We start from the raw sequence: 60,948 nt of genomic DNA on the forward strand, positions 1-60,948 counted from the left end.
CTCTTGTATCATCTACTAGTGCTGCTACAGTTGTTGGTGATAAACACTCATCCTGTTTCCTCTGGTTGAGCTAGATGCCAAAACCTGCAGGAAAGTTTATTTATACAGTAAATTTCATACATAAAGGCAGTTTAAAGTGCTTTACACTTATTGAAGTAGAGAATAATGACTGTCTGCTGTTTTCACAATTCCTGGAGTCCGCTCAACTTCTTCAGCTAAACACCAGGAAAGGAAGAAACTGTGGCTGCACCACACAGCAGGTATTTTTGCTCTTCGATTGAAATGTCTCTAAACAAGACACTGTTGAAGGATGCACCCTCTTACTGCCAAAAGTAGGATCACTATTTTCTAACCATCCAATCTCATCACTATGACCTCCTCAGACACAGAATCTGTAATATAGCTGGCGTCATGAATGCATAACTAAAAGAGCACTAAAGTCATTCAGCATTTCTTTCCTACAACATTGCCAGATTCACAATAGATAGTTTAAAAAACAGGATCGAAATCAATGCAGCAGAACCAGAGATATTATTTTTTATTCCACACGTTCTTCTTTCCTGTCAAAACCTGGTGCCTACATTACCCACAATGCAACTCAATTCACTCCACTGTACAGATTCAGGTGTGAGTGTCACAGGTTTAACTCCTCCAACTGGCCTGAAATCATGTTTAAAAAAACACAGTAAATAAACTGCAGATACACTGCAGCTGACAGAAAGAGGAGGTCATATTATACAGAGAAATATTAGTTTTTTTCTGGGTGAATAAATGTTCTTTTGACTTATAAAAAAGGAAGCTAAAGGTCAATGAGAATGCTGAGCTTTAAAGTTTCATCAGGAGTCATTAATAAAACCATCAAACACATCATGTTAGGAAAGTAGTTTAAACACACACACAAAGGGCGACCATTTACTGCATACTGCCGATAGAAACTGAGTACAATCAGCCACCGTCAGTAATCAACACAAACACATATTAGACTGTCAAACCAATAACTAACAGCAGTCAGCGTCAGACAACCTTATCATACTTTCACAGCTACCTGCTGTTTCTGTAGTGGTGACAAAATGTTAAAGATGTACATAGTAGCAGTGAATTAAACTGAAACTCCCTGCGCTCTCCGGGGAAAGTATTACGCCAAACTTCCTCTAATAAATATGACATATTAACAATTCCTTACGTGTCCGCAAAAACACATGATTCTAGAAACACAAGATAAAAGGCGTCATATGTCGACAGTCTTCTTGTCAACTCGGCATTAATTTAATCCATAAAGATAAACTATATTTGTGTACAAACTTTACATTTTGGATTTTGTCGCCTCAACTCGCCACCAGCCTCCGTTGGTTAGCTGCACTATTTTAGTGGGAGAAGACGGTGGGAATGAGAGGCGAACAGTTTCAAGAATTACATTTCTCACTAAAATACGTGCTGGACGGTGGATCAGATACACGCAGAATTAAACACCGACTCGTAACATTGTTAATTCACCGTCCATCGTGTGTGACGGTATTTGAGGATTTATTTCGGTCGTTATAGTCACTTTGCTGCTTCACGTTTGGTGCTGGACTACGGAGAGCCCCTGGGGTCACATGGTAGAAAAAAACTCGATGTGTAAATCCGTACTGGACAGAGCGCACCTTCACTATTTGTATGAGCCAAAACTAAAGACTCAGGATAATATTAAACATGTTTGATTTGATCGGAACGTCAAGACGAGATAAAGACTGAGTTGAGACGCTCGGACTGAGTTTTTTGACCACCTTACACCAAACGGTGGAAATGACGGGAGCGCGCCACAACTCTGGCAAAACTCTCATGATTTTATTCCGACATTGGAAATTTGTCTGCGACAGTGACATCTTTTGAAAAGTGGTTTGGTGTGAGGCCGACATGAGTCCTTCTTTACTGACTTCTCTCTATTTTAACCGAACCAGCGTTACATCACTGTGAGGACGCAGAAACCAGGAAAAGAAAAAAGGAAACAACGTTTGAAGACGTCAACGCTGTAATTTCATATTTTTCTGACACAGTTTAATCAACTAAACAATGAATCAGAAAAATAATCATCAGATTGATCAATAATGACAGTAATCATTATTTACAGCTCTAATATTAACACTCACCCTGCCTCAGACTGTTTTCCTCCTTCTGCTCTGTTGACTTTAAAATGGAGTCTGAACAACAGACTGAATACTTTCACTTTCAGTGTTCCTCCCTGTTTGTTCCTCCCGCCTTCTTCTTCACTAGAAGTCACGTGTGTGCGTGTGCATGTGCGTGTGCGTGTGTGTGTTTCAGATTTAGGATCAGTTAATTGGGGACAGAAACCATCTCTCTGTATAAAACAAGGAATCTCTGTCTGTATGTTTGTTCTTCGTATATCATATATCTGAAGCAATTTCACTCCACTGGCACTTTAGTGATTTTATCAACAAGATAACAAAATAAAGCAACTGCACAGAAATAACGGAATAATGCTTCAAATATAAATAAGTGGCTTAATGGGGTTTCAGTGCATCCATGTGAAGTCGTTAACATACTGTCCTATTTCATCTGAACCAGACATCACACTTAAGGAAGAAGTTCTGTCACATATTGTAAGAATAAAGTGGTTTGTATGTTTAGAAGAGGACATGGTTTAATAACGATCATAAAGATAATATATATTTATATAATTATGATTTTAACAGAGCGCTCACCTGGACTTTTATTTTATTATATCCATCACATCTGTTATATTTCACTTTCATATTTTGATCATCTTTAAAGTGTTGACTGTATATACTGTTACATATGTATCTACATTGTGTAAATGATCAATATACAATTCATTTTAACATACATGGACAATGTGTCCAAACAACCCACAGTGGAAATATGAAAGAGTAAAGGAGGCCGATTCTGCATCTTGAGACAGTCGTCTATAGAGTCTGAGCAGTAAACACTAGTGGAAACAGCGTCACATTGTGCCCCAAAGATATGTTATCACGTTATTTTCCCTCTCACATATCAAAGTGTCATTTTCCAGAAGTATTTTCTAGCTGACAGAAGCTGCTGCCTGGACTTCAGCCTGATATGACCTGTATGACCTCATCATCAAAATACTTTAAACCTGATGTCTTCACATTATTTTGTGTGCAAACAGGTCAGTTGTGGATGTGGCCTGCTGTGACCGCAGGCTCAGTCACCAAAGACTTCAGTTTGTATTGTATTATTATTATTTTATTGTATAATCTGAACTGTGTATTAAATAATATTTAAACATTGGAAATGAAACATGAAAGGGAACAATTGCTTCTTAAAATATAAAAATATTTCAGTCTGTTGAGGCTTAAATTAAACTCACAGTCACTTAGTCTCCATTTATTTGTTGTATAAAATTATTATTGAATTAACTTGATAACTTTATTGGTTGATTTAACAATGAAAATGCATATTAATAAACATATTAATGTTAGTTAAAAAAATAGCATGCAGCACATCATACTACATTGTCAGCTACTATTTAAAATATGCGACACAGAAACACATCATACAAGACATATAAAGCAATAAATTGGGAAATATTAATGTTAATATAAATTTAGACACTAATAGAAACATGAAGAACAGAAGCACAGACATGAAAAGCACAAATAGTTCATAAGATCCTGAACAATAATCACTGTGACTGAATTAAACATCAACTTGTAACAGTCAATCTAAAATAAACACTCACATGACTACAATGAGTGTTCTAACTTTACAACCCATCAGATCAATATTGTCATCAATCGCCTTTTAATTTCACTCCAGACTGAAAAGCGAGGTGTGCATTTATATTATTAGATTATTTGATATTTAAACGGTAAAACGTTTTCTTACTCCACTTCCTGTTTTGTTAGTTATGCTGCTCTTCTGTCATGTCTTAATCTCTTACCTGGAAACTTATTTATCACAAGTTGACAGTTATTGATCACCTCTTTGCTTTGGGACTTAAGTTGTCTCATTTTATACAACAAAAGTAGGTGATCAATCATCTTTCTGTTCTTTCTGTTTATTGAGTTTGAGAGTGAGAAGTTGTTAATGACCAATTTAGGTTAAAAGCAGATGCTGTAAGCTTTTAATGGCCTTTAAATCACAGTGTTATTGTTAGTTACAGATGTGGAAGTTATGTATATAGTGAAGTTATTGGAAGTGATTTGTTGTTAATTGCCATGATTGCACTAAACTATAATGATGTGTGGTGAATGGTGAGGCAGGAGCTGTATGACATGCAGGTGTTACCAGTTAAGGCTCAGTGTGCATGATATCTTTATTAGTAAAGTTAAATACCATATTCTTGTAAAATCTATGGTTAGATCTAATAGTTATTACACATATCAACTTTTCTTTATGTTGTGCATAGTAGTAATGAAAGATAATTTACATTATTATATGATTTGATTGATAGTGGTTGAACTACTCTTTGCTACTCGTTATTTTTCATCACTTTGGCTGATAAGTTAAATTAGTGATAATTTCCTCAATAACGTGCATAAGAGTATTATTATTTGCAGTTGTTCCACTCGCTATATATTCCTTTTATATGTGTTTCAGAAGCACACACCCTCCTATCCTCATACACCTTTAAATGAGGCAACAATGAAGGTTCAAGTTCAAGTGGAAATGACCAAGTTTGTCATTTAACCGCTAAAACTAAGAAACAGTGACTAATCAGACGTCCTGCAGCGATTCCTCTCTTCACATCAGCAGTTAGTACCCTTCAGATAACCTTCAGATAACCTTGAGCAACAACAAATCTGCCAGTCTTGAAGATTGCATGCTGTTATTTGTCAGCAGAGGGAATGCTAACTGTTAGCTTGTGGACGACAGAGTAACATCAGACAGCTTGATGATCCCTGACTGTTCCAGGATCAGCAGCTTGGACAGCGGTTGTGTCTCTTTGCTGCAGAATGTTGTAATGATCCACCTGAGCTGTACAGGAGAGCAGGAGGAGGAGAGAGACTGGAGACTCTCAAACCTTTATCACACATCAACACATTATTTTACACCAAATACCTTTTCAGTTGACTGTAGCTTTGATGTGATTCAGAAGACTCCAGAGAGATGAATCAAGCCACCGAGGCTGAAATGTTGCTTAACAGGTTAACTGTTGACAGCATGAAGCAAAGAAACACACTGTATTAAAAACACAACAAGCACAGATCAGAAACACCTGCAGCTTCATCAAATTCCTGCTTTACAAAGAAAAACACACCTGCCAGCTATTATTTAGCTGCACTGTACATAGACAAAGTCCCAGCCATAAGTATCTGTGCTGTATGTGTCAGAGCAGGACTGACTAACATTTATCAGTTAGACTCAACAACATGAACAGTGACGCTGATCAGAGAGTGAAATCTAACGCTGCATTTTACATGTGAAAGCAGAACTGCTCCAAGTATCAAAAACACCTCACTGATATTCATTATTAACATTACACAGGACAACCTGATATTTATTGATCAGCATTGGTCACAGAGACACACTGGTACAACTAAATATTAAAGTGAACACAGACTGAGCTGTCTGACCTTAAACCAGATGATTTGTTCTCACCTTCCTCTGAAGAAAAACATCCACCATTTTATTCAAATCCAAGTCTGATTCATTTTCCAAATGACAGAGCTGAGATGTTTTCTTGGTTTTTCTCTCCTGATACTGACTCTCAGTACTCAGAGTATCTGCTGATACTGAGTACCGATCAATACCACTGCTCTCTTTTCCCCCAAATTACAATCTGTAAACCTGATTGGGATCATTTTAATGTGAGAACATGAGGTCAGAGATGCTGTGGCAGTAAAAACTGAGTCAGCAGCTGCTGAGACTGAATGAATGTTGAAAAACCAGCCACAGTTTGTGACCAGTAATAAGAATAAAAACTAAAGTGAAACTATTTCATTCATTCATCATCATTTATCATTAATGACTTATTATGGCAGCTTGAATCTGCTGAAAATACAGTCTTTTAAAAGTTGATTCATGAGTTTTATCCTGTAACATTTTTCCTTCAGAAGTTAAAAACGATACTGATGTGATGTTTTCTTTCTGTGAATTACAACCTGAAACTGTTTCTCTCTTATTGTGGAGCTGCAGATTCACCCATAAACTCTGGAAAGACATGAAGACTTTCATAGTTCAAAACCTTTCCCTTTTCTTCAAAGATGTTATTTTTAGTTTCTATTTACATGATAAAGACAATCACTCTTATTTAACTTATGAATTTAGATTTTATTATTGCAAAATTCTACATCCACAAAGTAAGTTTAATAAAACAAAACATCCGTTTAGAGCTGCTAGGATTAGTAGATTAATCAAACAGAATGGGGAACTATTCTGATTATTGTTTATAGTTATTTTATGAAAAAATGACAAAATAATGGTTCTAGTTTGTCAGATGTGAATATTTTCAGTATATTTTTTCACTGCTATAATAGTAAACTTGTTAACTTTGAGGATCATTTCATTTCAGAAAAAGCTGCTCAGCAATAAAACCAACATTGTTAAGCGTTCAGCTGATTGAGGCAGTGGAGGAGAACAAACACCTCGAGATCTACACTGATAACAAACTGAAGTCAAACTATCACACTGACTTTATTTTGAAGAAAAGACAACAACGGCTTCTTTGATTCTGACTGTTTTATGTTGAGATCTTTTTATACGTTTTTTATTCAGTGTTATGACATTCTGCATCCTCTGTTGCCATGGTAACGCTGATGCTGCGCAGAAGGACTTGCTCAGCACAATAAACGGCGCTGAGCAAGACAGCCTTACCGACATCTACCAAACCCAGAACCTGTCAAAGACTGAAAACCTGCTGCTTCACCCACAACACCCTGTTCAGTGAGCTTCAGCTCCTCCCATCAGGCCCACGTCTTCAGGCCTCCAGCTGCAAAAGTAACAGAGCGAGGAATTCCTTTATCCCATCAGCCATCGCTCTCTATAACACACAGCAGCACATAAAAACTCCTGGTACTCACAGCAGTACTGTAGTCAGTGCTGCACAGTGGAAAGTATGGTATTGTGTATATTTCTGGGCTGCATTGTGTCTTCTCTCACATTGAATCTTTGTACTCCAGGAGCACTGCTGGACGCTGCTGTGTAGTAGTTTAGTGTATTTTATGAAGGATGTGTGCCATGTGCCGGCCGGCTCAAGGCATAGGCCATATAGGCGGTCGCCTAGGGCGCCACCTTGTCTGGTGTGCGCTGGTCTCCCTCAAAGGAAAAAATAAAATAAACAAATAAAAAATAGATAAATAAAAATTTGTCGTTGGGCGCTCCTCCTCATTTTCTGCCTTGGGATAACATATGAAGAAATACACGAGGAAAGATAGAAATACACTTTGCACCATTGTTCCTCACAATGTTTCATCTGCTCTGCACCTGTACTGTGGCACTGAAACAGAGATGATGTATCACAAAGTCTGTGACGAGATGTCAAGAGGCAAATATTCACATTTATTTCATAATGAAAAGGTCCAAATCTTCAAGTGCACGAGGAAGAAAAACAGGAGGAGGAAAAGAAAACCAATGTAGAGGTTTGTCGTCTTCTGTTGACATTAAAATGCCGTTTTGTGTGTGATGTTAGATGTTTCATCTGTATGATAGCTGCTGGACTCAGATAACGTTACAGATTGAAGGATATGAATCTGAATGGCAGCCAGTAGCAGCTATCTGGATAACTGCTCCTTCCTACAACGTAAGGCACTGTGCTGAAATTTCACTGACCAATATCAGTGATAATAACTAATGCAATTTCCATAAAAACATAGATTTCTGTTCTGAGTTGCACCAGTTATGTATATATTTTAGTACAATTCTATCATTTAATACACAGCACTACATTTTTAATTTAATAAGAGTCTATAAATGTTTAATCTAAATAATTTCAAAAACTACTGTCAACCTATCCCAAGGGAGGCGTCTTTTCTTACCTTAAAGGAGCACCAGAATACCTCAGTGATGAGCACGAGTCAGGAACTTTGGTTGGAGTGTATAAAAATACAAACCAGTTTTATTTGGTTTTACAAAGCAAGCGTTCTAAGATTACAAAAATAGTAAAATACAAAAATTAAAAATTAAAGAGAGTCTCTAAGAGATCTCAAAATTAAAATCTTTTTAAAAAATGTTTTTAAAATTAAAATCTCAAAATTTTTAAGGCTTTTCACCTCCTCTTCCTTGTATTACCACATATTGTTTAGCTTCAACACATCTGACAACTTCATGACTTTACATAAAAAGATGAACATTCTGTCACGTATAAGGTACAGAAAACTTTTGTTTTTGAGGTCGTTATCAAAGGATTTCTGCAAGATGCAGGAACACAGCTCCTGTATTGCTTCAGAGTTTCAGGTGGTTGCTTAAGTTTGCCATGTTTGTTTGTACTTTTATGGTCATTTCTAGAAGGGACAGTTCTTAGTTTGGGACACGTTGCACACGTTAAGCAAATTCATCAGAAGCTGGTGCAACACATTATGTTAATTTGTCTCCAACTTGAGTAAAAAACAGTTTAGAAAAGGCCTGAAAGTAGGCCTGAATAGAGTTTGTCTCGGCCACATATAGTGGAACTTTGAAGAGACTCAACGACTGGAAAAATTGCAGTGAAAAACTCAAAACCCATGAGAACAGTCCAGAACATTTTAGGCACATGACATCATGGCAGGAGTCATCTATCGAGTGTAATCTATGAATAACCAAGTGCCAGTGTCTGTATGTTACTAACAGGTAGTTGGTAATATTTCATTATTTATTCATTTTTTGATACATGATTCGTTTGTTAGAGAAATTAATTTTAAATTCTAAAAATAAAAATATATATTTTTGTCTTGAAAGCATTGTGGTGTCTGATGTCTGTTGTCTATATTTTTACTGTAGAATGAGCGAGTGGTGACGAGGCAGCACTGGTGGGGTAATTTGGGTGGAATGTGGTTGGGAGGGGGCATTAAAATGGCTAGAGCCGGCCCTGTTTGAATCTATTGTACAAACATCATAACAATATGTTTGTTTCCAAACAACATCAACAACAACAACAACATAACACTGAGCTGAAAACTTGAGAAGAGCCAGTTTGTAATCTCACTACTCAGCAGGTTTGTTTGGCAAAATCTACACAAACTGTGACAAAATTATGATGTGAGGTTAGAAGAACTGCATGTTCAGGGTGGATATTATTTTCAATCTACACATCACTTTTATGAAATGGACAGAATACATTTGTGACATCATGAAAATACAACTGATGATAATGGAAACTTTTTTCCCCTTATGTTTCCGGTGGGAAAGCTGTGTCACTTTATCACAGGTCACATATTTGTCTTAAAAAAATCTGTTGAGATTGGCAGAAACACAATTAGACCTCCAATACGACGGCCAGTGGAGGTGAAAGCATAATTATACTTCACATTAGGCTGGTGCTGAACTTCTGGTATAAAAAAAAAAAAAATCATATTTGTAGCCATGTGTGTCTCTTCATGTCTGCTGTTGTGCTCGTCATTTATGGCTTATTATTAATATAAACACACTTATTTAGGATGGTCAAAATGACATCCAGCAGGAAACTGTACGATAAAATATAAGTAGAAAATGCAAAGTAGCTACGTAGACTGAGCTCAAACAAACAAAAACCAACAGCAGACAGCTAAAAAATAATTATCCATCTTCCTCTTTCTAAACCCTGTTGCTCTATTTTCATATTAATTCATTAATTCATTTTCTCCTCTATGGTGTGTTTGTGTGAATGCAGCAGTTAAACACAAACAAAAAGGAAATGATCTGACATTCAGAAGCCTTCGCGGGCGAACCATTGCGCTCTGGCGACCACGTCGTTGGCGAAGTCACTCTCTATGTCTTCATATTTCTCCGGAAAAACTCCTGTCATGTAGCACGTCAACGCTCCTAAAGAGAGAGAGAGAGAGAGAAATGTTATTATAGGAATACATGTGTATGTAAAACATCTGTTATTTTCTGTGGCATCTGTAAATGAAGCTTTGTATATATTATTATATATACTGTGTTTATTTACTGATTTCCTACATTTTCCAGAAAGCTTAAGTCAACTTCCAGACAGCATATATTTTTCTGGAAGTTGTTTTTAGGCCACAACTAACAATTAGTGTCATTATAAATTAATCTGATCCAATTTATCCATCAATTATTTGATTTATAAAATGTCAGAAAAAGATGTTCTCAGAGTCCTTGTTGACGTCATCAAATTGTCCAATCAACAGCTCAAAACCCAAATCCTCACATTGTAGGAGAGAAATTTGGACAAAATTCTTTAAAACGTTACTTAAACAGTTAATATTCTGTCAGTTGATTAAGTGATTAATTGTTGCAGCTCTAAATTCTGTTGAAGTTGCACTAAAATGATTTTCTTTCCTGCTGTCCAACCAAATATGGGACCAAATGGGTCAAATAATCAGTATTTTCAGCCAAACAAACTTAATAATAAGGAATTTTTTCATAATTGAAGACACAAATTACAAATTTGAGGGATTGATTTATCAAATATGTAACCAGAAGTTAAGTAGCTTTAAAGTATCTCTGCAATGAAGTTAAGTGTTTATGGTGACTGACAGGAAGAATGAAACTGTTTAATTAGTGTAGTTAGTTCATGTAAAATGTGCAACTTGAACTGTTCACGATTTTCGCAACAATTCAACAAATCACGAGTGATCACACAGTGAGGAAATGGCAGTCGTCCACGTTTTTTACCTTTGAGCTGCTGTTCTTTGCTCCAGTTCCTCTTCCTCATCCGCATGGTCTTGATGAGCCCGACGACGACTCTGACGCCTTGTTCCAAGTGATCCTTGCCGAACGGGTCGTCTTTCACTGCGTGGTAATCTTTATTGAGCTGCACAAAAGAGACACAGAGTCTTCACGTCTGTTTCATTACCCAAAACTGGATGTTTTCTTTATTTTATGGCTCACCAGCTACACAGCACCGTAGTCTCGAGATACCAGACAGACGGCGATCTCCACCGACTGATTGTCTGGGGATTTCTAAATGCTCAGTTGTTGCTTGAACGGCCGCTAACAAACTTACACCCCTTACATTTCGTCAAGGGCATGGCTTATTGGAAATGATGCTCTCCTCTCCATTCTCCTCCACAGTGAACTGCATGTTACCGCCCCAACTCTCTAAATGTTTTCACCCAGTTTTAACAATAAAAGCTGGGAGATTGTTCTCAGTCTCAAAGTGTTTAGACACTGACTGTGAGTCTAACAGCACCCAACCATCATGCACAAGGTCAGACAGACATAAAAATCTGCAGTCTTTGACGACACAAGACACACACCTGAAACGAGGATTTTAAATATGACTAGGAGGTAATGAAATGTTAATTTTATAAGTCTCCCATCTGATCATAATCCATTTTCAGTAGTTTAAAACACTGTAGAAGTCTTTGCACCAATTTAACATTAACTGGTTGAAAGTCAAATTTTCAGACATTATCATTCATTAAACGATTTTTAATTAATTGTCCTGAAATTTAATATCTGATCAAATCATTTCATTTGTAGGTTTTTCACATTTTATTACAAAATAGTCATTAAAATAATTGTACAATATCACAAGGTTTTGAAATTCAGTTACCTTCTAATAAAGTACAACACAACAAGCTTCGTTTGATCACGTTTTTTAACTTATTCCTCATGATGTTCACATGATGAGCAACAAGACTGTTAAGAAACATGAACACCAGCTCCATCAACATCTTTCAACAGTTCAAACTGCTCTGTGATCAGAAGGAGACCTTCACACAATTTAGGAGATAAGAATAATGTTGTGGCCAAATGTGACAGAATATAACAAGATGTAATGAATCACATGGTGGAAAAGTGGTTCTATCATTAAAAATAACAGGATAACAACACTAAGAATCAACACAGACACACCTGCATGAGGCCGAAGCAGTTCGGGTCGCCCTTTCCGAAGCCGTCAGGTCTTAGTTGGGTTCCTGCCTGAGACTGTTTGGAGATGATGGCGGCGATCAGAGCCGGGTGGACTTTGAGTCTGCAGGAGAAAACAGCTAACATGACTTTAATAGTGTTTAATTTACCTCAGTAACAATTAATGAAACCATATCATTAGGACAGTCCTGATCAGGCTACTTATATTTATGTAGTTACATACACAAGATACTGCCTGAGATACAGTATGATGAGATATATATGTATCTGTCCCATTAAAATAACGCTCTCTCAGTACAGACGCAAAAAACTACAAAGATGCAGAAAAAAAAACTACAAAAAAACCTATCAAAAAAATGAATAAAATGACACACAAAACTGCTAAAAAGATGCAATATGACCAAAAAGATGCAAAAAAGGCTACAGAGACACAAGACGACCACAAAGATGATGTCTAGTTGAACTAAATACTGAAGTTGCAGCCTCAGTTTTTCCACGAATGTCAGCACCTTCCGGTTCTGCACAATATCACTGAAATGGCGCTGCCCTCACTGTGAATGTTTTTATTTAAATGCAGCAGGTCTGAGTTGTTGTTTTACATACTTTTCTCCTACACTGATGATGTTGTCTTTGTACTTCGACACCTCCTCTTGGTCTCTATCTGCCATCATCTCAGAAGCTTCAACGCCGGTCAGATCTGAAGCAGAGAGTCAGACATGTGACTGTGAAGGTTGTAGTAGTAGTAGTAGTAGAAGAAGTAGTAGTAGTACAACAGGCTCTGTCTCCAGAAGTATATGAACCCAACATAAGATCAGTTAGTTCATCTTAATTATTAGATCAAGATGAAATATCCTTTATGACCATCAATCAGGTGACGTCCAGATGAACGTGGCAGTAAGAAGTTGTTTGTTGATGCAAAGCAACATTTTCTCCCACAAAGTCAGTCACAAGAAAAGTTTGTTTTTGTCAAGATGATCTTTTAATAAGCTCAATGTCATCATGATTTCCCTCCCACTGAAATACTCCTGCAGCTCCTAACAGGAGCCTAAATATAGGCTGTTACAGGCTTTACTTCCCAAGAAAACTGATAAAATGATTTTATTCCTTCTCCTAAAACTAAATTAAAACCTCAGCTCTTCCCATCGACATGGAGGTGAAGTTCCTGAGTATATAAAAGCTTCCTGTCTAGGTGAACTGACCTGTGCCGTGCAGCTGGTTTGCTCTCATTGTTTCCTCAGAAGCTCCTGTTGTGTCCACCTTGGTGATGTCTCCATACTCTGAAACACACAGATCACACTTGTTCAGCACCGTCTCATCACTTAACAATAGACCTTAATACAATAGACCTTAATATCACAGAAACTCACCAACAGTATTTACATCACTGGAAGATTTTACTGAACTAGAGCTGCAACAATTAGCTGATTAATCAATTGTCCACTATTTACATTAATTGCCAATTGTTTTGAGAACTGATTAATTGTTTTGAGTCATTTTTTAAGAAGAAAATGTCCAAATTCTCTGATTTCAGCTTCTTAAATGTAAATATTTCCAGGTTTCTTTAGTCTCTATGACAGTAAACCGAATATCTTTGTTGTGGACAAAACAAAACATTTGAGAACATCATCTTGGACTTTGAGAAACACTGATTCACATTCATGATTTTCTGAACCAAAATAATCAATTAATCAAGAAAATAATCAAAAAAATAATCATTAGTTTCAGGCCTAAACTGAACTATTTTGATCTCTGGTTTAAAAGGAGACTTTACAGTATTTTAATTAAATCCTGACAGGAAACAGTGTTTACCTGTGTATCTGTCATTACCTGCAAAAACAAAACAGAAAACATCAGTTTAGGAGCAAATTATTGTTAAAAAAATACATAAATAAAATAATATATGTATAACTAATTATAATAATAAATAATAATAATTATATACTCATTGTTTTCTCAGAAGTTCCTTTTGTGTCCATGTTTTTGATGTCTCTGTTCTCTGAAACACACAGAAGCAATCACACCTGTTCAGCACCGTCTCATCACTTCTAATGACAGTGAAGACGTCATTCTGGTCAGTTCAGAGCTCTACTATTGGTTCTGTTTCTCTCAATCGTCCTCGTCTGTTTCTACCCTGATGGGGTGAAGTTATTTTCCTGGAAGTGACATCACTCTAACAGACGTTTGAATCACAGAAACTCACCAACAGTATTTACATCACTGGATTTTACTGAACTAGAGCTGCAACAATTAGTTGATTAATCGATTAGTTGTCCACTATTAAATTAACTAGGGCAGTGCCCGTTCAAAATGTGCCTGTTCGAGATGGACCGATTTCTCAACACCTAGAGAGAGTTGTGCCCCTCCCCTAAACGCCTCTCATGCAGACTATTGGTAGACGCCACAATTTACCCATGTTCCCTAAATGCCTCATGTGCAGAATATCTGGAGACTATAATTTTGAGCTGAGCTGAAGTTGATGGGATGAACTGTAGTGCCTGTTCAAAACATGCCTGAGACATCTTGCACTGTGTCTTGAACATACATACAAAGTTCCTGCATGTGAGAAACGGAAACAGAGCTGAACTCTTTAAACCTTTTTCAGTTCATTCTCTATGGTAGCTCTCATCAGGTACTTGCTGTCACTGTTTCATCTCATATCATGCAGTACTTCACTCATGGTTCTGATGATGTCACTCGTAATTAACAACCCCGCCTCTTTCACATGAACGCGCTTGTAGATGGAAAACCTAGAGTTGACTGAGCTGGGTGATAACCAGCTTCATAGTTCTGGTTATCTGGATGGACAATGTAAGGCTCAGTGAATGAAAAGATAATGAAAAGATGTCCTGGGTATGCTGAACTTGCTTCGTAGTACAGGCCTCAGGTTACTCAGAGAAACCAGGTTATGTGAGCAATCAGGGAACGTGTTAACATGTACAGTAGTAACCTGGTTACTGTAGATCTGTGTGCACAAGCAACCAATCAGTGATCAGATTTCTCCTCTACACTGACCTTATTCTCAAAACATGCCTTTCTTATTTTATCAGTATTAGTGATAGAAGACATTTGTTAGTCCTGACTTTTTGTTCTGTTTGGCTCTGTGTGTCTGAGTCAGAACTTTTCCTCACAGCATGAATGTGTCTGAATTCAACAAACAGTGAAATGTTACGTGGTGGAAACTGACTTATTTAGACTTCTAGAGGACACTTTGTGTTTGTTTAAGTTATAGTTGGACTTTAAATACAAGGATAAATCACTCTGTAATGATTTCTCCTTTCATTCAGCTGCTTCACTTTCCCTATCTACAGCGTTTTATTAAGTACATGTTATGTATTTACATGGCAGAGGAGAAATTGACATTCTCCAGGAGAAATCTACCTGGGGAAATAATAAAAATAATTAAATAATAGATTTAATTTAATTTAATTAATTTTTAATTAAACTGCCAGTCGGATGGTGGATGAAGGTAAAGGTCTTGGTGTTCAGACCTCAGACCATCTTCCCTTCACTTAGATGAGAAAATGCATCCAAACTTTTGACTGGTACTGCAGGTCTGCTGGTCTCATTGAACCATGACGTTTGCAAGTACTGGCTTGATTTCTAAACGTCCGGTGACACGGTTCCACCAGCAACACGGACACACAAACAAGTGATGTATGTTTTTTTAAGGGATGTACTTATTTTGAGGATCTCGGAATTCGAAGAATTTATTGATTTTTAGTTTTTATCCCGAGAACTTTTGATCACAGTATGTTGAATTATTTGATACTGTACAGCAGCAGCTGTGTGTGTCCAAGGCAAATTTCCCTCTGAGACAATAAAGATTTATCTTATTTGTAGCCAAGTATGAAGTGGTTGAGATAAGTTCTAGAGGCTGTAAAAAGTTCTTTATCTCATTATCTCTTCTGGGTCCCCAGTGAGAAAGTTCAAGTATCTTGGGCTCTTGCTTCCCAGTAAGGGTAAGATGGAGAGTGAGACTAACAGATGACTGGTTGCAGCAGCAACAAGGATGCGGCAGGTAAAAACAGGAACACAGTTGTTGTGTTTTCATGTTGTGAGCCAGTTAACCAAATTTATTTTAGCTTGTGAGACATTTAAGAAACATTCTTTATCCTGCTACTTTTTCTTTTTGATGAAGGTGGTACCATAAAGAACGATAAATCAATCTCTAACATTATTTCTACATATTTTTGTTAACACATTACTATTAATAGAACACTATAACTCATAACTCATGTAATAATTTATGAAATGCATGTGACACTGACTTACCTTTTGGTCCAGAGCTGGAGTTTTGTAAATGCTGCAGCAGATCATTCCTGTTGATCTTTCCTAAAATCTTCATGGTTACCTGCAGAGCTCCAGGATCCTGATATTTCTGTACTATTAGATCCACTGTTTCCTGCCTGTCTGCTTTCTCCAGCTGAGCCCTTGGGATGCCTTCTGGGTTCAGGAGCCACTTGAAATTCTTAAACTCATCTTCTTTTAATTCCTGCAGAGTTTTCCAGAGGTCCTCTTTAAGTTTCTCCATTATGGCCTCCTGCTGAAAATAAGAGACATTTTAAATAGGAAGGACATGTATTCAGTTCTCATCTCATGACACTTTACCAGTATGACTTTTGTACTTGTGCATGTTAAATGTAAATCATCTACTGTTTGAACAAACAGATCACAACTTTGGTTATTTTCATAGTTTCAGTCTTTCACCACTGGAAACTCATGACAATCCACATTATCACATGAATTCCAGCTGAATACATTTACATCCTCTGTGAGGAAGCAAACAACAAACTTTTTGCTGCCACGTTCCAAGTGTGAAGCTTTTGGTGTCTGTATTTCATATCAAATGACTACATCTCATTTTTATTGTTGCACTTTGGTGAGCAGTATCATGTTTTTATGACGTGCTGCCCTCTGCACATTTTAGGATAAACTTTTATATTTTTACCTCACATACCTCTACAGGAGTTCATGAATGTTCAGCTGATAACGTTGGACGCTGAGAGGAGCTGTTTGTCCTGCAAAAACCTGAAGGGAAAATAATAATGATGAGATACTACACTTCACCATTTTCATTCCTGGTGCTTAAACTGGGAGGTCAGAGGTCAGCTGCTGATCATGAGCCAACAGACATACAGTGTCTTTCTCAAGGACAATTCAGAAGGAAAGATGCTTGTCAACATTATGATTTGAGGAACCACTGAACCTCTTGTATCATCTACTAGTGCTGCTACAGTTGTTGGTGATAAACACTCATCCTGTTTCCTCTGGTTGAGCTAGATGCCAAAACCTGCAGGAAAGTTTATTTATACAGTAAATTTCATACATAAAGGCAGTTTAAAGTGCTTTACACAATATATTGAAGTAGAGAATAATGACTGTCTGCTGTTTTCACAATTCCTGGAGTCCGCTCAACTTCTTCAGCTAAACACCAGGAAAGGAAGAAACTGTGGCTGCACCTCACAGCAGATATTTTTGCTCTTTGATTGAAATGTCTCTGAACAAGACATTGTTGAAGGATGCACCCTCTTACTGCCTTTCTTGGAGTGATCTTCCATTATGCAGTTTTTCAAAATTATATATATATATATATATAATTTTACAATTTTATGTGCCCTTCCTCACAGTTTTGGCCCAAAGTAGGATCACTATTTTCTACGCATCCAATCTGATCACTATGACCTCCTCAGACACAGAATCTGTAATATAGCTGGCGTCATGAATGCATAACTAAAAGAGCACTAAAGTCATTCAGCGTTTCTTTCCTGTAACATTGCCAGATTCACAATAGATAGTTTAAAAAACAGGATCGAAATCAATGCAGCAGAACCAGAGATTTCATTTTTTATTCCACACGTTCTTCTTTCCTGTCAAAATCTGGTGCCTACAGTACCCACAATGCAACTCAATTCACTCCACTGTACAGATTCAGGTGTGAGTGTCACAGGTTTAACTCCTCCAACTGGCCTGAAATCATGTTTCAAAAAAAAAAAAAAAAACAGTAAATAAACTGCAGAAACACTGCAGCTGACAGAAAGGGGAGGTCATATTATACAGAGAAATATTATTTTTTTCTGGGTGAATAAATGTTCACGTGACTTATAAAAAAGGAAGCTAAAGGTCAACGATTGATTGATTGGGCCCACATTTCTCTTCTGGCCTACATACCGCGTGGAATGATGGCACTTGGGCGGTCCGCTCCTGTTTGCCAGATCCAGGCCACAAGCAAACCAGGCCACAAGCCTGGTTTGCTTGTGGCCTGGATCTGGCAAACACTGTGATTTCATATTTTTCTGACACAGTTTAATTAAACAATTAATCTGAAAAATAATCAGCAGATTGATCAATAATAACATTAATCATAATTTTCAGCTCTAATATTAACACTCATCCTGCCTCAGACTGTTTTCCTCCTTCTGCTCTGTTGACTTTAAAATGGAGTCTGAACAACAGACTGAATACTTTCACTTTCAGTGTTCCTCCCTGTTTGTTGAAGGCAGGAGGCCTTCTACTTTACTGGAAGACACGTGTTTGTGTGTGTGTGTGTGTGACTTTTCCCAGTGGCCTGGCCTGATAAGTGGCCCGCCGCAGCCTGCAGATTTTTTCTTTTCTTTTTTGGACCCTGAATGACCCTGAAATATTATTTTTTTCTGAATAAATGTTCATGTGACTTATAAAAAAGGAAGCTAAAGGTCAACGAGAATGCTGAGCTTTAAAGTTTCATCAGGAGTCATCTCAGATACGGAAGTGGGCCACTTCAGGCAATGATACGGCACTGCTGGTCTTCTTCTGGCCCGGACAAAACGGATATGAGCCTGAAGTGGCCTACCTGTAAAATAACAAATATGGCCCAAATATCCCAAAACAAATGTGGACCATTTTTGGCAAAGGTGCAGTGCTCTCGGCGATATGTGAACTGGATATGATCCTAAAGTCGCCCATGTGATACATAGTGAATATGGCCCAAATATCACAAAACAAACGTGGGCCACCTTTGGCAAAGATCTGGCACAGTCGACAATATTTAATGTGGGTGTAAACCAAAAGTGGCCCACATATGGTGCAGCAAATGTGTCCCGGTTATCTTAAACATATCTGGGCCAGTTCTGGCAAATATGAGACACAGTAAGAACTAGCTAATCTGGCCAAAATATGGTTGAACAGTATTGGGCCACTATAGGTAAAGATGCGGCGCAATTGGTACAGGCTAATCTGGAAGTGAGCCTAAAATGGCCCGTATATGATATGGCGCATATGGCCCAAATATTTGGGCCATAACAGACTGAATACTTTCACTTTCAGTGTTCCTCCCTGTTTGTTGAAGGCAGGAGGCCTTCTACTTTACTGGAAGTCACGTGTTTGTGTGTGTGTGTGACTTTTCCCAGTGGCCTGGCCTGATAAGTGGCCCGCCGCAGCCTGCAGATTTTTTCTTTTCTTTTTTGGACTCTGAATGACCCTGAAATATTAATTTTTTCTAAATAAATGTTCATTTGACTTATAAAAAAGGAAGCTAAAGGTCAACAAGAATGCTGAGCTTTAAAGTTTCATCAGGAGTCATTAATAAAACCATCAAACACATCATGTTAGGAAAGTAGTTTAAACACACACACAAAGTATTTACTGCATACTGAAGATAGAAACTCAGTACAGCCACCGTCAGTAATCAACACAAACACATATTAGACTGTCAAACCAATAACTAACAGCAGTCAGCATCAGACAACCTTATCATACTTTCACAGCTACCTGCTGTTTCTGTAGTGGTGACAAAATGTTAAAGATGTACATAGTAGCAGTGAATTAAACTGAAACTCCCTCTAGAAACACAAGATAAAAGGTGTCATATGTCGACAGTCTTCTTGTCAACTTGGCAGTAATTTAATGCATAAAGATAAAATATATTTGAGTAAAAACTACAACTAAAAATACAACTCGATTCACTCCACTGTATAGATTCAGATGTGTTATGTTAGCAGAGAATAACGTAGCCTGGAGCTGGAGCCTCCAGCAGAGATGAAGAGCTACAGAGGTCTGGTCATTTTCAAACTTCCAAGTTATATATTATTTTATGGCTGATACATAAACGTGTAGCTGGTCATATGGAGATAATTTGGACTACTTTGTACACTGTTTTCATCCATATAAATGCATATTTTGTCAAATGATCATATAATCAAATTTGTAGGTAAAATCTTTGCAAAGTCAATAGTTACTCCAGCTGTCAGATACATTTAGTGCAGTAGAGAGAACAGACGCTGACTCAGAGACTTTGAACATTAATAGTAATGTGTTATTAACACTCACCCTGCCTTATACGTCCTGTTTTCCTCCTTTTGCTCTGTCGACAGTAAAATGGAGTCTGAACTGAATGATTGTATAATTTCACTCTCAGTGTTTCCTTCCCTCAGAGTTGCTCCTCCCCTCTACATATCCTGTACTTCAGTACTGTGGAAGATTTAAAACATCTAAATAAAAGGAATCAAACAAAGAAATAAAGTAAAATACAACAAACACTATGAAGTGTATTTACTTTTTAGGTAGGTATTTACAGTGTTAATCATTGTCTGTAATAGCTGTCATAATTGATAAAACATGTTAAAAGGACAATTATTGAGCTTTTTGAGTTTAATTAAACTGAATGAATTATTTTTCATTCATTCAACTCTGATTCTTATACTTCATCAGTCCCTGTTACAGACGGACTGTAGTATTACAGTGTAGAGATGCCATTTTATGTAGCCCCAGTTTTATAGTAATATGAATAGTAGCAGTAAGACTAATACTGGCAGTAATAGCAACAGTTGCACTAACAGTGATATAATAGTTACAGTAATACTATCAACTCAGAGCTCAAGACTCAAGACAAACAAGTCTGTACAAGTGAACAGGAAGACCTGGGAGTAGCAGCCAGTAGTGAGAACAGGAAGTGTTCTTGACTGTAAAATGGAGACTGAAATGAATGATTGTATAATTTCACTTTCAGTGTTTCCTTCCCTCAGAGCTGCTCCTCCCCTCTACATCTCCTGTACTGCAGTACTGTGGAAGATTTAAAACGTCTAAATAATGCTCTCTGAGAGATTTTTACTATTTAAAATTTTTAGTACCTCAGTGCATGAGTTATTAGATAAATGTTTGTAATTAATTGATCCACCATACATAAAATCATTAATCTTTTTAAAAATCATTTTGCTTGGTAAACCATTCCAGTCTATCTGTAAATGTTGATGCTGTGTAATAAAGTCTCCATATACCAGTTTGTACAGAGGACCATGTCTGGCTCTCCCTCTCCTCTTCCTCCACATGGAGAGATCTCCAACCCAGAGAGCATTTCTGGAGACATTTTTAACAAAGGCTACTTTTAATCTGGTACCAAACTCAAAAGCTCCCAACCCACCATATTCTTTGCTTTTATATCATAAATCTCGTTTGGTGACTTCTCTAGTTGTTCAGCAGATTAAATTAACACACTGTTTGTTTATTTTTGTTATCATTTTGTTGGCTGGAGGGAGGATGTTAGCCAAAAAGAGGAGTTTGGACAGGATGAATGTTTTGACTATATTTATTCTTCATTTGTAATTAGTATTTTTATTTTCCCATTTCTTTACCTCTTCTTTAATTTCACCCAGTTTTTTCTCCCAGTTTATTTCACCACAGTCTTTGTTGCAGATAGTCAATCCGAGTATTTTAATTTCTGGTTTGATTTGAATGTTTATATTTTGTCTGTTACTTTCTTCTCCTATCCAAACTCCTTCAGTTTTGGCATGGTTTAATTTTGCTCCAACAGCTTGCTCATAAATAAGTAAATGATTTACTAAAGCATCCATCCCAGCTTGATTTTTAATAACCACTGTGACGTCATCGGCGTAGGCAATGGCTGCTACTACATGCGCATGCCCCACAGATGTGCCTGTGATGCGGCTGTCAGAATTTATTTTTGATATTAAGGGACTGATGGCTAAGATATACAGATCAGCGCTCAGAGGACAGCCCTGCTTCACTCCTCTCTCCACCTCAAACCTTTCTGATAAAACCCTGTTTACATTTACACAGACACTAGTTTTTACATACAAACATCTGACCATATGAATAAAATCATCTGGAAAGCCGTATGCTTTCAAAACTGACCACAGATAATCTCTGGATATATAATCAAAGGCTTTTTTTGGTCAAGACCGATAATGAAGAAATCTTTGTTAGGTTTGTGTATTATCTCTCTGAGGATACAGAGATTGTCCCACATTACTCAACCTTTAATTGCACATGTCTGTTCTTTGTCTATGATTTCATCCAAAGTATCATTTAGTCTATTCATAATTATTTTTGCAAAAATTTTATAGTCTGTATTCATTATAATCAGATGTCTGTAATTATCTTTATCAGATTCGTCTCCTTTTTTATACAATAAGCATAAAACACCTTCATAAAACGAGTCCCCCATACAGCTGCTTTGCAGACCTTCATTAAACATGGAGGTGAGCAGGGTTATAATTTCTTCATTATAGAGTTGATAGAACTCAGTTGGTAGACCATCTGGACCAGGACTCTTCCCAACATTTAATTGTCTGATGGCTTGAACCACCTCTTCTTTATTTATTTCTCCAATAAGTGGAGTAAAAGTCAACAGACTGTATGAAGGGACACCTTTCAAAAAAGTGCTCACAATGTCTTTGTCAGTTTCTATTTTTTTTGTATGCAATGGCACATAAATCTTTAATGGCCTCTCTTTTCATATCTTCACGAATAACAGTATCACCTTCTTTGTTTTTAATGAGTTTAATGAACTTACTTTCATGTTTTTTTTGACCGGAATTAATGGCATGAAGAAGATTTCCTCTATTCTCTATATCTGACTGTTTATATATATTATATAATAATTCATAATTAAAGGTGTCTATTTGTGTTTTTAAATTTAATATTGTTTTTTCATCTATAGTAATTTTTGTTTCTTCTGTTTTAAACTAATATACTGATTTATTAATGTATCATACCTTATGTTCTTTAGTTTATTCAATTCTTTACACTTAAATTTGAAAAAATCTTTTATTCTATATTTTAGTATTTCCCATAGTTTAGTATACGATTTAATTAAAATATTTAATTGAGTCACCTTATGAATTTTTGTTTTAGTTCAGTTATCAAATCTTTATTTTGTAAACTCTGTACATTTCACTTCCAAAAACCCTTGTTTACTGAGGTTCCAGATAATACAGAGGTTTTAACGAGTAGATGGTCAGAAAGATCATTCAGAATTGTTCCATAGTGAAGTACTTTGAAATTTGAGGACACATATATACGATCAATGCGAGTTTTAGTTTTTGAATCGAACCTGGTAAAGTCTGTACCAGAGGGGTTAACAGCTCTATACATGTCAGTTAACTTTGCTTGTTGACAAATTTCTTTTAATAATTTACCCTCTGGGCACAGTTTAAACACTGTGTTGGCAATTCGGTCATTTTCTTCTGTAACTATATTAAAATCTCCACATAAAATAATGTTAAAACCTACCAACAAAAGCTCTCTAAGTCTTTTAAATAATTGACATTTCTTTTGTGCTTCTGAAGCAGTATAAACATTAATAATACAATATTTTTTACCTAGATAAAAACAGTCCACCATGAGTAGTCTACCAGGTATTATGTCTCTTCTCCTTATTATATTTACTTCATGATTTTAAAAAAATATACCAATTCCATCTGCCTTATTCTCCCCTATTGATATTACACATTTACCTTTTGTCCATAAATTACTAACATCGTTCACATCATTGTTTGTGTTTAGTCTGAGTTCTTGCGTACGGTTCCTTTCTAGAGTCTGTACTCAAAGAAACCGATCTTTCCCCTAACCCTAACCAAGTGGTCTTTGTGCCTAAACCTAACCAGACCTTAACCACAGCGTTGTCACACCATAAAACATCATTATTCAAGGGGTAGAAATATTAATATGCTACGTTTGTAGAAATGTTGACATGATACGTGATTCATGTGTTGAAACGTAGATATTCAACGTTTCTGTGGTTTGCAGAAACGTTCAATGCCAACGTTTTCTTCTGGCGACTGGGTTGTACGTGGTGACCCCCGATTCTACAGAAGTTATCATTGGGAAAGGGGAACGAAATACAAGAACCAAAGGTTGTACAAGACAGTCATGACACCATATATGGAATTGTTATTGATTATCTTACGCCTGGGACACACTGGATGCGTGAACCTCAGCAGTGCGTCGCTGAACTGCTGCGTCTCTCACGCTTGTAGCGTCCACACTGGGAGCGTGTCTGCTGCGGCACTTCTGCCACTGGCAGCCCTATCTTTCTATCGTCTTCCCTGTCTATTTCAGCTAAGAACTGCACGCGTCACGCGGCGAAAATAGGCGAGACCTCGAATCTCTAGATGAAGTGACGCAGCAGCCTCGCGTGAGACAAAATGAATGCCAAAATGAAAAGCAAGGGGTTCCAGGGGTCACAGGAAACAGGTGTCTGCAGACAGTGAAGTGTGATTTTAGTAATAACTTCACCTGCTAAATTAGGATCTGCTTTCTTTCTTTAAAATCAGTGTGAATTATCCAGCTAATAGAGTTGGGAAGTAAGAGGAGCTATTTTGGGCACCCCTGGTTCCTGGAGTAAAAATCTCATTCATTTTTCGTACAGACAATGTTACATGACTCATAGTTTGAGCACTTCTACAGCCTGGATTGGCATGAAACTCTCCTGGTTAAATCATCAGTACAAAAGATGAACAACTGCATTAGAAAATATCTGGTTTACATGTCACTCAGTGCAACGCTGTGACTCATTGACGTGTTTTTATATGTTTTTGGACAACAATATAGTGTACTGCAGTGCTGTAGTACTTTGGTGTCTAATAAACCTTTAAACTCAGATCTGTTACTCAAACTGTCCATCATGAATGTTATTCCACTGTCTCACCAATACCTGAGACAACTGTGATAGTTGCCAAACCATAACAAGACGTTCAGGTACAGTAGTTGTGTACTTGTCTGTTATGTTATTAACAACAGTGGCACTGACATGAAAACATAGTAAAATGTTGTTAAATTAAGAGTATGAAAGAAAACTCCTACTGGCATCTCTACCCTGTGGTACTGTATTGATAGCCCCAGTTTTGTAGTAATGTTATCAGTAACAGTAAGAATAATACTGGTAGTAATAGCAACAGTTGCATTAATACTAGTAGCACTAACGGTGATATAATAGTAATAGTAGTACTATCAACTCAGCACAAGACTCAAGACAAACAAGTCTGTACAAGTGTCACACCCATTGGGGAGAGAACAGGAAATAGCAGCCATTGGGGAGAGAACAGGAAATAGCAGCGATTGAGGAGAGAACAGGAAATAGCAGCCATTGGTGAGAGGACAGGAAATAGCAGCGATTGAGGAGAGAACAGGAAATAGCAGCCATTGGGGAGAGAACAAGAAATAGCAGCCAGTGGTGAGAGGACAGGAAGTGCTCTGTGGCTTTAAATATCTTTTAAACTCTGTCACCTCGACACAGATCTGCTTCTTGACTCAAACATGAAGCACAAAATAGATTTTTTATCAATTCATAAGTCAAAAGAAAGTTTTACATTCTCTCAATAGCGTGGCAAATATTGAAAATGTTCTTAGAATCAAACACAAAAATGTCCCCAACAGACGTCTTCCCTCTACAGTCCACAGGGAAATGCTGACTTAGAGACTTACATTAATAGTAATGTGTTATTAACACTCACCCTGCCTTATACGTCCTGTTTTCCTCCTTTTGCTCTGCTGACTGTAAAATGGAGACTGAACTGAATGATTGTATAATTTCACTTTCAGTGTTTCCTTCCCTCAGAGCTGCTCCTCCCCTCCACATCTCCTGTACTGCAGTACTGTGGAAGATTTAAAACGTCTAAATAAAAGAAATCAAACAAAGAAATAAAGTAAAATACAATAAACATTATAATGTGTATTTACTTTTTAGGTCAAAAGGACAATTATTGAGCCTTTTGAGTTTAATTAAAGTGAATGAATTATTTTTCATTGGGACATGAATTTCCATGCCACATTAAAATCAAACCACAGCACAGAAAACAAGCAAAAAGGTTTAAGGTGTTTCAACTTTTTAAATATACTTTATTGAGTTTTTGCAGAGGAAAGTTACAAAGTACATAAAAATAAATAGAACAAAATGATCAATCTCCATCATCATTATAATACATCATCAACAATAATACATCATTAAATAACAGTGATATGTGAGACATTATGTAGGTCAAAGTAAGAAAACAACTTAAATATTTTTTTAAGGAACATATTCAATATAATCGTTAATCTTAATCATTAACATAATAATACATTGTCAGCAGCAATACATCAAACAACAAAAACACAGAGCATACACTTACAATGTTAACAAGTGTCAAAGTCTTAGTCTCTTTTGTCTGATGTCTGTTGTTCTTTGTTTTTTCAGTTCAGTTAATATTTGTTTAAAGATGACATCACTTGTGATATTGGCTTTATGAAAGACCACAGCACACCTTGTCCTCCATATTTTTGTTACCACTGTGCATATTATTGTCCAATAAAATTCATGATGTGACCTTTGGCATTCTTTCTAGAAAGACACCATACATCACTTCATTGTAGTTTACATTTACATTAAAACCAACACCTGCCAATTTCCCCCACACATCTTTAGATCTTTGACATTTTAGGAGTAAATGTTCAATAGTTTCATTCACTCGTTATAATTTTCAATAGGGCACTTTTCAGTTTTGACATAACAGCTTCACTTGATAACTGCTCAGACTGCTAGTCTCCCAACTGAATTTTGCCGCATGGTGTCTTGTTTTTACTAAAAATATTTTTAATACATACCTGTGATTCAGAGTCATCTAAATTTGCGTAGGGGAACACGCCGCCATACATGTTATCTTGTAGTTTAATATATATATTTTTACTAGACATTTCGACCCAAACAAACTTAGTTATAAAATCACTGTACATAAGTTTATAATATGGAACAGAGCTTCTTGCACATCCCTTTTTTTGGTCCAGCTCAGGGCTTCACCAATCCACATGGCATTTCTTTTAATACCTACTGCAATGTTTTTACAAAAAGCTATCTTTAATTTTAAACCTAGGTCTACAGACCGCCATCTTTTTTACTTTTGTATAGTAACTGCCTCTTTTGTAACTTCCCTAGTGGTCCCCCATATAAAATTGACTGCCATTTTATTTATTGTTTGTTTTTTTGGAGGGAAAAAAAGTAGCTAAAAATAACAATTTAGATAAAATAAAAGTCTTTATTATTAATATTCTAATTTTATAATTATTTGATTTATTTTCCCATTTTTGCAGTTCCTCTTTTATCTCCCTTTCCTTGCCATCCCAATTTTTTTCATAACAGTTTTTATTACTTATTTGTACACCTAAAATCTTCATGTCATATGTCTCTTCTTCTAAACCAGACTCCTTCGGTTTTGTTATGATTGAGTTTTGCACCAGATACTTCTTCATATAACTTAAAGTGTTCATTTATTATGTCAAGTTCATTTTGGTTTTTAACTTTTACAGTAATATCATCAGCATATGCTAGGGCTACCACCTGCTCCCCATTACTGGTTTTTGTTCCACTAAACCTGTTATCGTCCTTAATTCTCTTCAGGAGTGGATTTATAGCTAAGACATAGAGGGCTGCTGATAAAGGGCAACCCTGTATAACACCTCTGCTAATTTCAAATGTTTCTGTTAAAAACCCATTAACATTGATTTGAACTATAGATTGTGCATACATTAGTTTAATAACATTAATTAAATCTTGTTCAAATCCATACACTCTTAACACCTCCCACAGATATTCCTGAGATATCAAATCAAAGGCTTTCTTTTGATCCAGGCCTATAATGAAGAATTCATCCCCAGAATTGTTACTGATTGTATCTCTCAATGTTGCTAAATTATCCCACATCAGCCTTCCCTTGATAGCACATGTTTGTTCTTCTTCAATTACTTTTTGCAGGGTATCATACAGTCTATTCATAACTATTTTTGCAAGTATTTTATAATCAACATTCATGAGTGTGATATGTCTCCAGATATCTATTTCATGTTTCTCTCCTTTCTTATAAATGAGTGATATAATACCACGATTCCAACATTAAAGACTGAGATTAACAGGTCTGTAATCTCATCTATACATGTTTGATAAAATTCACTAGGAAGTCCATCTGGACCAGGAGCTTTACCTTTATTTAATTCTACAATTGCTCGTTTAACTTCATCTTTAGTAATCTCACTTCCTAATGAACGTAGGTCAACCTCATGCTTTTTAACTGAATCAAGAAATGCACACAATTTAGAAACATTTATATCTATTTTCTTATACATTTTTTCACAGAGTTCTCTAATCGTTTCCCTCTTTGTTTGCTTATCTTCTGCCCATCATTATTTCGAATTGCATCAACATGTTTATTCTTAAGTTTCTTTTTATGTAAGTTTGTCAGGCTATAATTATTACCGGGACTGTCTACATTGTTATCTATACCTGCCTGTAAACGACGGCAATGAGAGACATCATTATTCATTTTGGTCAATTCTGATTCAGTTTCACTCAAAGTATCTTTATCATCTTCTGTTTTATTTACTTTTATTTGTGGATCAACATACTTTAACATTAACACTCTATATTTTTCATTTCGTTCTTGATTCAGAATTTTACGTTTATATTTAAAAAAAAATACACACATCTTTCTTTCATGATCTCCCACAAATAAATATCAGATTTGGTTAATATATTTAAAGTCTTCATAATTTTAATTTTGTGCTTCCATTCTGCAAGCATAGGCCTATTATTATCATTTAAACAATTTAATTTCCAGTACCCTTTTTTCTTAGTTTTGCCAAAACTAAGTACTTCTACTGACTGTAGTAAGTTCAGTGATTGTACCTTAGTCAAGAGTCAAATAATAAAGGCTTACCAGGAAATTCGATGATTTAATACTTCATCACTGTGGGGCCTTAATTGGATCAGGCATGATTAGTTTGGTGGATTTTCTCAAAGGAATAAGGTGTTTAAGGTGTTTCACTGTTGTCCAGCAGAGAGCAGCATAGACCTGCCAACACTAAATACAGAACTGCCACTAGTTTTCATGAGGAGGTGCAGGGCAGCTTTTTGAAATGAAAATGGTGATTTAATTTAATTTGAAATAAATTAGAGAGAAAAGGCTAAATAATTGTCATTTTACCATTGTTTTCTTTTCATTATGACACAGTAAATACGTACATAATTTTAGGGAAATACATATAACAATGTGTGCTGTAGTTCAATGTAGTTATTTTTTAGATTTGTTTGCAATTAGATATTTTAAATCTTCCATACAGTACTGCAATGTTGAAGAGTCTGATAAACCTTTAAAACTGAAAAATAGATAACAGTAATTGTTCTGAGTGAAGATATGATCACAGTTTACTTGTCAACCATGGATGTATTAAATAAGAGCCTTTATAATAAATCCATGTTCTCGACATACATCTTTTTGGCTTGACTTTCACACACTATTATTGTCCTCCAGGCAAAGTATATAATACAAAGGTTCCTACCTGCATAACATTCTTGTGCAGCCTGATGCTACAGTAATAGTAATACTAATAACAGTCATAACACTTTCAGTAGCAGTAATAGTAGAAACACTATCACTGCCATCATCAGTTAATCATCATTAATAATTTAATTGATTGCAAATATATTAATCAATGACATAGAGGAAGAAGGACATACGTCTTCCTCTTTGTCTGAACCAGCAGGAAGTGTGAGTACAGGTCAGTCAGGGTCTTGGGTAGTTGTGTTGTAATGTAAGTTATCAAATGACATTAAAAAACTGAGTCATCTTCAGGTCAGTTTACAGTAGAAACCGTCTCTCACTTTGTGGTCCAGGTTCTGCACAGACAGCTGTTGATTGCGAAGGCCTACTTTGGGTGTTGAATATCCTGCTGCATGTGTTATGAACTTATTTACCTGATCTCCCAGTCTGTCTGTGAGCTGCCTGTTTCACTGCAGGCAGACTGGTAGCTCACTCGCTACAGTGGGCGGAGAAATGAAGCCAATGAATCAATATATTGAAGAGGAGAGCGTTATACCTGTTCAATCCACACCGACTCCAACCTGCATTCAGTGTTTCTGTCCACAGAAGCAGCTGCAGATCCTGAGAGGACAAACTGCCCTCAGCAGGCTGACTGACAACAGAATGAACTGTTGTAAATTCTTGTTTCTGTGTTTGTGTCGCAAATCCTTGCTCACTCATGTCATTTATACATGTTTACATATTTATAATGATCCAATATTTCAGCAAAAATCAAAGATTAGAGAAAAAAATCCAAAAACTGAAAACAGATTTGTCTGGTGATCCTATGGAAGGGCCCGACCCCTACGTTGGAAACCACTGGACTAAACTAGCTAACTTATGTTAGCTGGTAACATACGTTGGACAGCAGTTATGTCCAACTTACGTGACTAAACTGTAGGAAATACTAAAATATAGAATAAAATATTTATTTAAATTGAAATGCAAAGAATTAAATAAACATAAAAATAAAAAGTATGATGCATTAATAAGTCAATATATTAGTATGGAGCAGATGAAAGAGATCAACTATTGATGAAGAAACAATATCAAACATAAAAACACAGAGATACACTTAATTATGGATATTATATAAAATATATAAACATATCTACATATCTTCAAACATACAGTTCAATAGCACCACACACCTACTACGACTGTTACTGCCACCACTGTGCTAACACTTCTTACGCAGAGATCAATAATCATAACTCAGACACGTTTACCAAACTATAAATGACGACTATATCAAACAGCAAGCAGACATTATCAATCAGTTAAGGAAGGAGCCGCACTGGTGACACCAATTAATCAGATAACTACAAACACCTTCATTATCTAAATAAACTGGTCAATCTCTTCTTTAACTTAGATGCAAACACAGAGCACTAAACTGCAGCCTCGTCACTGTTGCCCTCTGACTTCTACTGTGCAGGTTACTGAGAGACACTCATCACATGGACCTTCACATAGTTGATGAAATAAAGCTTTATATAAAATGTGATGTAGCTATAATTTTATACTATCTCTAAGATTATATAACCATCAGTTATTTCTCACTTTTGATGACACGATTTTAGATTGTGTCATCACTAACCTCACTTATCTTCTCATTACAATCTTTATATTTTTAGCTTTAGCTGCTACTTGGAAACACCATTATATTAATGTGAATACACTGGTGTGATGCACAGTGTGATGTACCCTGTCAGGCTCTGTTGCCACAATTAAAATGTAAGTTAAAATGTATGTTTATGGGGTTAACATGGCCAAAGTACAACAATATGACAACATGTTCTCTCAGCTTCAAAAAACTTGAAGTTGTGATGATATAAAAGTTCTCCTCAGTTTAATCAATCCTTGAGAGAAGGTTCGGACAGTGCAGACACACCAAGTTTACAGTAATACAGATTCCTGGTTTCCAAAACATCTTGTCATTTTTGGTATTCAATTTTAGTTTTTAAAATGAGTACAACTTTAAGTTGTTTAGTGTTATCATGGCTCTATGATTACATATTAAGATCATTTCATTATAATGAAAATGTGGGAGAAGATTCAACACATAAAATGATAATCTGCTGAAGATTTGCATTTGTATATTTATTTGCTATATTGCTTCCTTGAAAGGATACTAGACATATGTAACAGACATAAATTGACAGAAAGAAAGGTAAACAAAGGTAAACAAAGGGGTGAACATAACAGTAAAGTTAACACACAAGGAAATAAATATAAGGACGAATGGGGAGAGTATAATGGGAGTTTAGCTCCAGTCAAAAGTGGCAACACGGTAGTTTAATTGTATTTATTTGTGTATAATAATTTAGAGTTTATGTGTTGTTTGCTAACTCTCTGGTGCTAACGAATTGTAATAGCTAATTCTAACAAAGTTTTAACTTTTTTATCTTGCCTTCTGTCTGTACTTTTCTGTTTAGAAAACAAATTAAACAGCTTTGGACCATCAGTCAAGATTGATTATTTATTCGACTGAGACGCTATAATAAAATACATATATTGTATTATATTATATTATATTATCTTATATTACTAATATCTGTCTCAGCAGCATTTGATTTTTCATCATGCCACGGGGTTTGATCATTGTTTAATTGAGTGAGATCAAACACTCACATCGTGTGAATTTAATACACCAAAAGTTTAAATGTAAAACGTGTTCATCCTCATCTCTTATGATTATTAGTTTTGAGACAGATGGCAGCAGGCTGTGATTCACTGAGCTGCTAACACCATCAGACCGGAGCCGCTGTAGTTGTTATGGTTACCAGCAGTGAGACCACGAGCAGCTCAGCCAATCACAGGAGGGCGGCAGCACAGCAATATTTGCATGGAGCCTGTATAAATCAAGCTGCTGTTCTTACCGCCGAGTAACGTTGCAGAAAAAATGCCTGAACCAGCGAAGTCAGCGCCCAAGAAGGGCTCCAAGAAAGCAGTGACTAAGACCGCCGGTAAGGGAGGCAAGAAGAAGAGAAAGACCAGGAAGGAGAGCTACGCCATCTACGTGTACAAGGTGCTGAAGCAGGTCCACCCCGACACCGGCATCTCCTCCAAGGCCATGGGCATCATGAACTCCTTCGTGGGGGACATCTTTGAGCGTATCGCCGGTGAGGCTTCCCGCCTTGCTCACTACAACAAGCGCTCCACCATCACCTCCAGGGAGATCCAGACCGCCGTCCGCCTGCTGCTGCCCGGCGAGCTGGCCAAACACGCCGTGTCCGAGGGCACCAAGGCCGTCACCAAGTACACCAGCTCCAAGTAAACCCGCTGTTGGTCCCAATAACTCAAAGGTCCTTTTCAGGACCACCCACACCTTCACCTCAGAGCTTCAGTCCTTCATGATGTGTTTCTCTAAGTTTATATATTGTGGCTGTTGGTTTCTGGTTAAACCTAAATCAGTTTTCCAGCTGGTTTATTCAGACTCAAAATAAAAACATCAATCTGTTGGTTCAGTTTGTAATAAAATGATAGCAGCAAACACACTGAGACTCATGACGCAAACTTGCTGTCAGAGCTGTACAGACTATAAATGGACACAATGTTCTCTCTGTATAGACATACGCATGTTGAGTGTATTTTAAAGGGAAATATTAACACATCCAACAAAATTATACCCAGTGCAAAATATTTAAATATAATACCCTTATTTTATTTTGATCCACATGTAATGTGGAATAGACAAAAAGATTATATACCAACTAATATTTATCATGTGTCAAATGTTAGTATTATAATGGGTTTTCCCAATAATTGTTTTTTTGAACATGTATATGTTAAGTATACAAACGGGTAGATTATGTGTTACTCTCTTTATTTAGTTTAAAATAACAGAACTACAGGAGAAGTAGCAGTTTTGTCCACTTTTTATTTTATTTTAGACACACAGCCAATTTAAGTGTATATCATGTGTAAATATGTCTTATTGCTTCATATACTGTATTCATATTACATTTGACAATAAAAATATTAGTTTATATATTATATTACAGACCAAACTCACTTTTTTCATTTATGTGAAGCTTAACAACGTCTAACATAAAAAAAAAAGAAAACAGATATACTTGAAAAAGTAATAAAATATAAAGAACACTTCCAGACTTATAGTATAATAGTTAAAGTGACCAATGACTGAACAAAAGTTAAGTGGTTCATGATAGAAAGAGAATTGATCTCAATATCAATAGACAGATATTGCACTGTTGAAATGGCTGAAATGATGGATTATCAGTGCTTTATACAACTAGAAACAGTTTGTTTTTTTTTAAAAAAAAGAAAAAGCATATATATACAGCAACAGAACAGTGTTATTAATAAAGTGACATAACATGTTAAGTTATTGGGCTCAACATCAAAACATTTCTCCATCCTTAAAATCATTTATATAAGACACAACAGTCAGAGAAAAGGACATCATTTAGATGGACATATTACTTTGATAATTCTCAATGTGTGGTGTAATATTTAATGTTCTTTCCTCCCAGTAACCTTTATAGCAGCCAACACTTATTGTGAAAAGTTCTCTACTGATCAACTTCAGTGTAGAAACGAGTTCTTCATCCATTGATACAAAATCTATCCTCAAGTTTTTAGTCAAAAATAAACAATCACAAAATACAAAATTAGGATTATGATTGAGACACTGAACATACATCATGAAGGACTGAAGCTCTGAGGTGAAGGTGTGGGTGGTCCTGAAAAGGACCTTTGAGTTGTTGGGACCAACAGCGGGTTTACTTGGAGCTGGTGTACTTGGTGACGGCCTTGGTGCCCTCGGACACGGCGTGTTTGGCCAGCTCACCGGGCAGCAGCAGGCGGACGGCGGTCTGGATCTCCCTGGAGGTGATGGTGGAGCGCTTGTTGTAGTGAGCAAGGCGGGAAGCCTCACCGGCGATGCGTTCAAAGATGTCCCCCACGAAGGAGTTCATGATGCCCATGGCCTTGGAGGAGATGCCGGTGTCGGGGTGGACCTGCTTCAGCACCTTGTACACGTAGATGGCGTAACTCTCCTTCCTGGTCTTTCTCTTCTTCTTGCCGGTCTTGGTGGCTTTAGAGACGGCTTTCTTGGAGCCTTTCTTCGGTGCTTTGACTGGATCAGGCATGATTGGTCGTTGAATTTCCTCAAACGAATAACGATTTCAGCTCCAAACGGCCTCTATATATCCATCTGATGCAAACTTTACTGCGCCGTTGCTCGCACAGGATTGGTTGACTCGTTGTTAGCGAGACTGAGCATGCGCAGCGCCCCAACCCTTGAGAATCGATCTGACCGCCTTTTTACTGAAAGATCCGCCTCATCTGAAGAATAGCCACAGTTTATAATATAATATGCTGTACAAAACCCATAACTATAGAGACATAAACATGTTATATTTAGATTTAACATTCATTCAAGCTGATATGTTTTATTTAAAAAATCCATGAATCATTAATCCTCAATCAAAAATTGCTGGTGCTTTTCTCTCTGGAATAACAATACTATAATAATACACTGTAATGATGTTAATATGAATTTTATTGATTCTCCCAGCTGAAACATGAAGATGGTGTTTCTCTGCTCAACAAAAAGAATAATAGTGATTCCTGCACTCTTCCAACTGAATGTAATGTCACCTTTTATTGGAACAATTTTATTTCTAATATTTCCTGACTTTACCCCACAAATACATGAAATACAAGAAATAAAGTAAAATATGTTTCCTTTAAAAGTTAAGTTACAGATTTTTACCCTGCTAGTTACTAATTTACAAACATTGTCTAGAAAATTCTTTACTAAAACCTCTAACTTTGCTCTGCTTCACTTTATTAGCACCAGACTTGGCACAGATAATGTTCAGATGTTGTTTTATGGTTTGCTAGAGGTTTGGGGGTTGCAACTACATAATCATAATGGGAACATTCACGCGAATACTGAACAGTTTTTTTAAGGCAGACATGAAATCTTTCATTTATGCTGTCTTCCATCTTCATTTACTCTGACCCTGAGTAAGTGTTACTTTTATCAAGATATAAAGATTATTCATATAAACCTTGTAGTTGCAGAGATATACTAAATTTATTTTGAGTTTGCCATTTTCGAGAAGGGGCCTGAGCCAGAGGACTAGGGATTAAGAGGTTAATCATGAGCAGAAAAAGAATGAATGAATAGATGAATAGAACGGTTTATGAAACTTTTGTTTGTTTGTTTTGTACTGCTTTGTATGTTTTGTTTATTTTTGTGTTGTAATGTGCAGATTTGTATTATTGAGTATTATGTATTTTAAATGCACATCCAGGAATGAGAACTGCAAACTAGCTTAATCTGTAAATCGATGTATGAGGCAGAAGTTCACACTATGTACAAATAAACATCTCTTGAACAATAACATTGAGGATTTTCCAGGCAGGTTTCACTATAATCAACACGTATGTCCAATATGTTTTAACTTGCATTACTGTCTATGGCAGGCATGAAATAAATAAGACCTTTGTGAAAAGTATTCTTAGAGGAAACCTGCAGATAGTCTGCTTTTGGTTTAAGTGTAAAAACACAAGAAAAAAAAACACCTCAGTAAAACTAGTTACAGCAGGAAGCCTTACTTTTGTACGTCATAATTCTGCCTTAAGAGTACTTTTATAAGAATTTAGTTCTGTTCCAAGACCTACAGATACCTTGTATATAGTAATAAACATAAGCAGCACAATCATTCATAACAGAACAGCTTTGAGGTCTGGCGGCAAATTTTTTCTAATGTGCAGCTATAACTATTTAACAGGATATCGTCTCTTAGAGGAAGTGGCGGCTCTTAAAAGAGCCTTTGTGTTCTTGTCTCAGCAGGTCTGGATCAGGTTTAACCTCCGAAGCCGTACAGGGTGCGGCCCTGCCTCTTCAGCGCGTAGACCACGTCCATGGCGGTCACGGTCTTCCTCTTGGCGTGCTCGGTGTAGGTGACGGCATCACGGATCACGTTCTCCAGGAACACCTTCAGCACACCGCGGGTCTCCTCGTAGATCAGACCGGAGATACGCTTCACGCCGCCGCGGCGAGCCAGACGGCGAATGGCGGGTTTGGTGATTCCCTGGATGTTATCACGGAGGACTTTACGGTGACGCTTAGCGCCTCCTTTACCGAGTCCTTTGCCGCCTTTTCCTCTTCCGCTCATTTTTAACTGATCTCTTCTCGATCAAGACGAAAGTTAAATATGATTCGCGTCGGCAGAGCTTCTTTATTTAAAGCGTGTCTGCGGACGTAAGGGAGGACAGGCGGCGTCAACTTTACTGGGCGGAGCCAGATTCAGCCTCGCTTACGTAGTTTCGCCTCCATTTTGTATCTTTCTCTGTGATATTTGGCAGGTTAACCTGACAGTTAACTTCCTGCTGCTGCTTAGAAACAGACTCTCAGCTGTAGTATTTGTGTTGTTCTAACTAGACATGAAAAGAAGCTGAATGTGATGCAGCTCCTCTCATATCATATTATATAATATAACTCGCTGTACTAATGCATCAGGCAGAAGGATGTTTCCCTAGCATGACAGTTGAAGTAACATTATTATGTAATTATTGTAAATAGTGTGATTTTTCTGTGTAGTGAGAATAAAAGTTTGTTTGAAAAGAAAGCTGTAATGCTCACATGTCCATTTTATCTCAGTCCCTCATTTGGTGAAAGTAGAGCGACTACACTTCTAATTAAAAACAATATGACAAAATGTAATTTTAGACATTTTTAAACATTTATCTATTATTTTATTCATGTATTATATTATTTTTATGGACCTAAGACTTTGGTAAAGGTATGTATGTAAAGAGTTAGGGATAATTTCTATAATCGGAGTTAAAATATTTCAGCTCTTGGGCCAAATTATCTCTTGACACGGTGCTCTACGTCATACTACAGAAAGCTGAAATTGTTCTGAACATTTTGATATGAAACACTTGGGTATTATTTTATAGGCAAGTGCCTTTAAAAGGCAAATTTAAGAAGATATATAAAAATGGGGAAAGTATCCTTCGACCCCAGAGGTTAACCAACACTTCACATGACCTCCATCTGACAACAAATAAAAGATTTTAAAATGGAGGACGGCCTACTATGGCGGGAAATACTTCACAACAGTATGTAGATGTGTGTGTAAATATATGTGTACGTGGGGATACAGGAAATGCCATGAATGCTTATGTGTATCAGTTTTTACAGGGCCTCGTATTTATTCAACTATTAAAAGTAAAATTCTGGATTTAAGTGAAAATGCTTCACTTTTACTCACAAACGTCACCAAAAAAAAAGTTTTATCAAACTTGTTTTGAGTGTAAAATGCTGTTAAATGTCAGAGCTGCAGAGGTTTGTTCAGAGTAGATCCTTGATGACTTCATTTCATTGATCACGATCAATGATACATTACTGAAACTGTACCATTAGGAATAGAGTCATTTTAGGCGATTATGTTATTTGTATTTGAATGTTTGATAGGATGTTACACCACTTTTTCCTTTTATTTATATTTATCAGGGGTGCAAACAAACAAACAAACAAAAAAAACATTGATTTTATTTCCAATCATTTTCTGATCATCTTCATTGTCTACACTTGTCAGCGTGGAACTGAATCCTCCTGATGTGATCTCTGGAACGTCTCGCTACATCATTGTTTCCATTTCTGACAATTTCCTGTTATTTCAGCCCGATTTATACATTAAAAATATATTCGATTGTTGTTCATTTCACATGTTAATTATTCCTGGACATTTTAGGATAACTTTATGACTCTTAAGTTGGTTCTATGAGAGAGTAGCTTCATTCTACTACAGGGGTTTATTATTATATGTAATCTGATTGTATAATCTGGAATTAGGACACATGGAGAAATGGATCTATGTGCTCCTGGCAGACATGTTGATTCAGCACAACAGCAGCTCATAAAAAGTAAACTGAGGTAAAAACAAATATATAAATAAACCAAAAGGCTTTTTTTGTGATCTGAGAAAAAAAAAACATAATATAGCACTGTAATGATATACCATACAAATATAGTTGATCAAACATAACTAATCTTCATTGTTCAATGAGGAACCTGGTAATTGTTTTAATTGCAGGTTTTAAGTGTCGACTTTTAACCCTTTAATTCCACAAACTTGTTTGTAATACTATTGGTAAGAATTAAAGTTATATTATTTCTCCCTTACACGTAAACATCTAATTGTTACTCTTAGGACTTTATTGATCCCCAGAGGGGAAATTTGCATGTCACAGCAGTGCAGGAAAAAAGGAAACTGATAAGATCTACAAGTAATGAGATTAAATCTATACACACACACACACACACAATACTTGAACTATATATACACACACACAATTTAGCTGACTTGTGGATTGTAAGAAATGTGCAAAAGTGAAGGATCTGATAGATGTAGCTATAGTTATGCAGTCTGTTATATAGGAGAAATGATACAATATAAAGTTAAATATGCAGTAAATGTAATAATTGTTCCAATATGTAAAATACTGTAATGTCACAATTCTCTAGTAAAGAAACTTGCATACTGAAGGCTTGTTTTGTCATCATATTTAAGACAGATACCAGTATGACATCAATATCATAGTTTAAACACATGACTTATGTCAGCAATTGATAAGACTGTAAGGAAACGCTCTTTGATGAGGTGGTTGGCTCTTAAAAGAGCCGTTGTTGTGTAGTTGAGGAACCGGTTCCGTGTTTACTTCTTGGCGGGCTTCTCGGTCTTCTTGGGCAGCAGCACAGCCTGGATGTTGGGCAGCACGCCGCCCTGAGCGATGGTCACTCCGCCCAGCAGCTTGTTGAGCTCCTCGTCGTTGCGGACAGCCAGCTGCAGGTGACGGGGGATGATCCTGGTCTTCTTGTTGTCGCGGGCAGCGTTTCCGGCCAGCTCCAGGATCTCAGCGGTCAGGTACTCCAGCACCGCCGCCAGGTACACCGGGGCTCCGGCACCGACACGCTCCGCATAATTACCCTTCCTCAGCAGTCTGTGGACTCTGCCGACCGGGAACTGAAGCCCGGCCCGGGAGGAACGGGTCTTTGCCTTCGCTCTGGCCTTACCGGCGCCAGTTTTTCCTCGTCCAGACATCTTGTTTTCGTCGTTCTTCAGATTACAGAAGTACAATGCCCTTTGTCACCGGAAGCCTGGGTTATATAACCCCAACGGCTCACTAGCTGGTCGTTCATTGGTCAGATGGAGCTTCAGTGTGGTCGTCCAATCAGAAGCGATTATGGCAAGTTACTGCCGGAACTACACAGTTTCCGGCCTGAGTAATGCAAAACAGCCACGATAAATAATAAGGTTTATTATAGATTATTGACTGGAATTTAGTGCAAAGTGAGGCATTACAAGATGTGTTTGGATCTGCATTTAAGTCTTTACTATAATAATAATTCTTAATTATTTTTAACTAATTAAATAGGTTTATGAGAGTGAAAACAAAGAATATGGCGGTCTGGGTGCTGTAGAACTCGGTGACAGATGAAAAATTGCCTTTGTAAAAAATATATCTGCCGCCATCACCAGAAATGCTCTCTGTGTTGGAGATGTTGGAATAAAAAGTGTAATAAAAGAGGAGGCAGGGCAAGACACGGCCCTTATTATAAATTATTATACAGGAATTTTATTACACAATACCAACATCTACAATAGACTGGAGTGTTCTGCCCAATAAAATGATGTCTAATAAAATAAATTATTTTAAATATGAGGGATTTATTAATTATCAAAATTTAACTTATAATGAAGGCACAGTGGTGATTAAAACAAAAACAACAAATATGTCAGAGAGCATTAAGGATGTCCGGTGGCTGATATCTGTGGGAAGACGTTGGTTACGTATCATAACCCCAGATCCTATGAGTATAGGCTTCGCCCTCTAAGAGCTGTTGCTATTGGGTTTAGGGCGAAGCTGATGTGGTCAATGCTCCACTGTGCCGCCACAGTCCACAAGCACGTAAACACACACTAGTTCACAACTCCATTAGGGCAGAGCACAATAAAATTAAATAAAAAGGCATAAGGCATGCTATGTTGTCACCCTGTTCCCGCCCTGTGTGAATGGTCAAAGTGAAAACATTACACTCATTCACCTGGCACACCTGCTGCTGTGGAGAGTGGGGACAATAATTACGCACTGTAAAATGTCCCAAACGTAAGCAGAGCAGGTGATGAAAAGGGCGAAACAGCCCACTAATCCACAAAGATGTGAGCAGAGGAGGATACACATGGTGCATGCAGGTGTGCACAGAGAGCGCATAAGCACACATTTCACACACATTTCACACACAGTGAACTTATGTTGGGAGAGCACACAGGGTCGACTGTTACGTACTGTGGCAGCCCCAGAGACTCGTTCAAATAAGTTAAAAGAGAGTTTGAATGTATGCCAGCTTGTAGCACATATAAAGGCTCTCTACCAGATGAATGTGTGTGTGTAACGCGCTCAGAGCTGACAGCGTGTCACTGATCGTTGAGCACGTTCAACACTGAGTGAGTCAGGGAGGACTCAGACACGTCGTGTAAGTAGAACTGAATAAAAGGAGACGGTGAAGCCCACGATGCTGCTTCACAAATGTCTGCCGCTGCCATCCCTCTGAGGAGAGCTGTGGAGGAGGACAAGGCCCTCGTAGAGTGTGCATGAATGCCCAGCGGGGGATTCACCCCAGCTGCAGCATATGCCTGTGTGCTAGTGTCACACAGCCAGTGGGCCAAGCGCTGTTTTGTCAAACAGCTGCTGTGTCTGTCTGAGGCTTGCTGTGCGCGTCACATAACGAGACAAGGCATGCAATGGGCAGAGACAGCGTGACGTTTCTTCTCTCTAACTCTTGTGGGAAGACGGAAGTCCATGGAGAGGGTCAGGATAGCTGACATCACCTTCCTGATGCCTTTCACCATCTCAGGAGGAAGCACGCCGGGCTGCCTAGTCATGGCGGAGACAGCAGAGGAGAGCAGGGCAAAGTTGTTAGCAGCTGCTACTGTCTGTGCAGCACACTGGTGCTCAGTAAGGCGGGTGGTAACTTGGTCCCGAGGAGAAGGTGGCGCAAGCTTGCGTCTGCTTCTAGTGATGGGACGACAGGGAACCCATGTTCTGTATCCCTGTGAACTCTGGTGAAGGGATTGTAACGAGCCACCGGTGCCTTCAGCTTTCCAGGTTCGGAAAAAGCTGCATCAATAAGCGGCCGAAACTCTGTGGCACGAGGCCACACCGGGAACTGCCTGGACACCAGTTCTGAGACATAGACATCACCTCCTAAAACGCTATGAGCAGGTGCAGGTGGATCTGCCAGCATAGGAATATCCTTCAGGTCAGCCGCCATCTTAATAATGATCGAAAGATCTTGGAGGAGAGCCTTGGCTGGAAGGTGGCCAGCAGGCTGTGACGAAATAGCCACGCGAGCAGGGCTCCCTTATCGTTGTCGAGCTCCAGGTCTCCCAACGGGGAGAGGGGAGAGCCGGGGGGGCTGCCAGCGATGGAGGAAGCTGAGTCATCAGACTTGTGCCCAGTACCATGCACCATCTGGTTGAAAAAATCCACGGCTTATTCAACTGTGAAGCTAGCACGGTCATCCCATTTGTCATCTCCATCGCCCTCTAGCTGCAGCGCTGCGAAGGCCTCCGCTTGTCGTTGCAGGTCTTCCGTTGGCAGGCGAGCGCTGAAGGCGCATGTTGCCCGGACGGTGAGTGCCAGTCCTGCGTGTTTGGCACCGAGGCATGTCTCGCAGCGGGGGTGGAAGTCAGAGGCCATTGTGTAGCCGATCTGACAGTAGGGGCACAAACATACCGCTCTGGCAGGGTGCTGAGTCTTGCTTGAAGACATAACCTCCAACTGCATACAAACGCTGAGGAAAAAATGGGAGCAGATCTCTGGTTACACCGGTATAATATACCGTGGATGTGGACCTGAGAGGGGCAACTGTGCAGGGCACAATGGCGCGAAAGATCATCTTCACGACTGCGCATGCACGTGGGGATAAACCCAATAGAAACAGCTCTTAGAGAGCGAAACCTACACGAAATAGAAGTGGTTATGATGTTGGGCGTGAATGTGGGATTCGGCCTCAGAGTAGATGCGCTCCCGTCATCTCTGATAACGAGACAAGAGGGAGAGGCTGAAAGCCCACATAAATCACTAATTCTCTTAGTCGAAGTCAGGGCTAGGAGAAGTGCTGTCGTTAATGACAGCTTTGAGAGAGATTTGCAATATAGGCTTCAAGGGGGGTTCCCCCAGAGCGCATAACACCAGGGGTAAATCCCGTTGTGGTGTCAAAGAGAAATCTCTGTTGCCTGACTCCTTTTAGAAAGCACTTAAGCAACGAGTGTGCAAGAACAGATCTTTCTCCATATCCTTCATGACAGGATGAAATGGCTGCAGCATAAGTTTTAACCATCGATAGAGCCAGAGCCCCTTTCCACACACCAAACCTAATTTCTCCAGGAGCTCCAGACCCATAACTGACTTGTCAACAGGAATTGTAGGATTGCACCGTCCAGCTGCAAGAGTGCGTCCCTGTGCCATGGAGTTGCCATGGTTTCCCTGATAGCAGCTGTATCATTGTCAGGAACCATGACGTGCTTCTTGTGCCTGGAGATGACGGGCACATGAAAATAAGCGTCTTTTAGGTTGATGGATGTGGATTTATGGTTAACATGAAACGGCCTCTTCATTATGGATTCGTTGAAGAGAGATGGGTCGAGAATCGGTCTCATTCCACCCTTGCTCTCCTCGCCTGGGGAGACTCAGGAAATAGCTCCCTTTTCCAGGAGCTCCGACGATTCTGCCATCAGAGCAGCTATCTCCGTCTGAGATGACATGACAGTCTCCAACACTCCGTTGAATGGAGAGGGAATTAATCTTTCCATCCATTTGTTCACGGAAAGCAGACTTTGCCACGCTGAGCAGCGCTCTGAAAGCAGGCGTGCAAACGTTTGTGGAGCCTCTGTGGACATTCCTGACAGCCATTGTAACACCCTCACTGCCGCTGTATGAATCGATAGCTCGCTCGACACAGCCAATGGGAGGGCAGGGATGAAAGGGCTGCATGGGAGGATGCGTGACAGTGAGTGTGTCAGCATCTGCGCACCCAGACTCTGAGTCTGATTCATGCCATGGCGAGAAACCTCCACTAACTCGCACCGATTGGTGGGAAGTAGGGTGGGCGCAGAGAGGCGGAGAGTGTGTGCGGGCTGTTGTGCACATTTGGGAAGAGAAATGATGCTCATAAAAACATGAGAGAGTGACAGGACTGCCTCAGCGACTGATGCACTGTGTGAGAGTGCAGCAGAGGTAACGTGTGTCTCGGCACAAACAGTTGCTGTTTGAGAGGAAACTGCTCTTAAGTGACAGATGGGTGTGTCTTAAAAGAGCCGTTTTGTTTGACAGATTCTGGAGAAAAACACACTTCCCCCGCATCCTGTCGATATATCTCAGCTGTTTGTGAGGTGGCTCAGCCGATGGGTTGGACCAAGTGCAGGCCGGGCGCCAGCCTCTGGCGGCGGGACGGCGTGGAGCTTGTTGAGCCGTGGCTGGAGGACGCTGTGGCGGAGGAGGAGGCTGTGCAGGTGCGGGCCGAGGTGCAGCTGCAGCACTGGCTGTGTGGCGCCTTTGTCTGGAGCATGTGTCCCGGAGGTCGCGCCAGGAGTCTTGAGTCTTCTCACTCTGTCCACTTCCTCAGATGCATTTTGAAGGTGTGTGGTGGCGCTCTGAGGGAGCAGCCCAAACAGCCCATTGGGGCTGATGGGGCCATCCAGCAGCTCCTGTCAGATCTGCACTGGGAGCTGGGACATGTGGAGCCACATGTTCTGCTGCAGTATCGTTTGCCACACCATAATCCAAGCCTGAGCCACTGTTGTCGCTGTGGAGAGGGTCAGGATAGCTGATGTCTGACGCTGTCTCTGGACGGAGCACGCTGGGCTGCTTAGCCATGGCAGAGAGAGCAGGGCGATGTTGTTAGCAGCTGCTGCTGTCTGGGCAGCACACTGGTGCGCAAGGTTTGCGTCTGCTGAAAAAAATCACTTTAAGCAGCAAAATGGTGGCTAGACTCTCTTCCGGGTCCAGAAAATGCTGCATCGATGAACGGCCGCAGCTCAGTGACACAAGGCCACACCAGGAGTTGCCTGGACGCTGGCTCCGGAGGTCTTCAATCCTATTATTTATTTATGCTACAGATAGGCTGTTCACACAGTGCATTTCCCAACACTGTGTGACATCAGATGAATAACATTTTTTCCCCTCATGTAGGAACATGAGTTAAGAGGAGGTGGAAGAGAAGATGCCACACAGTGGTGGTTTATAACCAAGGGCGTAGGTTTGGTTTATCTTTGGTATGAGCATGTTTGTTGGATGGCCAAAATAGTTCTGTATGTGCACTTGCTGTCTATCTCTCTTTTCTCTTTCATATGCACACATGAACACACACATAAAGAGCCTGACTCTGCAAAATGTTTAAGTATAATAACCTGTAAGTACTGTTAAACCAACTGTCTGCTGTAAGGTTTTCAAACCTCACCTGAGATTCTGCAGCTCTGTCCTTTCGGTTTGTTGATTGATATCTTTGAATCATCTCCAAAACTTCTACACGTATTATTTTTCATTCAACTCCTGAACTCATGGCTACATCTTCCACTATGACATCAGCGCTCACCCGAGAGGCTGCAGCTCACCTGTCTGTAGGCTGCTGCTGGATTTTCGTAATAAAATGATGCCTGACAGTCACAAACCGATCAGTTGGACAAGCTGTGGCTTATTTAGCTTATAAATGATGTCCGTGTCTTAATGACACAATAACTCTGCTCCTGATCCACTCATGTAAAAAGGGAGAGACGGCATTAAATAGTTAATATTTCTCCCACTTATTTAAAAATTAGTTTATTATGATTATTATTATCATTATACACTTTATTTATATAGTACCTTTTATAACAAAATGTAGCTCAAATTGCTTTAAAAGAAAAGATATTAAAACAAAAAGACAGATATTTAAAAATAAGAAACATTAAAACAATAAAAAAAACAACAATAAACAATAAAATCCTAAAAAGATAAAAATAGGTAAAATCATAAGGAGTTAAAAAAGACAATATTGGTAGCAAAAACAACTGATAATAGTAAAAGCAATTTTAAGATATAAGAACCATGAAACAATATAAAAGAAATATCAAATAAAGGTTAGATTAATTAAAAGCAAGACCATAAAAATAAGTTTTGAGCTGCTTCTTGAAATTATCATCAGAGGTTGCTTGTCTAATATGTGGTGGGAGTCTGTTGCAAATCTTCGGTGCACAGACTAAGAAAAGCTGCTTCAACTTACTTTTTGCAATTTATTTGTGGCACATTTAGGACGCCAGTTTTAAGCGGCCTAAGCAAACTGTTTGGAACATACTCCACCAAGCAATCTGAAAGATATGAAAGTGCTAGACCATTTTGGGCCGTAAAAACAAATAAAAGAATTTTAAATTCTATCCTCAGCGTTACACATAGCCACTGCAATGACGCTAATACTGGTGTAATGTGTTCCCTTTTGCTAGTTTTGGTTAAAAGTCTTGCTGCTGAATTTTGAACGAGTTGCAGCTGATCAATGGTTTTTTTTTTGTTTTTTTTTTGGTAAACCAGTATAAATCACATTACTTTACATTAATCATAGCGTGAAAATACAAAGGCATGAGTCCTAGCATCTTCCAAAGAAAGGTAGGGTCTGATTCTTGCAATGTTCCTTAAATGATAGAAAGCTATCTTTGTAACATTACTGATATGACTTTTAAAATTCAGTTCAGAGTCAAGGATAACACCAAGTTTTTTTACTTCTGGTTTAATCTGTAGAGCCGGATTTCCAAGCCTGCTTAAAATTTCTTCTCTTTGTGCATCTGTGCCAATTATAAGAACTTCTGTTTTGTCTTGATTTAATATAAGGAAGTCACCACTCATCCACTGTACAATACTAGAGAGGCAATGTATCAAGGGATTTAGGGCCTCCTTATCATCTGGTGCAACAGATAAATATAACTGGGTGTCATCTGCATAACAATGAAAATTTACACCACGGTTGCAAACAATTTCTCCAATTGGAAGCATACAGGGAAAACAGTAGTGGACCAAGAATTGAACCCTGAGGAACACCAAAGAGAAAATTGCGCTTGTCTGAAACATGTTCACCAAGGCTAACAAAATAGTATCTGCTAGTGAGGTAAGTATTAAACCAGTTCAGCACGGTTCCAGAGAGTACAATTCAACTTTCAAGTTGGTTTAGGAGTATCTCATCACAGATAGTATTGAACACAGCACTTAGATCAAGAAGAACAAGGATTGAAATATTTTATTATCTGTGCTCACTCTAGGATCATTTATTACTTTTACAAGTGCTGTCTCAGTACTACGTCCTCTTCTAAAATCTGACTGGAATTTTTCATGGATGTCGTTTGGATTGTTTCCAGAACAATTTTATTAGCTAAGCTCAGTTGTCAGAGACACTTTGGTTCTTTTTTAAAAGAGACCTGAATTCACTTTGGGAGGCATATTCACCTACAGAAGAGTTGTTCAATTAGATGACATGTCCAAGCAACAATCACAAATTAGCTATCAACACCCAATGCCTGAAATTTAAATATAATAACAAGTGATGTTAGTTTTGTCTGGTGAAGTCAGGTAGTCAAATCGAGTATCCCCCATATCCCGTTTTTTCAGTCTTTATCACAATGATTCACCTTTTGCAGAGAACACACAAACCTGGCATCCCTCAAATTGCCCTTTGAAGTTGTGAAGATCGGCCAAAATGTCCTCACAACACAGAAATGTCATCACAATGCTGGTTTTCAAATGAAATGGGTTCTCTGAAAGATAGACAGACATGCGTACAGTTACACACACACACACACACACACACATTTTGATGGTTTTGATGTTGATATACTGTATTTCATCTAATAATATGTTGTTGCTAATATTGCTGTTCTTTGTGTACTGTCCAAATATTTGGTCAATTTGTACTTTGATGCTTTGGCAAAATTGTTCTTGTGACTTTCATGCCAATAAAACCATAGAATTGAACTTAGCAAAGCAGAGTAGTGTAGAATAAAGTAGAGTACAGTATAGTAGAGTAGAACAGAGTAGTGTACAGAAGATTACAGTAGAATAGTGTATTATAGAGTACAGTAGTAAAGTGCAGTAGAGTATAGAGTAGAGTAAAGTAGAGTGATAGAGGCTCAGGGGTCAGAGGGGAAAGGCCTCCCAGCATCATCGCTGATGATGTCGGCCATCTTGGATTGTAGCGGGGAAGAAAGATTGATGCGGTGAGCTCCTTTTTTATTCCTTTACTCTCTTTTCTCGGCGATGATCAGTTAGAGCCGCCTGGTGAAGAGCCCTGCGGATAAATGATAGTTAACCACGAAATCCGGCTGTGAACGAAAGTGGAAATAATTGTGATTTTTTGTCCAGCGGTCCGCTTTCGCTGCTTTCTGTTGTTGTTTTGGGAGCTAACCGACGGAGGCCCCAACCGGGACACAAACACAGCAGCCCGCCGGTCCGCTCTCCTCTCGGGCAGTCTGTTCACACAACTGCATCTTAACCGATTTCATCGGCTCACCAACTCGTGTTATACCGGCTCAGAGGTGCTCCAGCTAGGGCTTTTAACGTTGTTTTTAGCCGAATAGCGCGCTTGGTTGTGTTAGCTTGGATGCTAACGCTCCCATGTATTCGAATAGAACTAGCTGTTAGCATTTAGCTGTTAGCTTCCGCTACGGACTCAATGTATGAGCAGCTAACAAAGTAACACCAACTGTTATATGTGTTGAGACTTTACAAAGTGAACACTAAGCACCATAAGTCGGTTTATTTGGGTTTGAACACCCTAACGGGATGTTTTATGTTAGAATTAGTCATAATTAGCATTAGCTTCGTGGCTAACATTAGCCTTTTGCGACAGTGCTGCAGCTCTTAACGTCGTTAGCTCCTAAACAAGAACAGGGAAGCTTAAAAAGCACTCGGCTGGCAACACACGGAGCCTTCCCACCAGAAACACACCGGTAATACACACTTTTATATAATATTTTAACCGTGTAAGCTCACAGTTTTTCACATTGTTTGGCGCTGTTGCACCGTCGGCAGTCGGCTAACCTAAGTTACTCTAGTAAACAAAAATATTTCTGAGAGATTCCTGTGGATCTCTGTGTTTACATCGCCTCATGTTTATCAGGGATGACAGACAAACTACAGACTAGCAGCTTTTCATCATGGTTTAAACATTTTATAGCTGGCTGCTAGCCTTTTACTCTGCCTGACGAAAGCTGATTACTACGGGGGAATTTAAGTCAATTTTAAAATGTCCAGAAAATAGTACTATTGCTTCATGTGATTGCTCCCAAATTATCGCTGAAATCGTTTTATAAAACTGTTGTATGTTAACTGGATATTGTGTTCACTCGTTTGTAGTTTGTGACAGTTGTGTTCATCTGCTTGTATTATTTGTGTTTATTGTTGTAACAATGTTTATGCTGCTCTCTTGATCATCACTCTTGTAAAAGATATTTTAATCTCAATAAGACGTTTACCTGGTTACATATATTCAGGGCTTAACAATACACTTAACTTACTAGAGTTCGTTTTTTTTCTCAGATTCTCCGTGGAAATCTGTTTCAGGTTTCTTTATTGTTACATCTCATTACGCAAGTATAAGAGAGTAAAAATATTAGGTTTCAGCTTATCCACAATGCAATAAGGAAAAAAATAAATATTTAAAACTAACAGATAAAAGTATAAACAACCAGAATGACTGTATATAAAGTGAAGTGTGGATGTTCTACCTAAAATATATATGAATATCTATATATGTATGTACATATATGTGTGCTTACGTGTGTGTGTGTGACATCAGGCAGGCTACAAGCCATCAGTGTCCATTGTTCATAAGCCTGCGATACAGCTTGCCAGACAGTAGCAGCTGAAAGAGTCCATGGTTGGGGTGTCTGATGTCTTTAATAATCCTACGGGCCTTCCTGACACACCGCCTGTCATATATGTTGTTGATAGACTCACAACGACTATTACCAGGATTCAACCCGTCTGCTGGCGTTGTAGTAATAAGGGAAGTGCTGATATCTAATTTCATGCCATAATTATCACAGTAAACAGTATTATCATGATAATCAGCATTTCCTGAAATCCTTCTGTTAGTTGTTGGTAACATATAGTTCCGTTAGTTTGTGACAGTTCACTGGAAATTACTTTAAATTCAGGTCCGTGTCTGTGACTCTTAGATTTCTATGCACTCATTCATAATTTTGAAGTGAATTACAGTTCATGCATTTTGCAGCAAATTCAACAAATTGTATAACCATTTACAACACATCTCTGTAGTGTTGGGCTGCAACTAACTATCACTGTCAGTATTGATTAATCTGACAGTCTAATTGATTTATTGTTTAGTGTATGAGATGTCAGAAAATAGCAACATCACAGATTCCCAGAGCTCAGGTTTGTTATCAGGTTGCTTGTTTGTCTGCCAAACTATTCAAAACCAAAGTAATTCAGTTCACTATCATTGAAGACTAAGAATTTTTGGTTTGTGGTGTTGGTATAAACATTATTCTCACCGTTAATCAATCAAAAATACAGTAGTTGTTATCTGTCGATCAGCTTTCGGGTTAATCTACTAATCATTGCTGACCTGATCTAAGACACCACAGTTACAGTCTCTACTGAGACTAGTTCCATACACATCGATGTATAAAACGCATCATACAGTCTCTCCTTAAAGAGTGTTTCAGATGCTGTTCGACCATCAAGTCTCTTCAGTTCTGACCGTTTTCCTGTCTTGTCTGGTTTCACAGGTGACACGCGGCATGTTTGGTGCTAACCGGAAGAAGTTTATGGAGGGAGGGGTAGAGAGCGACTATGCGGATGACTCCAGCCTCTACTACAGCCAACAGTCCATGTTCCCTCCACACCGCCCTGACAAAGATGTAAGCTCACAGAACATCCTAAACATCCTAAAGTCTTCTGTAAGATCATTTCAAAAAGTATAAAGACTTAGAAGAGCTGTTAAAGTTGAATATTTTAATGTTAGTGTAACTCTAGATCTGCTGGGATTACATATTCTAAAGAAGGAGGAGAAAGTGTGATTATGTAATATAATAATAGAGGGTGTAGACTTGTATCAATACTTTTACAATATCAACTGAAATATGTCCATAACACTGATTATTGAAGCACTGAAAGCGGCACTACATGTCCGGTTAGTTTCATAATTGTGTTTTCTTATTCTTTGATCAGCTTGTTAGTGATTCAACTGAAAATTTTGACAATTTCAGACTATTGAATTTAGATAAAGTTATTGTTTAGCAGCTTGTGTTTAGACAACATTTAACATCTGAGATTTTTGGCTTGTTACAAAGTGTTTTGTAGAAAAATATGTTTATATATCTTGTCGGTATCAGAACCAGAACTTAGGAACGTATCGCATCGGCACGAGTGTTGAAGATTTTCAGCTTTAGTGTAGACAGACGTTTATCTCAGAGAGGGTCATATTTTTGTCAGACTTATTTATTTTGTCTTTACGTACCTTCTTAATTACATTTATCCAACATAACATTTTTTCCCCAGTGGACCACTTAGCCAGTAGATCAGAGTTTTACTGACCTCTTATGTATTTTCACTGCTCCGGCAGCCAAAAAATGAAAATAACTCATTTTTTTCCTCATAATTTTGGTGATTTATTCATAATATACATCATACGTACAGCAGTGAGGTTGTTTTCCTGTAGTTATGGTTTCTTTATGTTTTGTCCTTCCTCTGCTGCTGGTAGAGAGGAGGGGCAGGCTGGTGTCCACCTCAAGTCTACAAGAATCCAACTCATTCTTAGCTAATTAGACTCAATCGTTACGTCCGCTGTGATCCTGTTAGTAACAGTTCTCTATTAGCATAACGAGCTCCGTATAGCGGCTGTGGATGAGAGCGGAGTCGCCTGCTGGAAGCTCATGTTCTGCTTGTGTAACGGTTGTTTGATAAAGTGCTCGTTCCGTCTTTCTTACTGCAGGATTTAGTTGCACTTACGACAGCGAGCAGTTGTAGTCGACTCGATTAAAGTACAACATGAAGTCTGTTTCATTCTGTCTGCTCTGTGTGTGTGTGTGTGTGTGTGTGTGTGTGGCGCTCAGTTAACGTCGTCAGGAGATGTATGTTGTTACATCGTTTGACGTCATCCAGCTGTCGAGCAACGAGGTTAACTGATGTGTTTGTGTCTCTTCTGTCTACAGATGCTGGCGTCTTCCTCTGCGTCCTCAACGGGTCAGCTGTCACAGCTAGGAGCCAGCTTATATGGCCCGCAGAGTAAGACGAACACACACGCAAAGATCGAATTAAGCAGGAAAATTAATCGACAACTATTTTGATAACCGATTAACTGTGAAGTCGTTTTTGGATTCTTAAATGTAAGAATCTGCTGCTTCTCTCAGTCTCACATGATGGTAAATTCAATATTTTGTGGACTGTTGATCAGACGAATCAGGGACATTTAATGACATCACCTTGCTCTCCAGCATGTTGTGATGGAGAATTTTTACTGTTTTCTGATGATTTATTTTCCAAACGATTCATCAAGAAAATAACTGGCGGATTATTTCATAATCAAAATAATTGTTAGTTGCAACACTACATTACTGTTTATTATTTTAATAAAGCGTGAAAGTTTAAAAAGACACTTTGAGATGAAGTTACAGTACATGGACGATGTAGACGAGGTGTTAGTTTGATGAGAATAAACACTTTGTTGTTTCCTCTCTCCCTCTCTTTCTCTCTCTCTATCTCTCTCTCTCTGTCTGTCTCTCTCTCTCTGTCTGTCTCTCTCTCTCTGTCTCTCTCTCTCTCTGTCTCTCTCTGTTTCTCTCTCTATGTCTCTCTCTCTCTCTCTCTCTCTCAAATTCAAATAAGCTTTATTGGCATGACAGATCAGGAACCTATATTGCCAAAGCAGTACAGAAAGTTATAAACATTGACAGATGATTAATAATTATACAATAGTATGTAAATATAAACAGTCATATTAAATACAATATAATAAAAGGCATTCTCTCTCTCTCTCTCTCTCTCTCTCTCTCTCTGTGTGCAGGTGCTTTGGGATTTCCCATGCGTGGTATGAACAGCAGTGCAGCACCTCAGTTAAGTCGAAGTGGACTGAACCAATCTGCCAGCCAGCTCCCCAGTCATGCCAGTACACCCAACGCTGGCACAATGCACACACCTCCCTCGCCTAGCAGGTACAACACACACACACACACACACACACACACACTCTCTCTCTCTGGCAGTGCATTTACGGGTCTGGAAAACATTTAAACTAATTTATTAAATCAGAATGCTGTTAAAACGGGTTAATTCCAGCTGGAAATCTCGTCGTCTTCACTGCTTGTGGCTTCAGTCTTAAAGTCTCTCTCTTTGTCTCTCTCTCTCTCTCCAGGGGTATTCTGCCTATGAGTAGCAGGAGCGTGCTGAACCACAGCCAGCAGGTGGGGGGTCCGACGGGGCAGCCGATCGGGATGGGAGGAGGGGGAGAGAGGGGAGGTGGAGGAGGGAGGAGTGGCAGCATGGGGAGTCCCAGCCGGTCATCACCCAGCATCATCGGCATGCCCAAGCAGCAGCAATCACGGCAGCCTTTCACTATCAACAGGTAACACACACACACACACACACACACACACACACACACCTCAATGCTGCTTCGACCTTTCATGAATCACACCCGGATTGTGTGATCGGCCGTCTGAGGTCGTTCTCTTAAAGGATGATTCCACTTCATCACAACTCATCAATAACGACATTATCCTCACCAAGTTAATAGCTGAGAGCTGGGAACACGTCACTAAACCAACGAACCAAGAACATCTTGAGAACCTGCGTTTCAAGGGACTAAATTTAGCTCCTGTATGAGGTTCGCAGGGTCGGCTGTCGCTGATTGGTCAAACGCCGCGGACACCACGGCTGCTTCAACTCGCGCACCGCCACATTCATAAAACGAGGAAGTACTCCGATGTCGATCAGAAGACATTTCTTGTTGTTTATGAAGGTTAAAAATAAAGTTAGGCTTGAGAGAACCATCAAAACACTCAGAGTCACGTCACAGTAAATATAAAGAACAGGACGACCCGTTTTTTTCTTCTTCAGAATTTCTTTTTAGTCCGTCATTGGTCTAATTTGCCTAATTTTTACGATTCTTCAGGAAATTGAGATTTGTTCCTCTGGTTCTGTTCTTCCTGGAACCGGAAGGTGACCGGTTAAAAACATGACACAAAGTATCTGTTGTAAACATTCATCACAGTTTACAGCTCCAACTTTCACCTGCAACACTTAACCGAAGTTGTGTGCACAGTTTTCCTGACCGGTGTGATGGACCGCTCGTATCTTCTTGTTGTAGTGATGTCGCTCAGATCTCAGTAACGGATAGAAAAGATGGTCTAAACTCTGATAATAAGTCGTGATGGTCCTAAACCATCATGGGTAGTTGAAATAGTTGTGAAAAGTTTGAAATATTTTAAATAATAATAGTTTTAAGGCACTGTTATCGATCTTAAACGGGTTTAATCTCTTGTGATTTCAGTTCTGTATTATTTTTTTTAGGATTGCAGCTCTGAGAATAATCCATCTGTCTGTTTTGTGTGTGTCAGTATGTCAGGGTTTGGGGTGAACAGGAATCCAGGTTTCAACATGAACAACTCACTATCCAACAACATCTTCAATGGCACAGGTAAGAAGATACCAGTTTGGCTTTAATGGTTTCGTCTTTTTTTTGGGTTGAACTTCAAATATGTTGAACTTTTCTGTCATTTCTGTCTCCAGACGGCAGTGAGAATGTGACGGGGTTAGACCTGTCTGATTTCCCGGCGTTAGCGGACAGGAGTCGAAGGGACGGAGGCTCGAACCCCACCCCGCTGCTGAACCCGCTGGCCGGCCGGGCGCCGTACGGTACGAGTATGTGTGTGTGTGAGTGCGAGACCATAAAAGTCCTTTTACTTCACATTACATACATAATTTTTAATCTTCAGTTTCAGCGCACCACTGACTGCTTTCACCTCCTTTTTTTCCAGTTGGCATGGTAACAAAGCCGTCCAGTGAGCAGTCGCAGGACTTCTCCATCCATAACGAAGATTTCCCAGCTCTCCCTGGGCCAAACTACCAAACAAAAGACCCCACCAGCACCAGCGAAGACAGCAAACCGGTTAGATTTCCTGCTTCTCCACGTCTGTATTTCTATGTTTTTGATCCGTAAAGGGCTGGCATGGTGGAGCCTACTCAAGTCTATCTCCTCTGTCTTTTTAACTTAATATGAAAATGTGAACCTCGTGGCTCCAGAGCGAGCGATTGTTGAGGCGGTACTCGTTACGACGTCACACCAGAAAGTCAAATCAAATGTGCAGGAAGTTTTAGCGTGAGCTCACCGCCGCCGCCGCCGTAACTTCTGTAGTCGCAGTTTGTATTCCGGCCGGATGACGAGCGAAGCAGCACGCTGGAAGTGTTGACGGTTGTTCAGCAGCTGAAAAGTCTTTACAGCCTTCCAGAGGATGGAAATTTACATCAGAAACGGCTGAAATTCATTTTTGGAGACAGTCTTCCCTCCGTTATCGGCGAGCGGTCGTGTGTTCGACACGTTTTGCAGCCAACTGTCTGCTTAACGAGACTCAGCTGCAGGATTTTCTACTTTTTCATCTTCAATCTTTGGATGAAGTTTTAAAACACGGTTTCTTTCTGTTACTCAGCTAAAGGAATAATGTATCTGTGCTAAAGCTAAGCTAGCAACCTCCAGCTACGTTTGAAAACAACAGGATTCAGGATCAGACTCCACAAGATACTGTCTAACATCTCCAGCTGCAGACATTACTGCAGGTATTCATTAGGTCCTATTCTGATTGGCTGGGGGTGAAAGTCGGGCCACACCTCCAGCCAATCAGAGTAGCTGCTCATTAATAATGCAGATTATATGTAAATATCTTCAGAAACATCCTGTTGGAGGACAGAGAGGAGTCTGGGCTGTAAGGAAAGATGGATTTAGAGACATCTAAACAACTTTTGTTTAATAAAATGTCACAGATATGTTTAAAAACACTCACATTTATAAAAAAGGAGTCAAAAAAGGCCGTAATACCAGATCTTTAACTCCTCTTCTGCTGTTACTTCATGTACTATTTTTCATCATGGTGTCCTTTTCTTGCTTAACTTTCTACTGTTTTTTTTTTAAAATTGTTTTGTTTTTTCGTCCCGTCAGAATCTGAACTCATCAGGAAAGCCCGCCTCTAACTCAGATGGTCCTAAGTTCCCCGGCGATAAGAGCTCCGTGGCGCCGAGCAACAACAACCAGCAGAAGAAAGGGATTCAGGTGCTTCCTGACGGTGAGACACACACACACACACACACACACTCATCCACACACGGAAACGATGAAGTCGGGGTGTCAGTGACAGACTAACTCGTCTTAATGTGTGTGTGCGTGCGCGCCAGGGCGTGTGACCAACATCCCGGTCGGCATGGTGACGGACCAGTTCGGAATGATCGGCCTGCTGACGTTCATCCGGGCAGCGGAGACGGATCCCGGCATGGTCCACCTGGCACTGGGCTCTGACCTCACCACGCTCGGCCTGAACCTCAACTCACCTGAGTACGACGAACACACACACACACACACACACACACACACACACACTGGCTGCTTTATAACTGAGCCAACAAGTAGTACAATGAGTCGACAGAAAATTAATCGCTAAATATTTTGATAATTAATTGTTTTTAGTCATTTTTTTAAGAAAAATAATCTGGTTCCAGCCTCTCAAATGACTATTTCTGTTCTTCACTGACAGTAAACTGAAAATCTTTGGGACAAAACAAGACGTGAGGATTCTGGGAAACGCTTTCTGACATTTTATAGACCGAAGGACGAATCGATGAATCGAGAAAATATTCAGTGTTTTGAAAAAAGTAAAGTAACTTCAGGATATGCAGCAGACTAAATGTCGCTCCACCGCTGCTGCTACACATTTTTTTTTTAATCCAGATCATGAAGTTGTGTTGTAGATTTATTAATGTGTTATCTGTGCAGCCACATCGATTTATCGGTTGATCGACAGAAAATTAATCTGCAAACATTTTGATAAACGAACAAATCGTTTGTCATTTTTGATGCAAACATGCCAAACATTTGCTGGTTCGAGGCTCATAATTTATGAGAATATGATGCTTTTCTTGGATGATAAATTACAGTAAAGTTTTGGACTGTTGGTTGAATAAAATACGGACGGATGTTGAAATGAGCGTTTTTTTTAAACAGCTCCGGTTGTTTGTTCCTTCCAGGCAGCCGTTCAGGCCAAAGCTGCGTTACTGTCAGAGCAAAAACAACCACAGATGATGTTCGTTGTCGTGTGTTATGTAACTCAAGCTTTAAGTCTCTAAAAGTTTAATCCCGCTGTGATGTGACACTTCTGACTGAATCTAGAATCAAAGCAGGAAACACACAGGAGTAACAACAAGTCCCAGTGAGCCCACACACACACACACACACACACACACACACACACACACACACACACTAACATGTACATGTAAATAAAATGCAGCCGTGACTCATGTCATTCATGACATCTCTGCATCAAATCTGTTTGCAGTCTTCTCATTTTTTAGGTTTTATCAGCTGCATCAACTTGTATTTTGTGTTTTAACTGAACTATAAAGTCGACACTTGGCTGTTTTTATTTTTTTAAAAGTAAAGGTTGCATATTTTTTGCTGTTCAAAAAGAGACAACAGAGTCTTTTTAATCAATAAATGATCTAGTTTACTGAGCACATCCTTCCATCCCAACCTGGATAAGTGGATTACTGACCAGCAGCTAACTGTCCGAACCTTAATCAGGATTTACAGACATTCAGAGCCGAGCAGCGACTCGTCCTGTCAGTTAACTCAGTCAGTGAAGAACTAAACTACTGTTAAACTATTTTACTGTTAGTCATCAGTATGGTTTATAATATCCTGTCTAATATCAGTAATTTTAATAGTATTTTGGCCCATGTGACCTCTCCTCTGACATTTGACAAGCTCTGCAGGATGATTCAGTTTTATTGATTATTGTCTTTTCATTGCATCATAATAACGAAACTCACTTCTGCTTCTGCAGGAATCTCTATCCTAAGTTTGCGTCTCCCTGGGCGTCAGCTCCGTGTCGACCGCAGGACATAGGTGAGTTTGACGCTTAAACGTTGTGTATTTATGGAGTGAATGTTGGACTCACGTTCATCGGGCGGAGACAAACACAACTTCAGTGACTCGTAGACAAAAAGGAGCTCAGTTTGTTCACAGATGTGAGCGAGAACGCAAAAAAAGACGAAGAAGATCGAGCTGCAACTATAACTGAGTAGAAGATGGACAGAACGTTAATTATTCCAAGAATAAATGTCAAACATTCTCTGCTTTCAGCTTCTTAAATGTGAGGATTTGCTGTTTTTCTTTGTCATGAACAACATGACAAGTTGAATATCTTGACGTCACCGTTGGCTCCAGGCTCTGTGGACACCAGTTTTCACTATTTTTGAACATTTCATAGACAAAACAATTATTAGATGAATCGATAATGGAGATAATTGTTAGTTGTGGCTTTAATTTCAGCATTTGAACTGTTTGTCTGTCGGTTTTGGAGTTTTTCTGCCTCCAACCAGTTAAATCGAATTTTTAAGTTTTGACACTCGAGACTCAAGAGAACTTAATTGTCAAACCATGTATATAAAACAGTCGTGTTTTATACTGAATAACATTTAAGCTTTTTCAAAAAGTCAATATAAGGTGCATTTAAAAAGCAAAGGATTTGATCAGTTTAGATTCTATAATTTTTTTTTTGAATCATTTCCTTCATCAACACCTTCTAGATAAACTGCAAGATTAAAACAAGTTCACACAGAGACTTGACAGTGTTTTTCTTTTTGCTTCTCTTCCTGCAGACTTCCACGTCCCCTCAGAGTATTTAACCAACATCCACATAAGGGACAAGGTATGTCCGCCAGAAAACATGAGAAGGATCCTTTTTATTTGATCTCGTTAGAGGAAAAGGAACCGTAGAATAATTCAGTCCGCCTTTATGTCTGAGCATCTTATTTTACTACTTTCTTCTGTGCTAGAAATATTGTCTCATATCCGTCCACGATTGTGATTGAATGAAGTGATAAATGTCTCACTTTAACCTTTAAATCCACACTCTCATGTCTCCAGTTAGCAGCTATTAAGTTGTCTCGGTATGGTGAAGATCTGCTGTTTTATCTCTACTATATGAACGGAGGAGACCTACTACAACTCCTGGCTGCAGTAGAACTGTAAGTGAACGCTGTGAATGTTTATATTCATGCGGTCGAAGAAGAACTGACGTCACTTACAGGTTTGTCTGTCGGCGTCCAGCTTTAACAGGGACTGGCGGTACCATAAAGAGGAGCGGGTTTGGATCACCCGGGCTCCAGGTATGGAGCCCACGCTGAAGACCAACGCCTACGAGAGAGGGACCTACTACTTCTTCGACTGCCTCAACTGGAGAAAGGTTGCCAAGGTGATCATACACACACACATATTTCACACCCGTTCCTGAGATACAGCTGAGTTTAACGCAGGATGACGTCAAATCTCCCTTAACCGTCTTCTGTTATTCTTTTCTTATTTTGTCCAGGTGATCAGCTTAACTTGTAATTCATCCAAACATTGTGATGTAAGAGAGTTTGTGTGATCATTTTCATTAAAGATCTTTCATGCATTTTATTATCACTGAAAATGACTCATCATACCTGAAGAAGACAACACACCACCAATACAATAAACAGCCGTTTCATTAAAAAAACATATATTATGATTGTAATTGACTAATTACTTATTCAGTTAGGGGCTCTATACAACTTTAGGGCAACCGTAGTTGTATCTTTTAGTCTTTTTTTTACTAGTAGAATGTCTTAAATTAGCGTTTAGACGATTCAAACTACAACTTAAAGCTGTATTTTTAAAAATAATCTCTCAAAACAATGATCTTAATTTAACAATCTTAAAATTAAGGCTGCAACTAACGATTTGTTTTTGAATATCGAGTAATCTGCCAATTATTTTCTGGATTAATGTCTATAAAATGTCAGAAAATACTAAAAAAATGCCCATTGAAATGTCTAAAAGTCGAAGGCGACGTCTGGAAAAGTCTATAATGGATGAATAAAAAATGAATAAAAGGAGTAAGTAACCATGGAGATAGTCGCCGACGTCGCAGCTCTACTTCATAAATTTATACAGACGCAGAAGTAAAACTCTCTTATCTGTTTTTTTTTTGTTTGTTTTTAGGAGTTTCATCTCGAGTATGACAAACTAGAAGAGCGACCTCACGTTCCCTCCACCTTCAACTACAATCCTGCCCAGCAGGCCTTCTGATTGGCTCTCCCTCCTCCTGCCTGCCTGCCATTGGCCCTCCTGGCTCATCAGTCATCACCCCTCTAGGTTTTTCCACCTCCACACACTCAAAGTGAAGCTGGCCAATAAGGACTTTTTGGACTCCTGGCCACCGCCCCCCCCCCAAACACCTTTCTGAATAGACTTTATCATTTTAACTTTTCTGATTTTGTTTTTCTTTACCTCATTCTCTCCTTTTTTTTTTTTTTTTTAAATTTTTATTTCCCACCCCTCCTCCATGAGTTTGGTTTGGTTGATCTGTTATGTGGAGCACAGACTTAATGTCAACAGACAGCACAGTACAACACAGAGACTCAGCACTGTAAATAACTGTCCATCTGATCGAGTGATTCATGTTTCTATTCAGTCTTAAGAATCGACTATTTTTGTCTAGTAAAGCTTTTAAGAAGAACCAGATTTTAACACAGGATTCAATCACCTGTCAGGATGGATAATTATTTCACACTGTGTCACGCCTCTCTGGCATTTTTGGCAGGAACTGAAAATATTTATCATTTTTTTGTCTATTTTTACCAGGTTTTCAGCATTACAGATCACACACACACACACACACACACACACACACACATCAGAAGACAGTCGACAGTCAGGAGAGGAAATGCAATGTACATTGTAGCACTATTTCTTAATAAAAGAAGAAAAAATATCTTTTTTTGGTTTGTTTATGTTATGTGGTGATACATGAAGCATTTTAAAGGCTCAACTTTTCGGTTTTTGACCTAATTTATCAGGCAGAAACAGCAGCTTATTAATTATAGACAGATACAAGCTGAGAAACGTCACTGACTGGGACGTGTTTGGCGTTTTTAATGAACAGTTACTGTTTTTCACAGTTGGCTTGTTATTTACCTCGTAAAGGATCAGACTGATGTTATATACATATCTTTTCTTATTGTCAACAAATCCCGACAACAAAAACAACGTAAATCTTTAAAAGAATTTTCATGAACATATAGTTTA

General features: G+C 38.7%; 6 protein-coding genes across 8 annotated transcripts in view; 2 read left to right on the forward strand and 4 right to left on the reverse strand.

Annotated features, from left to right (window-relative positions):
- The window catches only part of LOC137175613 (uncharacterized), a 249,120-nt gene extending 223,340 nt beyond the window's left edge, over nt 1-25,780 (reverse strand). The window contains exons 1-3 of the mRNA XM_067581398.1: nt 25,665-25,780; nt 20,242-20,402; nt 16,895-16,965 (exon numbers count right to left, since the gene is read on the reverse strand). The gene's annotated coding sequence lies outside the window, so the exon portion shown is untranslated. The remainder of the gene's footprint in view (nt 1-16,894; nt 16,966-20,241; nt 20,403-25,664) is intronic.
- Nucleotides 25,781-32,410: 6,630 nt separating this feature from the next.
- On the forward strand, nt 32,411-33,001 carry LOC137176287 (histone H2B 1/2). Its single transcript, XM_067582484.1, has one exon. It carries the CDS (start codon nt 32,443-32,445, stop codon nt 32,815-32,817), a length of 375 nt encoding a protein of 124 aa, XP_067438585.1. The 5' UTR covers nt 32,411-32,442; the 3' UTR covers nt 32,818-33,001.
- A 1,238-nt stretch (nt 33,002-34,239) lies between these two features.
- LOC137176288 (histone H2B 3-like) lies at nt 34,240-34,845 on the reverse strand. Its single transcript, XM_067582485.1, has one exon. The coding sequence runs from the start codon at nt 34,652-34,654 to the stop codon at nt 34,286-34,288; it is 369 nt and encodes a 122-aa protein (XP_067438586.1). The 5' UTR covers nt 34,655-34,845; the 3' UTR covers nt 34,240-34,285.
- A 1,485-nt stretch (nt 34,846-36,330) lies between these two features.
- Nucleotides 36,331-37,028, reverse strand: LOC137176289 (histone H4). Its single transcript, XM_067582487.1, has one exon. The coding sequence runs from the start codon at nt 36,692-36,694 to the stop codon at nt 36,383-36,385; it is 312 nt and encodes a 103-aa protein (XP_067438588.1). The 5' UTR covers nt 36,695-37,028; the 3' UTR covers nt 36,331-36,382.
- Nucleotides 37,029-39,124: 2,096 nt separating this feature from the next.
- LOC137176284 (histone H2A-like) lies at nt 39,125-39,671 on the reverse strand. Its single transcript, XM_067582482.1, has one exon. It carries the CDS (start codon nt 39,626-39,628, stop codon nt 39,242-39,244), a length of 387 nt encoding a protein of 128 aa, XP_067438583.1. The 5' UTR covers nt 39,629-39,671; the 3' UTR covers nt 39,125-39,241.
- Nucleotides 39,672-47,718: 8,047 nt separating this feature from the next.
- On the forward strand, nt 47,719-60,634 carry LOC137175690 (CCR4-NOT transcription complex subunit 2-like). 3 transcript variants are annotated; one of them, XM_067581506.1, is made up of 15 exons: nt 47,719-47,824; nt 50,360-50,491; nt 51,785-51,857; nt 52,636-52,783; nt 52,984-53,193; nt 54,188-54,267; nt 54,360-54,503; nt 54,608-54,738; nt 55,783-55,906; nt 56,016-56,172; nt 57,680-57,741; nt 58,497-58,546; nt 58,765-58,865; nt 58,948-59,092; nt 59,863-60,634. In XM_067581506.1, the coding sequence occupies exons 2-15, from the start codon at nt 50,372-50,374 to the stop codon at nt 59,947-59,949; spliced, it is 1,632 nt and encodes a 543-aa protein (XP_067437607.1). In that variant the 5' UTR covers nt 47,719-47,824; nt 50,360-50,371; the 3' UTR covers nt 59,950-60,634. The 3 variants fall into 3 exon arrangements, with proteins under 3 accessions (XP_067437607.1, XP_067437609.1, XP_067437608.1); XM_067581508.1 differs by having other exon boundaries at nt 54,360-54,485; XM_067581507.1 differs by lacking the exon at nt 47,719-47,824 and adding an exon at nt 47,881-48,556.
- The last annotated feature ends 314 nt before the right edge of the window (nt 60,635-60,948 follow it).

The sequence above is a fragment of the Thunnus thynnus genome, chromosome 23, assembly GCF_963924715.1.
Source record: "Thunnus thynnus chromosome 23, fThuThy2.1, whole genome shotgun sequence".
Taxonomy (NCBI): Eukaryota; Metazoa; Chordata; class Actinopteri; order Scombriformes; family Scombridae; genus Thunnus; species Thunnus thynnus.

Bases quoted from the DNA above. Each gene is read 5' to 3' on its own strand.
- LOC137176288 (XM_067582485.1), bottom strand. From the start codon at position 34,654: ATGCCTGATCCAGTCAAAGCACCGAAGAAAGGCTCCAAGAAAGCCGTC.
- LOC137176289 (XM_067582487.1), bottom strand. From the start codon at position 36,694: ATGAGCGGAAGAGGAAAAGGCGGCAAAGGACTCGGTAAAGGAGGCGCT.
- LOC137176287 (XM_067582484.1), top strand. From the start codon at position 32,443: ATGCCTGAACCAGCGAAGTCAGCGCCCAAGAAGGGCTCCAAGAAAGCA.
- LOC137176284 (XM_067582482.1), bottom strand. From the start codon at position 39,628: ATGTCTGGACGAGGAAAAACTGGCGCCGGTAAGGCCAGAGCGAAGGCA.
- LOC137175690 (XM_067581506.1), top strand. From the start codon at position 50,372: ATGTTTGGTGCTAACCGGAAGAAGTTTATGGAGGGAGGGGTAGAGAGC. The intron at 55,907-56,015 runs GTGAGACACACA...CGTGCGCGCCAG, and splicing joins GATTCAGGTGCTTCCTGACG to GGCGTGTGACCAACATCCCG. The intron at 58,547-58,764 runs GTATGTCCGCCA...TCATGTCTCCAG, and splicing joins ACATCCACATAAGGGACAAG to TTAGCAGCTATTAAGTTGTC.